Below are 63,348 nucleotides of genomic sequence, written 5' to 3'. Positions count from 1 at the left end.
GTATTATTATTTCGTTGAACATTGTGTTTCAATCAGAGGGTACAACATTATTTATTAATTACCAAAAAACCATTAATATACAATTATTATTTTTTACTGAAGTCTGGAATGATGTTGAAGACATGATCATCCGCTGATCCGAAAAGTTCAATCGATTGCGCTCTTTAATTTATTTAATTTTCTATACCCGCGTATTTTTTATAGAATGGGATACTTTCTTTCTCGATATCGACAAATTTATAGTTGACGCCCGTGCACACGATGTACCTGTCTATATAAGAAGTTGGATGAGCTACAAAACCGTTCACCAAAGGCGGTATGCCCTTGCATTCTCCGTCGGCGTCCCAAATGCCATGACGCTCCCTCTTATTCTTCTTCTCCCTCTCGTATTCATCTCCTTATAGCGACCTGAAGTAGTGAATACCCTGGTGAATCGTGCCGCATTGTCTCGTACCATCGAGAATGTACGTATCGAGGCGCACCGCGACCTGCCACGGATCCCCCTTGGTGATCTTTGTTTATTGCACTCGTGCCCACACGTTTGCATAATTTCAATCACGATGCCAAATAGGACACCCTTGCGAAGGGAACGATTCAGTTTCACTCATTTCTTCATCAAATTCGTGGGATTGAAACGGCACCACCTGGCGGTGGCGTCCCTGTACTAAAATCCAAGAATTCAGGTTAGGACAGATTTTCAGAGATTATCTCAAGAATCGGCGAACGATGACATTACGCTCACTCATTACCAATTTATCCTGTTAAATCTCGATCTCTCCTGTCTGAGTTTTCCGGAGAATGACCGCGCACGGATGCGATTATGTAAAACACGATTTGGAACAATGAGTCTCGTGCTCCGCAATACCCATGATAAAGGATGAACGTCAGAGTTCTCCAACCCATTGCGTCACTCGGTAATTAATCGATAATAATTATAATTAGAGAAATCGCTGGGAAGTGATAGTTTTATTGGCACTTCTGACCTCTACCCGGTGGGTTAAGACGCCTCACGCTGGGAAAATTGCATTACCCTCGAAATTCTCTCAATATCTCTGACGTCTTCATGATTTCACGCAGCAGAATAACCACTCGGTAATTAACGATTAATAATTCCGTCACAAGGCCAAGGGTTTCTTATTAGCCATAAATTATCGGTCACGGTCAGTAATCACGGGATTCATTAAAATCGAATGCTATTTTGCGTTTTTATCTTGGGAACAATAATTCCGATGCTAATAATCAATAATTAACGATTGATATGTGTTAATAAATTCCAGATCAATACGATCATCAGGAATGCGTCGAACGGTTAAATCGACATTTTTATCATGATCGATGAATATATTCTGTAGAGTGTATTTTTTATTTTCATAAAAAAAAATATTCAAGTAGGATCAATCATTTATTTCACCCACATCCTGGGGTAGCGGCGAGCCCCAGCTGTTTCAGCTGCCACCGGAATTTAAAATACTCGCGAATAAAGATAAGATTTATGCTCATTCTGCCCCGTATAATTGCCCTCATGTATGACGAATCGGCGACGACTCGTTCCAGGGAGTGTCCAGCATTCCCTCAGCCACCCAGGAAATGCTTGCTCCTGATACCCAACGACTTCTCTTTATTATCATTGTTCCTGTTCTAAACGTTAACAATGTTCGGTATTGAATTAACAGCATCGAATGATCATGATCGCAATGATTTATGAATGGACAGTAATGATAATGTTACTTAACCCGAGTTGATTTGGTTGGTGCTTATCGGGGAAAATGATTATGTAATTTTTTTTACGAGTGAGCGCTGATTGAGGAAGAGTTTTGCGATGTGAATGAGCTATAATGGAAACTAGAAGTGTAAATTAGTCCTGGAGGACTCACCCCGGGCGGAGGGAGAGTGCATTATTCCAGGCGTGAAAGATAACGGATAAGTACTGGCATTTGAATGCCACTGGGGTATCTAGGTGGAAGTGTATCAAAGAGCCCAACGCGTGACTGACCCGATCTCCATCCTCGTTAACGATTTGGTGAGATTCAAATGCCAGATCGTAGAAAGCAGCGAGAAAATCCTCGGATTGTTTCGATTCTCTTGGTGTCTCTGGGTGTAGTCCTCTGGTCGATCGCCTCATCGGGAAATCATGACGACACACCCGCGAGTGAAAGTGAAATAAAAAACAACATCAGGTTCAATGGCCAGCCGAATTTCCATATAAACATGGAGCGACATCAGGAGAATAATTTGAAATAATATAAGCATAAATTCGGGGTTATGAGAGACAGTGTGAGAGTTACAGGGACGCCACCGCTAGGTTGCGCTGATTCAATAAATAAATCATTCGATGAAGTGTTACCTAACGATTCACATCATTGCAATAGACCTGAAAGGACAATTAGAGCACCGATCATACTCATTCCTCAGCCGTCATTACTGATTCTCGGTCAGTGCATCGAGTGCATCGACAATGACTCCCGTTACTCACATGTAACTCGGGTTGGTGTAATGATCGCGTCATTACTGGCCTGTGGTCACCACATCATGCGTACCGATGTGCAACAAGGTCATCCACCCACGGAGCCCCAAGGTCACGATGTCATGACAATCCATCGGCTTTCACACTGACAGTTCCCACGCTGGAGTCCATTTCAATTCCAGTGACTCATTGTTGCAATTAATGATCTCCATTCTGAGAGACTTGATGCGTTTGTAAATTAAAAATACGACGAGTATAGAGAAAATAATGGCGGAATAATGGAAATAATCATCCACTCATCGAGACGTGTTTTTCTACATTTTTTTTTTATCTGAGACATGGGATCCAAGTGCTCCTGTTACTCTGGGGATTGTATAATACTTTCCCAGCGAGGGTGACCCCTGAACCCGCGGTAACTCGTCGCGTCAACAATCCGATTCGCGGGTGAAATTCGCGAGTGATTGAAGGCGGTACAATTTTTTTGTTTCTGTTATTGAGTATTGAATCAGCGGGGGCGAGAGAATGTGATCAATTTAATAGGAAAGTTGGTCAATAATTAATAGTGATCTATGGGTACCGCAATCGTTTTTTTTTTCGATGGGAAAAATGTTGAGAAGGAAATAGTCTTAATTGGTGATTGACAGGATTAGAAGGTACGTAATGATTGAATAATTGAGTAATTAAAAAAAAATGTTTGGTTCAGCGATTACCGCAGCATCTCGAGGCTCAACCGATGGAAAGATAGAAATCCGTCGATAATCCGCGGAGAACTTATCGACTCAGATAAATCGGCAAATGATCCGCGGCAATTACCATTTGTGGCAGTCAGTAAGATCACTATCTGCTATATCGTGGAGTGGTAAATATAAAATATATTCAGAAGAAAAAATTATTGAATTTCCCGTGTCAAAATATTTCCACATGCACTAGACTTTTCGCGTCCACAGAAAAAAAAATTTCTTCCGCCAAATATATTTTCCTCTCACCAGTAAATCTGAAAATCACTGTATAAATATTCCATAAGCTTTACTAATTGTAATTGTAATTATAAGACTCGGTAATCTCCGTGTAACGATCTCGTTATCTCAATGGATATATATGCGTAAATAAACATAGGAGTTCGTTCATTCAGGAATTGCAAAAATATGACATTTCTGAGCAATCGCTCGGTGGATATTTTCAATTAAAAAAGTGATTAAGACACTATCAACAGGTGAATCACACGGTAATCCAAAGTAGCTTTGGGATATCTCCTTCGAATTCCTCTGCATTAATTCGCTCACAGTTGGGAATTATTCTTGACACAGTTATTTAAATATCAATTAAAAAGCATCAATTAGTCTTTCAACCGTAATAATCGGGAAATAGTTTATTTTGTATAAAAAGCAATAAATAACTATTCACTACATGGCAATAAATTAATACATATCATTAATTAATACTGCACGAATCTAATGACGTCATGTTTTATCGTTATTATAAAATGCCAGAGACAATATGAACTAATTAACATTTTCGGTTATTTAAGGCACATTCGGCTGATCTTCGAATCCAAAAATTAGTTCACGCGTCACCTACTCCACTAATTGGTCAATGAATACTCAATAAATACTTTATCGTTGTAAAAAAATACAGCAGTCCCCAAATTTAATAAATAGAAACTAATAATTACCTATCGGTGGCCTCAGATACTCCGACATGTCGAGTATCAGTCAATACCTTTGAATAAGTCCGCAATAAAGATTACGGAGTGCAGGGTATTCCCTGATCTGAGACGCTAAAATTATCCGTCACGGGGAATGACTTCAAACTTTTGCCTTCTCGGAAAATATTGTGATATGCAGCGGCAATACCAATACCGCGTATGAATAGACAAACATTTGTGCCACTGTCTCAATTTTTGAGACGTTTCAATATTTCAATGGCCTGTCTCAAAATTTTTTACTGTTTTAAAATTCTGAGACACCTAGAATTAAAATCCTTCAACCCTTTGAATTCTGTCCCAGAAATCGCTGCCCCCACATCATTGACCGTTTCAATTCCTAATCCCAGTGTAAACTCATTATCCACCCGTATGCTAAACCAATTTGCGTCAATGCACGGGAGGCTGTTCATTTCATTTTTTGCCGATGCGTTCACCGGTCGTCACTTGCATCGAAATTTACATTGCAGAAAAAAAAAATCCACTGTTAAGATGTCATCGATATCGAATCTATAAATAGTGCACGTCCGAGGTGTTCTGGTATGAGAAGGGCGGGTGCGATAAAGAGCGTGAAAATATCGACTAGAAAATTTTTCCAAAATAATCGGTAAAAATCTAGTAGTCGAGGACATGCCTCCAGGCGTGAAGGTAGTCCTTGTACTTGAGGAGGACACCCCAGTCCCGGATTAGTCTCCTCGTCTCGTCAACAGGCTCTCTCTGGATTGCTGTCATTATACCCCTGGAGACCCTCCCCGGGAGATTAATCCCCGGAAGTGTAACAATTACACTTTCCACTTCGCACAGCAGCATCTGGAGATACGACTGCGTACTCCTGAGGGCAGTCAAGATCTTCTCCGACGGCTCGTCGTCGATCAACTCCTCGATTGCCACCGCAAACTTCTGGAGGTCCAAGTGAAATTTCGGCAGGTGATTGGCAATCTGCGGACAAAAAGAATTTCATTCAAATACCCGGGTGTCCCAAATTTTATTCCACCCTCCCAAAATCATTCAAGTGTCTTAAATTGATTTTAACCCAGCTTTAAAACTTCATCGCATATTTTTTCGTCTCGCGTCATTCCGCATTGTCCCAAATTGTGTCAATGTGTCCCAATAATGTCCTGAATTTCTGCGTCTTAATTCAGGTGACAGGGCGACAGGGCAACAGGGCAACAGTGCAACATGGCGACAGGGTGACGGTGTCAACACGAATAAACGGTGAAATAAATTCAATCGTCCCAATTATCCACGGGTGGGAGAGGGTAACGAGGTGTAGAATAATCAACTGTCTATCACCTCGTGTTATCGGTGGCAAAAACCGCACGAGACAGGCGCACGATTACGCAGTTGCACAACCCGGCGAGCATGAAGTATCGTATTGCCTCTGCGCGCGCTACATTATATCGAACCGACCACCCGGGCTTATGTTACCCTGGTACTTTATAATAATTACTGTCTCATTAAAATTTTGTTATTTAACGTTAATCAATCATGTTGGAATTGCAATCGTCCGTATGGTTGTGAGAATATTTTTGCATTCTCGTGGCTTGAGTGGATGGACAATGAGCAAATCGTGGGGATTCTCCGGCAACTCGCCTCCATGAATATTAATGGGAAGTTATCGAGAAAAGGGGAGAAAGTTAATCGTGATAATTTGGGGAGTAATGGGTAGCCTCGGTCGGAGGGGAGGGCATTGAATTGAGACATTTCGAGACATTTTGAGACATTTTTTAATATTTTTAATTTTAATGACTTCCGAATATTCTTGAGACTTACCACAACTGACATTTAGGAATTTTTTTTTCTCAATTTAATTCACTATTTTGGGCCAGATTGTGAAGGATGAAAATTACTTACGGTTTGTGGGTCTTTTCCAGCCAATCCCCTGGTGTTATCGACATCCTGCTTCCCCGGGATCCAGTTTGGAATGTACTGATGCTTGTGAACCCCTTTCTTCACCCGTTCATAAAGAAACTCGTAATCTCGGCTGAGATAATCATTGAGGGTGAGTTCATGCTGGAGCCTGAGCCTAATCAGGACAGACCTGAGCTCCTCAACGGTATCCTCAGCTGGAATGATCTCATTATCACTAACTTCACCACACGGCAGATGCCAGAATGGCTTAACCGATCTCTCATTTTTGTCTGGAGCAGCTGGAGCTGCTGTCACTGTCGCGATAATGACAGAAATAATGACAATCTTTACAGCAGACATTTTCGTTTTCAATCCTGTTATCTGGTTGGATAGATACTTCGAGGGACTTGATTGAAGAATTATTTTTTATTGATATGGTTGATTTGATACCGATCTATTGATGCTCCGCGGATCGATGATGATCGCAAACTGGGATTGTCAAACCCTCGTGCTTCCTCTTTTATATATGCCATAGTGTAAACAAATCGTACATACGTACGAACGTTGAGTGTCTCTATCGGTATCTGTGGGAAAAAATATTGACAGGAGGAGGGGATGCTGCTGTGCTTTTTCGCGCGGCCCGCGTCAGACCAACCGACTGGGGGGCACCTCGTCATCCGAAAAATATTCACGTTTCAACGATTTCGAGATGAAGATAGCACTCGGTGTCTTGGTCCACTGAATCCAGAGCAATCGATTTAATTTAATTAATAACTCAATTAAATTGTCAGCGCAGTGTCTCATTCGAGGGCGATCTAGAAAAAATGCCGATAATAATAATAATCTCGTGTGGGGGTACCGGCGTAAAAAAAAATTTTAATCGGAATATTTTTTTCAAATTTTCAAAAAATTTCGGGAAAACTTTTCAGACAATTTTTTTTGTGAAAAAAATTAGAAAACTGAACAGTTTTAATTTTGGAAAGGTTTTGAAAAATTTTTCAAAAATTTGAATAGAATATTTTTTTTATAATTCAGATGGCGTTTTTCTTTGAGAATATCGAAAAATAAAAAAAGTAAGAAAATAACAGTATATTCAAAAGAAAAAATTATATTCGTAAAAGTTTTTTGAAAATTTGGAAAAAATATTCCGATTACAATTTTTTTTACTCGGGTAGGTCTTAAATCCTGCATCAATTGAAATTCGCGCGATTTTTTTTACAGCGACAACTGAAATCGGGAGTGATGAGTCAATTCGTGCAGTGATAGTAAAAAATATTCAAGATAAATTTTATTTATTGATATCTTTTGGCTTCAACCACTTATTCGCAATTGATAATGATCTCGAATTATAATTTGCACCCAAAATTAATTGTCTCAATTAGTGTCATTGTTGAGGAATGTGAGGGAAGGGCACTGATAAGCCCTGATGGCAATCAACCGGTATCGTCACACATCGCTATCAAATAATACCGCCGTAATCTACGAATTAGCGGCATATCACCGGTAACAGCCTCTGATGTAAATGACTTTTTAGGAATTAGAGGGATTAACAGAGAAAAGAATTTGCATATGCGCATGGTGAATGTTTCCTGGAGGTCCGCCCACTCCAGTGCAGCTTTTACGTTTTGAACTTTCCTCGAACCGGCGGAATGCACGTCGTCATCCTGGCACTTTTGCCGGGAATTATTTTTCCGTTGGTCTGTGCCGACAACTACGTAATTTTCCGCGGTGTTTGCTGTATGACTCAAACGGGGAAAGCCAGGTGGGAAAGGGTTGCAGCTAAAATGGGGAATTGGCGGTCATCATACGAAGAAGAAAATTACGAGAATTTATTACAATCCAAAAATGACGATTAATAGGGTAATTAACGAAATTAGAAAAGATCTTGTATACGTATCGCAGGGTGATTCACTGATGATTATTTATTTGAATAGATTGTGTATTTTTTATCTGTTACTTTAATTCGGTGATGATTCATGCACCGAAATTTGGGATTTCTACCGATTACAGTGTCTGGCGCAATGATTCATTGACTCATCAATCAGATCTTATATCATGCGTGTGATCGGCGAGTTTGATTTTAAAAAGGTGTCGAGTGGAATTTAGAAACTCATCCCTACTAATCTCAGATTTTTTTAATATTCTGAAAACAATTTTCTCAATTTTCTGTGATGTTGTGTCAAGTCCCAGCAGTAATTACACCCTCGGATGATTTTAGAACTGCCGAAATATCGAGTCTATGGTAATCCGTCAATGAATTTTTAACAGATTACACCGCGCGTGCCCCGAATTTCAACAATCGGTGTAATTCACCGGATGACACCCAAAGGAAGAAACGTGTTATCAATGAAACTACAAATACACCGGACGCACGAGTGCAAACGTTGTACGGTAGTGTTACTATTCTTAGCTGGCATCGGCATTTATTTGTTTGCTGAAATGATACGAGGCATTTGCAACTCCCCCACTTCCTCCAGAGAATAACCCATCGATACGTCACAATTGACGAATAACTTGTGATTCAATGATTGCATTTCGTCACGTATTACTCATGTTTTCGGGGTTTTACGAGCCCCTGGTGACGTCTGTTTCCAGGGATTTATCGATTCGGAGAGGGTGGCCCACCACCTGGTGAATGCCAGCATCCAGCCATGGATTCCTGGTAGAGTGATGGGTCCGCTGAGAAAGCTGGAGTCGATGAAAAAAAATTCCCTTTCCCTCCGATCATCTGGTTTATTCGTCTTATGGGTGCGATTAGTTTGTAATTCAATTATTGGAACTGTGAAACCTGAACTTTTAACAATTTTTTTTACTCTTGTGATGGAAATTCCAATAAATAATAGCAGGTTAATAATTTCGATGTGCCGTGTGATGTATCGCGCAAGTCCTCGCACATGCACGTGGATAATAAAATTCGCCCAACGAATCCCTCATGGGCGCCTGATATGTACAATTAAATAACGAGATTCTGTCCATTTAGATGAATTTAACAATAAAAAAAAATGTGAGTTATAAAAAATGGGATGGAACGGGTAAATAAAAGAGACAGTCATTTACGAAATGGTAACGTGGTATAATAAATAGTTTATCATAATACAAATAAGTATATGTATGCCCAATAAATACACTATCCGTAAAAAAAACATTACAATAAATTGAAAAATTATTCTATTTTCATTCGCGAGTAGAAAATGGAAATATTAATGATAGAATTTTATCCGGACGTTAAAATAGTCGCGGATAATCGATAGCGTTTCGTCAACGGAATGTCTTATCAGTCGATGAATACGCAAATATTTCTGACTCGATGAAATTTCAATGAAAAATATTAGCGAGACCCGCCGAGATTCCACAAAAATCAATAAATCAATAACGATAAATTGGAAAAATTCATTGACTCTCGAATAAATTCAAGATCATATAAACATTCATCCAAAATCTTACGTTGACAATATCACAGCTAATAACTTTAAGCTCGTCTGTATCGCGCGTTAAAGCTAGAACAAATAAATAATTTTCCTATTTCATCCGAGCAGTTGTTTATGGAACGTGGAATTACCCGCAAAGTCACACGAGAGTTAAACACTCACTGCGTTAAGTATTTTACAATGAAATAATTGTCCGAATATTTATTCACTGAATGCATCATCTCCCCTGTAATACTGCTTATTAAATCTTAAATAGCATTTTTATAATACTGGTTTCAAGTCCATGGATAGTGTGGATACCCTGGTTATTAAGTTCTTTGAAAATTCAGGATTAGATCGACGTGTCCTGTAATAACTGACATCTTAAAAAAAATCAAATCGTCAAATACATTTTGAGCATCGAAACTCCTCAAGATGAACATGAAAAATGGAATAAATAACTGATGATTTTCCCCCGCGAGTCGTCAAAAGGTCGTCTTAATAAAAATAAAGATCGGCCGATGAATTCCGTCGGAATAATATTCACTGGCCGATTTTCCGTCGCCGATTTCTCATGAGCCGTCGCCGCATGCCACGTCGTCGGGCCTGAATTAGTTCACCATTGGGCCCGACGCTGTTCTCCTTTCTGAATTGACCATTGGGATTTTTCTTTCTCTCGTGATTCGGCCTCTTTTTCATTCGCATTATTTTCTTGGGGTTTTTGGGCTTCGGCCGGTAAGCGGACAGTGGCTTAACAGTGTTTGGATCGCATGTACCCGGTCCGGTGGCTGTTGCATTGCGGAATGCACGGGTCCAGTCGTTTAAGAAAGCTTGATAAAGTCGAAGGACACCCCAGTCCTGAATAAGCATGAGTGTAAGATCGCCCTCGGTCGCCCAATCCGGACTTTCCGTGACAATCTTCGATTTGTGAACCACAGGTAGCTGAAGACCGAGATTTAGTATAGCCGTTTCAACTTCGCAGAGCATCTGGAAAGGACCATAAATTAATTAAACACCAGAACAACAGAAATGCTATTAAACACCCGGGTAAAAAAAAAATGTAATGGGAATATTTTCTCCAAATTAAAAAAAAATAAAAAAAGACAATATTGGGAAATAAAACAATTTTATTTCTGCGAAATGTTTTGAAAATTTTTTTAATCATTTTCTAGAAATTTTTACGAATATACATTTTTTTTTAAATTATACTGTTGTTTTCATACTTTTTGATTTTTTAATATTCTCAAAAAATACGCCATCTAAATGATAAAAAAAATATTCCTACTCAAATTTTTGAAAAACTTTTCAAAACCTTTCCGAGAAACAAAATGTTTTGTTTTCCGATTTTTTTTTTTCATAAAAAAAAAATTCTGAAAAGTTTCCCCGAAATTATTTGAAAATTTGGAAAAAATATTCCGATTTCATTTTTTTTTATCCAAATTCCATCTGAATTCTCATTTTTCTCTTCGCAATATCTCCGAAAGAGTAACCCACCCGCAACACTTCGTTCTGCATTCCCACGATAATATCATTCCGCCTATTGATCGTTCGGTCCACATCGATATTAGACTTCAATTGAAATTCCCTGAGTGAATGAAACGTAATAGCGAATCTCTGAAGTGCATCATGAAGTCTGGGCAGTGCATGCTCTGCCTTTTTGCTCTTCTCCTTGCACCACAATTCACTGTGGTACCACTCCAGCTGATTTTTCGGTAGCCATGTCATGTGGTACTGACCCTTGAGTACTTTATAAACCTGCGAAGTCAATTTGACGCTGATAAATCCTGCAATTATTACCATTTTTCGGGGGGATTGTCATTTTTCTGCTGTCGCTCTTTATTATTATTTCAGTGGCTGAACATTCGATGGGATAACCCACTGTCAACAATTCCGAACAATGAGAGGAATTCCGAGGGACAATGCTTGTTTAATAAGTCATCAGGTGGAGTGTTGAATCATGGGGTAATGGAGAAGCTTTTGTAATAGATACGCGTGGAAATGCGCAGCATGCGGCGCAACTGCTTGACTTGCATGGTATATAGACTAAACAATATCTCAGTTGACATTTTTTTTCAGGCGCCATAAGGTGCCGAGAGACTGGCCAATTGTTTTCAAAATAATAGGATTTTATCCGACCGCTCAACTCCACGATTTAATTATCTTATATAAAAAAAAATGATGGGTTCGTATCGTGGAAGTATTTTGTGATGAATCCTCGGGCCCCGATTTGGGGCCTAAAATTGTTTTAAATTTTTCATACAGAGGTATCGGTTTACCTTGGAATAAATATCATGAACGTCTTTAAGATCTTTTCTGAAATGATTCTGAGCTACTCGAAGTTGCGTTCGCACTCGTTTGAGGGCGCGATGAACGCTGTGCCTTTGAGGTGACCTTTTTAGGGCTGCCCCTAGAGGAGTTCCGCAGGGTTGCTCCCAAGGTTCCATCGGATTTGTCTGAATATCGGCAAAATTCAAGCCGTATTGGGGAACAGTTGTGACACCACTCAATCCAGAGCTCAGGAATAATGCCAGGCTCGTCAGGGTAGCCGTTTGTGCTACCGGATCTGCAACACACAGAGACAACAATTAATTATCATTGGTATTTCTGATTTTACTGAAGATAGAAATTGCGTTTATGTCCGTGAAATGGGGCGTAACGTTATTTTCTTATGAATAATTATCATTTTGCGGTACCGAAATTACGGTACTCTGTACCCCGATTTCGCAAGCATGGGGGTGTGCGTGCGCATAAATTAGGGCCTTACTCGCGATATTTCTGTATCTTTATGTCATCACAACACGGTTTTATAAATTCCCCTGATGCTGATAGGGTTGTACCTGTGGGCAAGTCGTTCACAAGTTCTCCGGCACTTCAAGGGAGATAAAAAAATATTTGTGAAGATCGATGTAATCCGCATGAATCGAGATATGGCGGCTGTAATCTCGTTACTCACGGCTCATAAGACATAATTACAAAGAGTCAATCTTTCAATCTCTCTTGGGTCTATTCAATAAATTCTCGCTTAAAAAATCGGAGGAATGAAAAAAATCGAGGTTATAATCACTTCAGTACACCGACGCCATCACCAGGTGGTGCACTAGTCAATGGTAATTGAAAGAGCTAGAAGAAATCGAATGCATTATTTGGATGGGAAATAGCGGATCGTTTAATAACGGAATAAATTTCCCAATTTTTTTATTGAAAATGAAGCAAGAGGCGGCGCCACGCACGGCAAAGGGAATAACACCGGTGCTTCTTCCGACTTTCACACCCGGCAGAATTTCATTCACGTGTGGGTATTGGCTGCATGTATAAACTAAAATCCTCCGAGCATAACCCACGCTTATCCGCGATGAAACCGCCCCCGCAGTAGGAAATAGGTTGCAAATCGGAGAATCACGATTTATTGTGCAATTAAATGCCCCGGCGGGCAACTTCCTCCAATGGTCAACCACTTCCTCGGTAAAATTCGTTCGCCCGGATTGACTCCAATTTTTTCCCCCAATCCGATCCATTAAATTATTATCCACGGAAGTCGTTAATCCTCTGATTGGATATAATTTATGAAAATATCGCATGTTAATTGGTACCACCAATAAAAACCTACGCAGTTGAAATCAAGTGCTCAAAATGACTCATCAGTGCGTGTGACACGTCTTAAAAGTGTCCTAAAATCGTAATCCCAGTGGTGAATCGTGAGTTAAGACGCGTTTTACGCCAGCCGATTGTTCACAAGATAGATCGGTGTGGGCAGGAGGTGTTATACATCGGGCAAAACACGGTGAAACAACTATAGCGCCCCGGTGTACGGGTGAGCGAATATCGTATCCCTATCCCTCGTACAACCCGCGTCTCCGTTAATTCACAGAGGCAGCGGTTTTGCAGGTATATGAAGGGTTCCAACATCAACATCCCTCCACCTCCAGTTGGCGTCGCCGCAGTTTATAGGTGGGTTCTCCTGTATTCGATTTTCGGATACCCGCAGACGCAAAATGCAAATGTTCTGCGCGCGTCTACTAATCTGTCTGGAACATCCGCCGGCGACTTTAACGACCGACTAGGACATATCGATTTTATTTATTTTTTCCTCTCCATATTTTCGGTGGTTTATTTTTTGTTGGAGTTTTTTTTTTTATTTTCTCTCCTCGATTTTGGGTTTTTGGAGTGAGGAGGGAACGAGAAGAGACAGATCTTCCGCGTGGTCGAAGCCAGTGGAGAAAGCACTGACGCCCCTACCTCAGCATTCACTCAATTATTCAAGTTTACATTAACATTTTCATGCGCCAGTAACTAATGCCAGCGTCCTACGGACACCGTTGTAATTTGCCTCATGCATTGGCTTTGAAAGAATGCAGAGTTGGAGTGGGTAATGCACCGTGTGGATGTGCACTCGTGTCGCGCGTATTCTTCGATGATAAAGAGGTGAATGGAGAATTGTTCGGTGAGATATTGCATTGGAGGAGGATTCAGCACGCGTCCCACTGATTTGTGGGCAAAACAGGACATAAGTTTATTGAGCAAGTGGTGGAATTAAACGAGGGAGAGATTTAAGACATCGATTCTGCCATAAACTCACCTCCGACATCAAAAAATATATCAAACCAACACATGCGAATAAAAATATCGAGGTATTACGTATTATCGAGCAATTTGGGACACTCCAGGGATCTTTATCTCTGAAGGAATTAATTATTTTATTATAAATTATTATCATTCGTTTTGAAATTCAAGAGAATTTATTGAAGAATGAAGGAGTTGTAAAATGGCCCAGAGACTAGACAGCCACAAACATATGTTTGAATGAAACGATGTTCTTGTAGATAAGTATATTCGTCTTAAAGTGTCCTCGATGGTAGAGAGCACGGTTGTTTCTCGGTTGTTTGTACAGCGGGTTTTTGTGCTTTCCCCGGCGACAATGCTGCAATATTTACTGAAAAATGACCCTCGAGGACATCGCGCGTTGTCTCTGTAATGCAGGATTAAATCGAAGTATTTGAAATAATTTAGAAGTCACGATATTTAAGCCATTTAAGACGTTGGGACAATATGGGACATTCGAGAGATGCGGGATATCGAGAATGTAATTAATATTTGGAATTGATCATGAGGTTAATGAGAATTGATTGAGGTCTTAATTAAGACGACTTTGGGACATGATTTTTTTTCCACTGAAAACGATCGTTTATGCTGTTGGGCCCTTTTCCCTCTGGAGAGCAATGGCTCGACTGACGAAACGAAGGAAGCGAAGGTGGAGGTCTAATCACCACGCAATCACCGCTCCCGGTGAGGCCCGACCCCGGACCCGTTCCCAGAATAATGCGCTCCCGCTCTGGGCCCTCGGGGCCCCTATTCCACAGCGCAAACGCAAAACCAACAATCTTCGTCCTTCCCCACGCAGAAAAAGTACAAAAATTGAAAATAAGGGAACAAAAATGATGAAACATTCGATGGACACGCTCTCTGCAGCCTAAGCCCCTCGTGAGGTTAACGTCTTAAATTAAGCCACGCTGAGTCTCAAGGCTTAAGACACTTGGAATCGAATGAGCCTTCAACAGAGTGGATTGAAATCATAGACAATCATATTGACGATACGGAATAAGACTTGACACTGGCCCGTCTTAAATTAAGCCACCTACAACCCACCAGCTGTCCCCCCAGCTGTCGAGGTATTATTACGTGTTCAATCTTGTACACGATGTACCATGTAATTTACTGTTGTAAGTCACTGACGATATGGATCAACTGATGTCATTTATACCAGTCTTTTGCGCCTGATGTCATACAGCGTTTATATCGAGAGGTGACAATTCAAGAATTATAATAACGGAGTTGCAACCTATCGAAGCTATTAACCACTCTTTAATACCTCGTGAAAACCACTCGTACACTGGGCATAATTTAATCACCATCGATGATTTATTTGACAGCTGATAAATTTCACGCAAATTGTTTTACGCGGCTCTTATTGACAGGGAATTGTAAAGATCAGGGGGTCAGGCCTTGAATGTGGTAATTCAAAACACAAGCAACTGGTGGCTGTCGCGCGCGCACCGCCACCGATCATTGAACTTGACTTGCGCTCGTGTACACAAACCGAACAATCGCAGTGAATCAAAGTTGTCGGTGGTCAGGCACAATTCCGTGAAACTACTCCACCCACGATTGAATAGCCAATGGGTAATAATCGGTATTGATTCAAGGTGATTTTTACCTGGCAATATTTATCGTCTCCCATTTCATTCCACCGATTTATCCATTAAATCTAACTCTCCAAAAATATCGTGCATTATTATTACGTACTCGTTTTAATTTCTATGTGAAAACATTTATTTTCAATATTTTTTTCAGCGGCGGATTATTCGACAAAGAGATCGAGGACAGCAAACAAAACCCGTGTGGACATGACGTGAGACTTATCGAGAGGAAGAGAAGTCAATAAAAAAAAAGCGACGGTGGAATTTTTGCCCTCACAATTGAATGTCTCGGAGATAATCGGTTGTTTGTCCACCCTCGCACTAAAGATTTTGCCGATCACAGTGATCGATATATGTGCGTTTCGATCGTGGGTTCAATTGCTGGTTATTTATCCCCCGGGTTTTATAGGATAATAGCACCTGGCGTGGACACGCGTCGGTGGGGCATTATCGATTGCTGTTTATCACCGAGGGTGTATCATGTATGAGAATGGATAACAACAAATATATCGAGGCATGAATGAACGCCTGTAGCTCTGGGAGTTCCGACGGTCAAATTGATCATCAGGATTAGGATTAAACCTTGTCAATTGCTGATTTTAATTAAGACTATTTTAATCCGCCATTTCAATTTCTGTTGAAAGGATTTACCCACGGCGCCATCGGACGGCACCTCTGATTTGGGAGAAATTCATGGCTAATAGTCGTAAGGAAAAAAAAGGAGATGTGTAATAAAATAAAAGTGTGCACAACGGATATTTTATTTTAATTTTTCAAATGATAGAACTCGACACTGGTAAAATCCATAAAAAAAAGAGGGATGGCATTGCGGGCGGTTTCAACACAATCTCATGCTCTCGTGTGCGTACAGAAAGTGAGGCAATGTTTAAATTACACGGCCGGCTTTACGATGCCCTCGGCTCTGTCCTCCCTTCCTCCACTCAAAAATCCCTGTCCTACAACCGCCTACCGTAGCAATTACAGTGCCTTGTGGCTACGCGTCGCGTACGCACAGGATTTTTTACAATACATTACACATTTCCGTAACGCCTTCGTGAAACGTCGGCACCTATTGCCGACGTTTCAACTTCGACCGCAGACACTCGGTAATTACGAAAAAGGAAAAAAAAAAATGTGTAATAATAAAAATTACATTTTTCGTTGGAAATTGTCAATTGTGCGGAGTTGATTCATGAATACGGATATGGGATTGTGTGGGGCATGAATGGAGACACTTATGATTGGATGCGCACCGGTGAAACAATGGGCCTCAGAGAGGAGACTTATTTTTTTTTTTTCAAGTGACTTTATGCTATCTCCATTCATCCGTCGCCAAGTGTTTTATAATAAACAATTTTCGATAATTGAAGGAAAAAGTTGAACGGAGCGAAACCGGAATTTCTCCTCCGGGATAAATCCCGCAAATCATCAATTCACTTTAACGATCTCCGTGAAACGTTGGTAATTGATATTAATTATTGAATAAAAATAATCAGGATGACACACGACAAATCGAAGTAATCAGTATCCTCAACCCCCACGTGCCCACACAAATCGTCCTTCATTGCAAGAAGGCGTAACCCACATACTCTGCCATCGCTGTTGGGTTCACCATTAAACCGATTAACGTATCTCAAATGTGTCGAGTGACTGATTGTCCACTGAGTGAAAATCATAAACGACTTGTTCCATAACGTAATCCAAACCCCGCGCCACTGCCGATTCGATGATATAAAGACCCGTTGGTGCATGAAAAATTTCAATCGCTGATACGTCCAATGACCAATCGAGTGGCATTACTTTGTTATCTGTCGTGGGATAATTTTTTTCTCACTGCCATAACGACTTAAAAACGGTATGCAGTGTTTTTGTTGCTGGAAGTAATTTAATGACAGGCTCAGTGCCAGGTGTTTACGACTTTTTTTTTTCACACCCTTCGACAATTAAAGATCATTTCCAAGGTCTTCCGCGGTGAATACAATTATTTCACAATGGGAAAAGAGAAATTTCTCGGTATTATTCAGTTTAGTATCAGTTCGCTCTGTTTCATTCAGGGTGAAACTACAATTCCGGTTATGAAATCAAGTGATTGGTGTCACAAATTGGAACAATTAAGACTGAAATAAAAATACTAGATAAAAGCGTAGAAATACTCAACTATATTTTGCACGGCGTGAAACTTCATACCGGTAATAAAATCGTCAGATTTGAGATCGACTCTCCATTATTCATGAGAATATTTTTATTTCACGGTAGAGTGGGGCCCAGTGACCCCGAGTAAATAGTTAACAATTCTCTGGTCTCAATCAGAGATCTCGCCTATTTGTTGGGATCCATTGGTTTTCCGACGGACGCGTCGGAATATATCACAGGACCGTGGCTTAAAGAGGGTTCACCATAGAGCTGTCTTTTAAATAAAAAAAAAATAAAAAAAACCATAGAGCCCCTCTGTTTCCTATGCCACTGCCCCACCCCCACCACCCGCTGCGTAGATCCCTCGATCTCTCCTTTTTTTTCCAACTTTTATTCTTTCTCTATATTTTTTTTTTCTCTTCCTCTCCCGAGGAACGAGTGAAAATCATGCACATACGTCATGCGACTGGTGTATTAGTGAACAACTCGCACGCACGTCTCAGACCTCGTTTAGTCCGTTTTTTTAACCCCTAATTTTTATCCTCTCAAATTTCACCTCAAAATGATGCATAATTTCTTGGTTTATTTGGAGAGTATAATCCAAAATATTAACATTCCCTTGAGAATTAATCCGTTGGCACTTCATCGATTTGTGTGATGAGAGTAATTAATTGGACATACAATAGATAGATCGCGATCGGTTTGATAATCGGCAATTGGTGACTCATGAATTGATACATCGGTGGATTTTTTTACTGATAAGGACGGGAGGCGTGTCAGACGGATATTTTGGAATATGACAGACAAGATGTCGAATGCAGTAGATCAAAGAGATTTATGAAAATATTTTAATTTAAATCCCCGCGATCGTGTCATATCGTTATCTGGAGATTTGAGAGAAGTCATTGAGGGACTCGCTCATTCGTATTTGATAAATAAAACTGGTCGGTCTTTGAAATGTGTTTACCCACGCTTTTGTAAATGTGATGTTGTGACGCGCCGCGGCGACGGCCCTCCTGAGAGAGTCAGGACACTAGGGCCCTTGATCCCTCCCAATGTGTTCATTTCGTATCCTCCAGGGTATCCTCACTCCAACCGTTGTTTCGTGCAAACAATCGTGTGTGTCCCGTGACAACAGTGACAGCCATACCCTATCTATATAGCACCTTCTCAAATTCGGAGATAACAGGTGGTTTGGAAATGTCAAGTATGTAAATAACCATTTTTTTTTTTTATTTTTTAGACCGTTCAAATTGGGAGGATTAAATTTCATGGATGATCCATCTATTTCATGTCGTCGAAACATTCCCGAGAAGCCAAATAAACACAGATCGCGGTGGTCTAGGCGTTGGGGAGATACGGCTTTGATGACGGATTCGGTTATCGCTTAGTCATAAAATGGTCCTACTTTTTTTTTATTGATTCGCTGGTGATTGACGTTTGAGATATAAAATGGGATTATCCAGCGATTTTTCTATTGAGTTTTGGGGGACTTTTTTATTTTAGTTGGGTCATTTTTTAATGGAGAGCAACGAGGGGACAATGGGCGGGCCGAAATTGTTTACGACTTTTGGCCGTTTTTAGGACCCGTAATTAAGACGGAGATTTTGGAATGTGAGGAGTTCATTTTGCCTGATGAAGTTTGAGATAAATCACTGCAAAAACTGATGTCTTGAGGTTAAGTGAAATTAAAGAGATTCTAGGTCAATTTTAAGACATTTAGGACGTGAGAATTAATAAATTGGAGACAATCTCAGAATATTTATAGGACAATTTTCAATTCAATTTGTAGTTTAAATTTTGAGCAACATGGCAATTTGTAGGCACTTGATGCATGCTATTGATCGGGTCGAAATACTGTCTCAAATTAAGGCCCTTAAGCCGCGGTGAATTGATACGGCTTAATTTGAGAATGAAATTGAGACGTGAATTTTTGCAGTGACAGAGTAACTATAATCGAAGTATAAAATTCAGCAATGTACACACACCGCCTTATTGTGGCGAGGGCGATAACACCGGCCACCAGCAGACCGTAGATCATCTCTTCCTCTTTTTCCAGTGTCTGGAGTGTCGCCGTCTTCTCCGAATGACACCACCACGTTCTAGCATCCACTCGCGCACTTGATTTACCCCGAGACGTCGACGATCAATCAAAATTCAGGGTCTAATCACCGAATTCTCAGGATTTACCGATTCTTCACCAACAGATATGGTAACGCATCAATGATCAATATCTAATCGCGTGGGGCTCGGCAAATCGCCGTCGGCATGACGTATCAAACGCTTAGCTCCCATTATCAATTATTTTCACCGAAAAATCTTACGCCAATATTTTTTGTCGATATCAACCGATTTTTAATCACCGAACGATCGTTTGCGATTTAAAAAATGTTCCAAATTCAACGAATAATGTTCACCTGTCGAATTATTACCGATCTCGAGGGAATTTCAAGCACTAGGAGCATCTACTGACACCGGTTGGATGTCCTATTCAATCAATCGAATACCCGTCAATTTTCACCGGCCGATTTATTACCGATCTCGATCGATTTTCTGCACAAAGTTATTGACTGAAATCACACGAATGTCTCGTCCATTTATTTCGTATTTGGAAGATCGTCACTCGCCGATTTTCACCGATCTCAACCGATTTTCATACACAAAATGATGGATAAAGATTGGGGAAATATATATTCTATTGGAGATTGATAAAAAAACGGCTATTTGTACATTGACACGATACGACACGTCTGACCATTCGGTTTGCCGATCTCGTGGTGACTGAGAGGGTCCCGTGGCGACTCCCAGTTACTCACTTGTGCGGACCTCACTACTCACTCACCGCCTCGGTTCCACCTCCTTCCTCTCCCTTCTTTCCGCACTCTCCGGGGCTCCTCCAGCCACCTTTTTTTTTCCCCCTACCCGTTTTGTCGACTCGAAGGCAACCGGGGCACCTCTTGCAGGTCTCTCTCAGCCTCGATGCCACCCTCACCGCGCGCGCGCTCGATATCGCGCTTGTGTGGGGATTTGCGAGAGTCAGGGGAGAAGTGTCCGACCCCCCGAGGAGGGGGGAACAAGCGAATTTCATTACACGTGTCATTAAACGCGAACAACGACATCTCATACTTGTTTTCATCTATCATTCAACTGAGCGACTTTAATCCACTTTTTGAGACGTCCCAAAATTTAAGGCCCTTGAGACATTTTTGAGGTACTTCAATCCACTATTGAGACGCCTCAATATTAAGACATTGCTTTAGAACGTTAATACCGATTTGTGTCGTAACGGTTCGACGTCTTACATCTCTAGAGGTCTTTGTTATTCCCTCGTTGCTACAGACGTCGATGATAATCAGGTGAATTAAAAAAAAAGACATAACTCGAGTAATTGTCGAGGTGTATTTGCTAGTGCTCCTGTCATTTCACATACCAGGCATACCCATGACTATTGCAATCGGTGTCAGTAATTCAACTTAACAATTTTTCACGGTGCTACGTGATGTTGCTTATGTACAATGTTTAAGTTGTACTCAAGGCAATGGTTCGTTACACGGCGTATCTCGTGTATATTCCACGGATTCGAAAACATTATACTTAAGGCTCCTAATGACCCCTCAATCAGGCCAGTATTTTACAACCATTGGTGCACCACGGAATGATTCAAATATTGCGGGATAAGATTTTCTCACTAATTCTGAAAATGTATTAAATTGATACGCCTTTACGACAAGTCTCTATGCAAGTGCCTCGTCAAATTACTCGTTAAACATTTATTTGGGACAGTTTTATTTAAGTTTGAAGTGAGATATTTACGATCGTAAATTGGGACGGTTTTGGGACCCGAAGAAAAACTACGTCGACACTATAGTTCCTCGAATGAAGGTTACAGTATATTAGTAATTGTCATAACAATCACAAAAACGTCACAGATAAGACCGATGACGCGGTGTAAATGTAGCACGATAAGAACCAGATTTTTAGGTGACTTTAAATGGTTCGGACGATCCTCTCCCGCCATCCAGACATTCAATTTAATGACGCGTGCGAAAGCCACTTAACCCCACGTCGTTCTCGACGTATGCATTCCCTCCCAAAGGATCGAACCACCTCACCAATTACCGTGTCACGGCGTTAATTAACTATCCATCTCTTGCGGGTGTGTACTCCGTATTTCAATTTTTACTCTCCTCGGCATTTGTATTCGTCTTATGTACACCGAAATCCTCAAGGTGCAGTAATTTTATGAGTCACTGGCATCGATCGCACCGACACCCATTTATTTTCTGTGAAATTCGCCGGTTCGTCTAGGGCAAGTGCCCGCGATACCCAATCATTAAAAAAACATTTTGTGATAATGGGTACATTATCGTTAGTCATCGGTTTTCCGAGGGATTTCCCAGTGCTTCACCGCGCAAGACCTTTATGTAATGCACCGGAAGAATTTTTATCGGTTGAACAATAACAACAGGAAGATCGAGAGATTTGGATCGGTTGAGGAAAATATGAGAGATTTCATTCACGCCTCGGTGGATTTAATCCTCAAAATAATTTACTCAAAACTTGAAACTATGGTTGTGATAAAATATCGTGATAAAATTTTCCGATCGGGGAAATATTTTTTCTCCGTATCTCAAACCTGATCGGTTAGTCAACATCAGGTGAATTTTACTTTTCACTTCTATTTTCGGTGGATCAACAAATTACCGGTACATCATGTTTTATTTATCGCAATCAAGTGCCACATGATTCATACAGATAACGATTTTCTCGGTAAACACTGCGAATCACACGGAGTCACTGACAGCGCAACTCCACAAATCATCGAATTCATAACAAAACTCACTGACATAACATCCAAATATCGGCACACTATCTCGAGCTGACAAAGTGTCATTTAATCAGTAGCGCAAATCCGTTGAGGTGTAGATCATCAGGTGGTATACCGATAAAACGAGTTGTCAACGCCCAAAAAAAAATCGATGACACCGCATTAACGATCATTATCATTTCGATACCTCAAATTGTTTATATTTTTTAAAAACTCACCTGTTCGCATTCTCTGGTGGTCCTCCGATCGCTTGGGGGTTATTCTCCGAATGGTCAGGGGGTGAATGAATATCGGTAATCGGGTCAGTCGGTGGCGCACGCGAGGGAATAAACTCGCGGAGACCAACTCACTCGGGTATTAATGAATGACTAGACTATGAGTGGAACTATGAATGAACTCCGCATGGGTAGTTGTACCCGTGTAACTGTGCAACGTGTGGGCGTCTGGGCACGACAGCCAATCGCACAGTCTCGCAGGTCTATCCAGAGTTGAAATTATTATTGCACTGGTTTATTCAGTTTATTTGGTCTATCCGTTTAGTGGTGTCATCGCCGGTGACAAATCGATAAAAAATTATCTCAACGGGTTATTAATTGTTTCGTTTATATAGCCGTCAGCTGTGATCGCGCCACCAACCGGTGGCGTCCCTGCACTCGGTGCATCATAACCTATTTTAATTCATATCAGATAAATGTGAATGATTATCTGTTGATTGTTGGATATTGATGGATATATTTCCGAGGATGTCATTCGGGGAATGGTGACGTCATTTCACGAAATTCGCGAGTGAGAGAGATCGATAATCGCAGGCGATGAGCTGGCCCTTGGCGCCGGCAGGCCTACAACTACTCGTCGATTAGATTTTATCGGAGGTACATTCCGATTGCATGACTTTGTCAATTATACTTGAGCTGTTCTATTATTCGCGCCTGTATATGGTGACAATTTCTATTTTATTTATCTACCGGAATTTAATTTCATTTTCGACGCTTTTTACTGGAAAAAAAAAGGAAAAATTTTTGCAAAAGACACGGCATTTTCACGTCGTCCTAAATTTTGCGATGGGAATGGGATTAATTAAATTAATTTATTAATTATTTTTGGGGTGGGATATTTTTGTATGGGAGAATTTTCTAGTGTCTCGCGAAATTCATGTCCTATTTTTTGGAGTAATTAGCGCTTTGTGACAATTTTGTACCGGAGAAAAAATTTGTATTAGAATAAATTTAACTTGAAAAAATTTTTATTTAGCCCCTGGCCCCAAAGATTAGTGGAATCGCTGAAGAACTGGTTCTCCCCACCAAAAAAATTATGAATATCATACAAATCCGGTCGCGCTGTAATCTCAATTAATTAATTCAAAGTTGTCCCACCGCCCCCCAGTCCCCCTCGAGGTTTTTCATTTCAGAATAATCATTCACGTGACACTTGGCACCTCGGATTACCGCCATAACCGTCAGAGATCGTCCAAATATTGGGACTACCTCCGAGTCTAAAATTTCTGACGTGCGACTAGTCCCAAAAAATCCTATAAATCCCCCTCTCCATTTCGTCCCCTATTTTTTCGTCTGAAAAATAAAAAGGGAAAAAAATAATGAATGTGTCGCAGAGGGAAGTGAATTTTTCTCTTTGTATTTTATTTATTCTCCTCTCCCTTTTTTTTTTTGGATACAAACGACTTTGGAATACAGTGGATGCGTGCGAATTCGCTCGCCGTCAGGGGGCGTCGGTTTCTCAAACGGTGTGTACCACCATCCCCATCCCCATCCCCATCCCCGTTGGTTTATCTGATGGCGGTGGCAGCGAAAAGTTCTCTCGGGGTTTGTGTGTGCGTCGGCGCAATCGCGCTGTCAAACTCTATCCCGGAGCAAATCTCTTCGGATTCCTGGGGGCGTCCCGCGGCGCCGAGACCCCCGTGCCATTGTTGCATTTGGGGATCTCAGTCGTCATTTTTTCCTTTTTTTTTTCCCACAAAACTATCGACCCGCTATAACTTATTATTGCCCAAAGCAAAAATTTAAAAAATTAAAAAAATTAATCTACTCATTGAACAGCATAATTCACTTCCCGCGAATAATTAGATTAATTAATTAATACACCCACAGCTCCTGTCCTGTCGTAATTATTTATATTTATTGGATTATGTCCTGTAAATTCCCAATTGAGACATCAGTTTTAACTAGCTGATGTCAAAGGAGACTATCGAGTGAAAGAATTCCGAAGAAAAACATCCGGTCGCCAGTAAAATTTATTGGAAAAGGTGAGTGAGACCTCACCGGACCTAAATTTTCCTCTAACGAGCTGTTGCATTGAATGGACAAATGCATTCTTTTACCCATCTCGTGAGAGAGAGAAAAAAAAATAGTGAACCCCGGCGACACTCAAATAAATACATCTTTTCCTCGGTGAGAAGAATAGATCCTTTCTCCGCGGGCCTCTTTCGGATCGGCCACAGGATCGGGTCGTCCTTTGTTACAGAGGGCACAACCACTTCAGGGTCAACTCCACGTGTTCCCACGGGATATACCGCGGAAATGAAGACGACCTTCGAGACCAACTCCACGGATAGCAGTCGCGCCCATCTGCGTCTCAAAATAATTTCGAAGAAATTGACACATCCGATTTTTCCACCGATTTATTTCATATTTATCAACAATTTTATCCACTCGATAGAATTATCCACGAAAATTGCTCTCCAAGTGGATGCATGTCCTGGTCGATGGCAATTTTTTTTTTACATCCTTTTTTTTTCTCTCCAAAAGCAAACCAGCAACATAACCTCACGTGCAGTTTTTCGTTTCGCAGAAGGATCGATGGATTTTGCGAAAAATGGAGCGTGATTTGTGCGGACAGGTATAAAATGCGGTGGTCAATGTATAAAACAACACTTGGGCGATGTGTTTACGGGTTAAGATGTCGTGCGTTGATGCCGAGACAGGTTGACAGGGGCTGAACCAATTACGTGAATATTATCTGTCGGACGAGTTGCACTCCCCTGCAATCAAGAGCGTGATTAGTGCGCTCCCGCCGACAGTAACACACGCACCATCACACCGGCTAATTTGTTAACGTTTCGCACGTATAGTACATAAAATTACGTAAGCCAGATAATCACATAAAAATAATAAGCTCAAATTCTTGAATCATTATAATTCCAGCCCTCCTCACCATCATCTCCGGTGAATTTTTATTTTTATTTTCATCCACGATCAATTGATTGATATCGAACAGGTGATGGGTATCGATGACAATTCATCCAGGTGACACCCACCAATTCTCTCATTAAAGAGGACTCGTTGCATCGCGTACGTGGAAATGGATAACTACTTATTGTCACCTCTAACGAGACTGCTGCAAAAACCCAACTATTCGCAGGTGGGAATGCTGGCAGGTTATGAAAGCATCAATTACCTTCCACGTCCAGTTCCCTAATGAGGGGACAGTCGTTGGAGCTCTCTCAATGCAACAAGTCGACGCTCAGATCCCGACGAATCGTTGGAAATTATAATCCAACGGATGCAACAATTTGCGAAATTTTCCTGGACTGAGCATTAATATTCGGGATTAGATCGCATTGCGCCAATCGTAGCTGGACAGTCCGATAATTTTTTGGTCGACTGTCGGATGAGGTTTTTGATTGAAATTTTTTTTCTGCGGTGAGCCCGGGGTTGGATTAATATTAAAAATGAATTGATTGCACAACTGCACGTGTAACGTGACACCAGTGCCTTAGATGGGCTTCGAATGTGTGTATCATGACGTCAGATTGTTTCATTGTTTCAAGTAGCAGGCGTTCGTGGCTGGAAATGGCTGAGGGCAGCCCAAACCCAGACGACGATTCTCGCGGAGGAGTATAGGGTAGGTTGTGGACATGCCAGTGGTCTTGGCTGCGTTGGATGAATTCAGTCTCATATCACCTTGATACGGGAAATTATGTCATCAGGAAGTGGCTTTCTCTTTCAGGAAACAGTGGTTCTGCCGTTCAGATGTGCGCGGGCGGTTGTGACACGTCCAAGGGGGTACATTCTACCTAGATTCACGTATCGCATGTCATATTTATAGGTGTGGATATCGGGGATTGGATGAGGCTCTTTTTGTAATTGATGATTCGTTGGGTTTTGAATTATGAAATACGCGCGGATGAATGGTGAAGGAGTCTCGGGCTCCGGGCCGAGACATCTGAGACACTCGTGACTCACTTGCCACGAACGTTGGAAAAAAAATATATCCAAACGAATTTCAAGATTTTGCTGATCTTGATATGAGAGTTTTCTCGAAAGACTGAGATGATATTTTATTTGGGTACACAGTCATTAGTAATATCGGTAAATTGGATTGTCAATGACTATTTCACTCTCGATTGAAGAAATAAATCATATAAATCAGATAAATCATGTATTGAGTCACCAGAAGCCATAATTTCTACGTGATTCCCATGAAATAGTCCCAACTGACATGATGACTCTCACTCGCATACATTAGCGGTCCGGTAGAGCCACAACACCTATTCGATCGGCTGACATCATCGACGCCGAAAATTCGGGGTCTCCTTTACGGCTCCTTATCTCACTTTTCTATATCTCGTTTGTCGATTATTTAGGCGCATGAACGGTGAGAAAACAGGTGTTCTACCCCAACCGCTGCCTCTCCCACGGGCGAAATATTTGGAATTCGGAATCGATGACTCAAATAATGGGTTCCTTGCACCGATTGTTCGATTTTCTGAGGCCAAGATTTCGGGAATAAATCGAGATTAAATTGGAAGATGCCCATGAGTGGCTACGACGGAAGTTAAATGATGGCCTTCATGTGTTTTATCTAATCCAGAACCGGTCGGCAGGCGCGTAATATTCGAGAGAATGCCCAAAGTGGTTCGGGTGAAGGGGCCGATAATCGTATTGAATTTTTCCGGGGGCTCTGTAATGGTATGTATTAATAATCGAGTGCTCCTTCCACTTTGGATTTGATTGCAGGGCTCTATCAGGTGACATGCACTCGCTGAAAACATAATTTGTCTCACCTGATAGGCGGATACGATTGGCGGAGAATTGGGGTGACGCCTGGCGGTGGCGTCCCTGTACCCGCGTTATCACATCCAATGGCTGACGACGTGAATGCTTTCTCAATAGAAAATTGGAGTCATGTCAATCTCGGATCACCGATTTTTCACATCCACCTTTACCCCAGCCGGTCGACCTCCTTACCATTGCGTTTTTCGCGATTTTCTCACGATGATTATTCCACCGGTTGAAATACATATACCCATACAAAAAGAGGAAATATATGAAAGAAACCGAACGGTGGATCTCAACCGAGAGGTTCGCAATACACTGGAAGAAAGAAGCCCACACGGGAGAGAGACACAGAAATTGTTTTGCCGCTGCCATATAATTTTCGCGGAGGGGCCGCGGCTATCATGTATCATTTGCAGCAAATTATAAATTCATTATTTCACAATTATCATAATGCATTTGCGAAAATGCCGATGACCCGATGCCGCGGGGATCCACCGTTCGATATACCCTGTCCCCCTCCGATATATCTCGAAAAAAAAAATCGACGGAGCCCTGGTGTCCTTCTTGCCATGCACGCATTACATATCCGGTTACCCATGCCGAGCAATGATTATCCGATTTCCCAATGCCCCGGCCAATTCCGTGACAAAGAGTCGTGACAATGAAGGAATCAAGTGAATTCCACCCAACCGATTTTTGACTGAATTTTTTTTTTATCACCCTCGTTAAATTTTAATGGCCTATTTTATCGGCCCTAGTCACACGCGTGGGCTGCCAAGTGGTTTATGATCACGAGTGATGTTTCCAATGCACATTTGCGGATTAACACGTGCGGAATACCGATTTAATCGCATTTTGTTTTGGTGAGACGATGTCCTGGTGGTTCATCGGAGCGGTGAGGCGTCACCCGATGTAAAATGACGTGGTATTTCGTCGCGAATTATGTCAGAAGAGCCGTATTGGCGCTCAGCCATTTATGGCGGTGAGAGAAAAGTGAAAGAGTCAATGGCTTTCGAAGAAAATCTTAAAAGAAGTATTTGGCGTCGGCGTTCCGACGTTTCTATTAAAAATTATTGTTCTGTTGAAGTGTTCAGAGGACATCAGTATGGCGACGCCACCGCGGGGCGGCGCAGCCGGTCATCGCCCTGTGGCGGGAAAAATTTTAAATGGAAACTGTAGGTAATCCTCGCAACATAAGTCGCTGGATAAAAATCTGATGAGAATGACGCCCACGTGCGTCTCCATCTCCTCCCAAACCCTCCGAGCACTATTTCTACAATAGTCTCTGCATCTCTCATTCATCCTGACTCGCATCCCTCCTTATAAAGTCGTCGATAGTTATAATTACATCGTATCGAACCCTCCGGGCGCATCACTGACCCGCGCAATGAATTTCACACATGCGCAGAATAACGACTCGGTGATTTACAGTTGCGACGAACGAATTAAATGCAATTAAGTCGCCGTAAATAACCTTGGCGCATCAGCGCCCCGAGTAAGCATAAATCACGATTGTCCGTCCCTGTTTTACCGGAAAATTGTGGATAAGAGGAAGACCGTGTACCTCTGGATGGAATTCTTATAATTTCAATTGTCTTCCATTGTTAATTGTTGATCGGCCATCACGGGGGATTAGAAATGATTTTTTTTGTTCTCCCATCGGCGAGTCGTTTTATCTCATTTTTCAGTTTCTCTCAATCAAGATGACAGTGTGTATGTCTCTTGTGTAATGCTCGACGGTGTCTTGCGTGCCTCTTGCGAAGGGCGAAAATCATGTAGCCAATTAGCTGCACAACTCCGACCGAGAGAGAATGTGAAACGTAAATGCTCGTTTCGTATTATCGATTGACATTACTGGAGATTGATATTGAGGGAGAAATGAGGTTTATTCGTTTTTAGTTGGAGAATTTTTTTTCCCGCAGCTATGGGTAAATAAAATGAGGGGAAATCGGTAAATTATCGGGATTACACTCGGCGCCGTCTGGCGGTGGCGTCCCTGTACCAAACAGCTCCATGAATTCAGAAAAAAAAATTAAAAAACAAATGTTTTTCGAATGATAAAATTCTTCCTCTTGGGAATTTATTCATGCAATTCATCAATTTGTGCAGCTATGGCCGTAACAGAAAAAAAATTTCATGCAAAGTATCTCTGATGACGCTCATCAGTTGGCACGAGAGACTGATGAAGATAAGGTTAAATTGAAATGTGATGATGAGAATATTGGATATCGATTATCAATTTTTTTCTTCGTGCTTTTGTTGTGAGGGATATTGAGACCGGCCCACGGGCGAAATATCGGCAATTCAGTGGCTCCTTCATTAATTCCGCGATCGGAGGGGATCCCGTGCAAGGTAATGACTGGAGGAATATACCCGGGGGAGGCCGCATACCTCAGGCTAAAATCGTGTCTCACTAGCTGTTTTACTGAGAGCTATTTTATGGAAATCGAATAGATAAATTTTTTTACTTCATCACTAATTGCTATTACTTTCTACGCTGTACCACTCTGTCATTAATTATTTTGTACAACATAATGGACAGGGAATTAATTTCGATTTATTCATCAGTGGATTGACTGAGTGGAGTAAATAAAATCTTAAAATTTCAAATCCAGTAGATAAAACCTCTGGATACAGAAAATAAATGGGTGATAATAATTTACTACTACTTTTTATATAACTGTCATGATACATCCGCTTTACGTTTCCGCGCGTAATTTTTGCGCCATTTTCATGGTAATTTTTGTGAAATTTTTTTCTCCCCGCTGAATCCACTCATCGCAATTTTTCTAATTAGCTTTCACCAGCGTCCATTGGCACGAAACCGAGATTTCTCCCTCCACCGGAGGATTTTATTCTCTCCGAGATTGGTGTCGCCGTGAACAGATGCGGAATGAAGCGAAGAAAATTGCGGAAAATTAAATTTTCAATGGGACAAACACAAGCGAAACAATGAACGTCGAAAAATATTAAGTGAAAACTGCAGAACGGTTTTACAACGGAGAATTTTTATGGGACTGAGAGGAATAAATGGTACATTCAGTGAAATATCTGGGGAACGTTCAATTATTTTTATGAAGTTTGCGAGATATCGGAGTGATAGAATAATCCCCTCGTTAGCGATTTCGGGGCGCATGCCAAGTCCCTCCACGTCTTTGTTCTCATCCCGACGGTTTATTTAAATACGCATTAATATTTAGTACTACGGGCGAGTGTTTAAGTGGGAGTTGCTCTCGCCAACCCGCGAGGCCCTATGTAATTACAGCGGGTAGAGCCCACACTATAAGAACTTAGCGAAAGATCCGACGAATCGAGAGTTGTCGGCACGAAGCTAAACTGAAATATATTCCCCTGACCATCACCCAAAAAATGGGATGATTCCACCATTTATCATACACTGTCAAAAAAATTTGACAGCAAATCTCTAATTAAAAGTGAATTACCAGGAAATATTCACTAATTCTTACCCAATTTTCCTATTTAAGAAAGAGTCACAACAATGAAGTTCGCTCGAGTCGAAATCCTGATCGCTGATTCGCCGATCCCATCGCCATCTGTCTAGGCGGGAAATTCGAATGTGGCGCGCGCACCGCGCAATCACGGTGCGTAATTCAATCGAGATAATTACAGTATTAATCGAATAATTAATTGGGAGTCATTAAGGAAGCCTCTGGCGTCGCAGATGGATCGACCAGAATTTTTATTATAAAAATGAGTGGATAATTCGATTCAGCAGTGAAAGAAACAAGTCCACGTTGACACGTAGCACGAGCGGGGAAAATTTCTTCCGTTGACGGCGGGCAAAAAAAAAAGACTCCACCGGAGCGATTCGTGCAGCCAATAGGCGTTGGTATCCCCCGATGAATTATACGCTGGTGTGCCGTGAGCACTGCTAGCCACACGCACGTGAGTCCATACTTTTTTTCCTCATTTTTCTCTCCCGTCTTTCATCTTTTATTTTAACCATTTTTTTCTCTCTTTTTTTTTTGCGGTCGCGGGGGTTCCAGCTTACCACGCGTTAACTGCACACCGCTCTGGGCGTCCACCGGTAATTCGATATACGTTCCGAATGCAACGAGCTCGCCACGTCGTCCTCAGATTGACGATGTGTCCGGTTTTAGAAAAAAAAAAAAAGAAAATGGTCTCTTTATTTGAATGATTTGATTTTATCCGGGCGTCGTCATGCGCACAACTCCGAAATAATTTTAATCGGACTCATAATATCACCATCGATGACTCTCCCCGATATTTGTCCTGCACTCGTGTTCGTCAATAAACCCGACGGATGTAGATCACTCATTGATTACTGATGACGTCTATTCCCATTCAATTGATAAAAATGTTCGAAAAAAATTGTCCACTTCTACGAATTACGACGCACCCGCTACCTCGTCACGTCGTAAGTCATATCTATTATTTACCTATGTACTTGGGAACTCACGTCACACTTCCGCGGGAGCTTATCCGATCGGTGTTTATCACCGGAAGTGGCGAATCTCTAATACCTCTCGTGTTACAAATCTCAATGGGTGAGCCCATCGGTCGTGTCAATGCTCGATCGAGAAGCTATTGTTTCGTCTCGCAGCAGCTCGAGATTGATAAACGATACTCCGGTGATAAGACGATAATACTGGGGGATCTACTCGCTTTGTTGTGATGGCTCACTTCCAGCACCTTGCGTCGTTTTTCCTCCGGAAAAGGAAGCGATTCAGACACTGCGCAGGTGCTTACGCCAAATTCTGGAGGAGATACGCGAATTTTGTCGGGGTTTAACGCGGAATTGTTTCATTGTTGCGTGAGGATTGCAGAAAAGGGGGTGGAGGTTGTACGAAGGGCATGCGGAGGTCATTCAGGGCCAGAGAAGGGTCAACCAAGGATCTGCAAAGGTCACGACTAGGTCTGGCGCGGGCGTGAGGCCCAACGCGGATGATAATTAGTCATAGGTTCGATCCCCGCATGGAAACAATTTTTTTTTTTTTCAATTATCATTCTCGGGGAATGGGCAGAGGTATCAACAAAGACTCAGGTGCTCATACGATATTTGGAAGCCACAGGATTCGTTTGTACACTGAACTCTCCGTCTGCCCGCCCACACACCCCAGGACGCCTTAAGCCACGGTGACAACAACCTCTCCCCGAGATTATCCACTCCAGCATTTTGTGAAAATAATTCTTTGTCCGGAAAATGATTATTAATTACCCCAATATTTCGAGAGACATTGCACTCTCTGGGCCGAATGATTTAATGGATAATTTTTGTGGAAAAAATAAAAATAAACGAGATGCTGCGGTGGATGCTTTAGCCCACCATGGGTCGGTGGATACGATACACCAGCAACATCACAAATTTACAACAAAGAGCCACTAACTCTTGGTGACCATAAAAATGTCACGTACAACAATGTAAAAAGCCAGCATAACAATAATCCTTACAATATAATCGAGTTTAATTTTATTGACAGTAATTGCTCGAGTGCAAATACAATATATTGCAGTTTTTGTATTTGCACCGGAGATTATTAACCGTCACTGCATGGGTTGTATGCAAAATAACGGGTTGTGACAATTTTTTTTTTTGGGACTCTCAGTCCCTCCGGTGTGAATGCAAAACGAGTGAGTGTCCTCGGGATCGCGGCGTGTGGGAGTTCTACGGTTATTTCGTTGTCTGGGGCTACTCTCCGGAGTCAAGGTGGAGGATCTCCCTCCGGTGGATGTGAGATATAATTTTCCCCAGGAAAATTTTCCTTGTTCTCGAAAATTCAGAGACACTGAACAAATCGCCCGTGAACATAAAGTCCAGGCAATTGTTGCAGTGAAATTGAAAATTCGTCGAAAAAATCAAGGATTTAATGGTCTTGAACTTTTGGATGTCAATAAATTTCTCGTCTCCATATATTTCGAGGAGAACTTTCTCGGTGAATCACAGGGTTCATTAGCCCACGTGTGTGCTTTCACGTTGGGCTGTGGAGAGAGAAATTATTGTCGACAGGGACATCGAGGCGTAATTGAACGGAGGAACGTTGCCTCAAGGACGCCATGAAGATGTCAATCGACGAATGGCAAACTATCGACTCCCACAGTGTGTGGATTGACCCCCCGTTGGAACAGGCTTGAGTCAGTGATCATTAAATCAGCGTTGAGAAATCATCGATAAAGGTTTGATGAGTGGTCTGGGGTTAAGTCATTGTTTTTTATTTTTTTTTTAACCCCTCGGGGCTCAGGTGCAACAATCGCCGATTTTTCGGATCTGCGGACTTGAAAAATCGATCTTAAAAGTCCTTGAATCGAAAATTCAATCAATAGAATAAAACGACTGCGGCGCCCTCTCGGGTAAAAAATTTGCACAGGGGCTCCCCTCACCTCGCATTTTTGATCAATTATTAAAATTAATTATCTGATTGGAATCAGCCGCAGTTGGTTGCATTCTCATCCTGCGGAATGAATAAATTTAATATACCATTTTGGAGACATTTCCATTCCCCTCAGACTGCCAATTTATGGAGTAAAATTTTCCTTGCAATTGCGTAATTTTTTTAAAACCTCGGGGTGTCTTAACGGCTTATTTCCAGACTGAATATGACGATCCGGTTCTTCGGAGCCAAATTAACAATGGGCCATGAGACACGAGGCTTGTCACAACAGCGCACGGTCAATATCCGGGTGAAAGGACTCGTGAACTTAGGGAAGGACTCGATCACGATCTACACCCGCCTTATTCACTCACTCTCAAATAAATTCAATACTTGATGCTTGACATTAAGATGCAAATATTTTCACCGTGAAACCATTCAATCGATTCTCTCGTTTCTCTTTATTCAGTCGAATGATATCTCCCGGGTGAGAGAACAGATCGCTGGTTAGTTGGCCCATATCTCGGTTAATGCGCCCACACTCGTCTTTGCATTGTATCGTCGCCCGTGGAACTCCATTAATGCACCACCAGACCGACGAATAAAAAAAACACCAAGTCCTCCTGCTTGCCGATCACGTCGACACATGTCGATGCAAACACAATTATTCATGGTTAACGCATTATCGTTGTGGAACAACCAGTGACTGAATGAAATTAACAATCTCAAAACTATCCAGTGATACTCTTACCGGTTACAACCGATTTCTCGATATCTCCTCGCCGATTTTGTGAAATCTGAAATAGCCGGTGAGTGTGGCGGTGCGAAAAGCCCATTTCACCGATTAATCATCAATTTTTTTTTTCGTCATAATTCCTCAGGTCGCTGTGCTCGGAGCCCCTGGAGGAACTCGATCTCGATGGCCAACCGATCGAGGCAGACTGGCTGGCGGCAAGTCTGGTGTATCGCCCAGGGCAGCAAAATGACATCACTATCTCTCTCTTCACCGCCCATGCATTCGATGTAGTTTGAGCTACAGACACCGTTGGCTATCCTCCCATGCACGTGACAGCGAACATCGTGAGGTTTCAAAATTTTTCAATAATAATTAAGGCGAGGAAAGAAAGATCGGTGTGGAAAAAATACAAAATATATATATTGGATACTGGTTTTGGTCCAGTGGGAGCCGTGTCGATATCTAAATAATATGCTAATTTAATTGGCAATAGAGTTAAAGCCCAATTGAGACGTTGTAATGACCCGTAATAACTAATTCCACGATGGTATTAGAGATACAGAGCGATCTCCAGTACTCCCCTCCTTTTTTTCCTTCCCCTTTCCCTCCCACCGTGGTGGATACCGATCACTCGTTAAAATTAGAACCTGATCTAAACGCGAGCAAAACCGCTGTACATTGCCCACGCGTTTTCACAGCGATTATCTGTCTGTTTCATCGGATTCTAATAGACTCCCGCATGCTAGCATTTTTTTTGTTTCAGTGATTCAGAATATTTAAGGAAGCCGGGATTTCTCTCTGTTTCTCGGTTTATTTACTGTTTTTTTTTGACGCCCCGGGCGCCGCTAGATGATAAAAGTGAGTGGCGGTGTGTTTACGTGTGCCTGTCTGAGTCATTGAGAAACGGGAACTTGAAAAAAATCCAACTTTCGGGGTTTATTGGCTGCACTTGATGTCCGAGTGATGAGAAACTGGTGATGTAGTTGAATTTCACGTTCGTTAATCGTAATTTGAGATTTTTTATAGTCTCACTTTTATATTCTCACTATGAGATCACGAGTCTGAAAATAAAGTCCAATTTTTTGGGTATCTGATTCAACTCAATCATCGGGAATTAATGCGAATAATTTGTGGGGACTGATTTATGAAGATCGATAGCATCGAATTAATGCGGGGACGCCACCACAAGGTGGCGCAGTAGCGGATCACGAAGTCGTTGATTCGAGCTATTTCTCATCTATAATTTACCTGTGTCATTGCGATAATAAAAGAATTGATGATTCATAAGCTGTCAACCCTATGCAATTCATCACTTTTAGTCAATAACAGTCGTGTCATTTTTTTTTATTCTCGTCGTGGGCGGTTTACGAAAAGTTCCACCTGACGCCTCTCGATGGGAACGTGACAGAAAGGCCTCTCATACTCCATGTGCTTACTTTTCCCCGGTGTCGTTCTCTCTGCTTACTCACCAAACATCTCAATACCGTATCCTAGAGCCGCAGTATTTCTCAAAATAAACTGAAATCCAGTGGAAAAATTTCACCGATTCGTCGTTCCCTCATTTTCATAATTTAATTATTGAGACTAAAAATGATAAAATCAAGAGTGACTGAAGAGTGAGAGCGAATGAAAGTGTTTGCATGTACATGGTGTTGTGATACGTGTGGGTGAGCCTCGTGAAAACTGGCTTTGCTAAACCCGAACAACTGCCCACACTCTGGACTCGCTGATACGCGACTATAACTGGCATGACGTCATTTTAACCAACTGCAACGGCAACCCATCCCACATTCCGCGATGTCGCTTATTTTGCCGCCCCTCCGGGGGTGAGGTCGAGGAAGAGAGTAAAAATTAAGAAAATCTCATTCAGAGGATTTTGGCATGTTACCGATCATTATCAGGGCTCAAATTTCGGATGGGCTATCGTGCGATAAATCCCGGGTATGATGAGACATAATATGCATTGAGAATACCAATCGACTCGGGCTAGAGGAGTTTCCTCCCAATCTGCATAAATATCGAGTGGAGAAATTATCCCTCGAAAGTGATTTTGCCTTATTTTTTTTTTTCATTTTTTTCCTCATTTTTTTCTCCGTTCGTCCGATACTCATTCGGGGAGAATGTGCCCTTGGAGGACCGGAGAAATACCTCGAGGTCAATAAGTCACCGAGAACTTGTACAATTCATTATATATTACGTTTCCGGTTGACGTCCTGGAGAAAGTCAACGAGCCCGCGGGTTTCACGTCGATTGTTTGAAGAGAATCAATAAAAGTCGGAGAAAAATCAATTGGAAAGTCATTTAAAATAGATTTTTCACAAGTGGTCAGTCGTCAGTGGTGAATGCGACAGGTTATGGGACCTGAGTGCTGGGACGCCACCGCGAGGCGTCGCACGAGTCACTAGACACTCGGGATTTTGTTAAAAAAAAAATCTCAAGCCTATTATCATTGTCACCAACTAAGGTCTATCGTAATGTAGACCACTGCCAGGATATGGAGCTCACAAAGACAGTCTCCATCGATCCGAGCAATTATCCCAACGAGCAAAACGACAATGTACCAGTGGGGGATAGCCGCAAAAAATAAAGGGGACTTCTAGTCCACAAGTCCCGAGTTTATTTGTCACTGGAGAGTCATTACGGGAATAAGGTGCGCGTTAGATCATGCGCGTCGGCACCAACGCTCGGAAAAGAGCTTGAACCAAATGAAAGAGGGCCCGATACCGAGGTACACAGATCAAACCGTTGGTACAAAAGAGATGGCAATGGCTGAGGGGGAGGAGAGGGCGGTCTCAGTGGACAAAAACCAAACGTCGACATTCCCAGAAAGCGCGTAAAGTCTTCTTGGCGTAGATCTTAGGATGCCGGCTCGGCACAATGTACCTCCAAGACGACCGGTATATCTTGCCAACGTTTGTCCGCTCCTCGGGTTCTTGTCCCATTTGCCGTGGGGCTCCCAAGGCCCCGCGGATTGTAATTATCCCACTATGTCCACTCGTTCGATCTACCGGCTATTTTTCCCCTCGTCATTTTTTTCGATAAACACAGTTAGCTTCTTTTTGCTCTGTCTCTTTGTTTTCTCGAACTGTCTGACGGTGTCAGGCTCTCCTGGCTTTTGAAAATTCTGAGGTTATCACGCCTGAGGGCTGCACAGAGAAATTAAATTGAAACAAAAAGTCAAACCGAATTCTCGGTTTCACTTCATAAGTGTCAAAATAAAGTATTATTATTTTTTGAGTATTCAATTAGTGACGCAAATACTCGTTTGCACACCATAATACGGGTAAATTGAGTGTTGGCGGATGATAAGGATCATAAAACAATTCGCACGCCACATTGTAAACGAGTGTGATGATTAGCGGACCATTAAAACAACTTGTTTTTCCAAAAACACAAGGCAGTATGTAAATGAAAGCAACACGGGACGTTTCATTTAATTATCGGGTCGTTCCGGCCTTTGGGTGTCTCTCAGATGCCGACAACTGGATTTAATTTTTATTCTGATTTTATATCTCTTTCGGGCCCTCTGAGATGATGTTTCTGGCTGTTCGAGGCGTATCCGACGACAGGTAGCCATATTTCACGTTTTTATGATTTGTGGAGGACACGTTTCTGGATTTTGTGTCTTGGGGGCTCTCTCGGGTGTTGTATGCGTTAACAAGCTTATACGCCAGGCGTTGAGGGGGCAAAAGTCCCGTGGGGGCCCACGACAAAGACCTCCGGGACTTATTTCCAGCGTCTTAGAAGGTGGTCGACGCGAATTCCACCATTGCGATAGATTTTCACCTCTCAAAATTCATAATCATGCCCTGCGCCACCCAGCGGTGGCGTCCCTGCACCCAAGGTCTCATAACCCCGAAAAATCATTCCGAGTGACCGGCAATTCGAGCAAAAAAGAGGTGCAAATAATAATCGATCTGAAATTCCTGTTCTATTGGTTGTCTCGGCGGTACGGGCCCCAAAATTTATCCAAAAAATCGTCGACAATGTAAACAGCGGCTTTTAATTACGGTGAGCCGATAACCGCATCCCCAATATCCATCGGTGGACCCGGGCTTTAATTTGGGACCCCTCGTTCAAACATTGAGTTTCGCTAGACCACCGCCCTGGGGCCCACTGTACGTGGGAACACGCGCGTTCCGTTCGGGCCGCATGGGTGGCCGTCTACTCCGGCTCCCCCTCATCCGCGTTTGTCCTTGGTATTGGTCAAGATCACAGCCGCTTGTCCTGCGGTCACCATTTCGGCCGACTTCCGCTCCGTCCCATCATTTCCACGATTGGCTGCATCCAACTCGCCGATTCCATCCCGCAATCGCAACTTTTGGGCCAGCCATAAAATTTGATTATCGGGCGCGTGTGGGGTTTCCATTTTCTCCGGTTAAACCCCGTCCCACGCGTATTTTTTTTTTTTTTTGATCGAGGGAGGGGGCAGATTATGGGGGCATATCTCAGTGGTAACTGCATGGCGCGACGTAAACAAAGATCAGATGGTCGGGGAGTCATTCGGGGGATCGCGGGTGAACTCGGGTTAATGCCAATGTACGATCGTGCTACTGGGCCTCACAATGCCCAGGTAATGCTAAGCCGTCGCTTTGAGTTCTCTGTTATCGCGGAAAAAATGGCGGGCTGACGCGATTCGATCGCGGATTAAAATTGATTTTTTAATTAATTTTTTGGTTGAAGTTCAACGGTGAAAATGCATTTGAAATAATTTCAAGAGTGATTGAAAAATTTTTTAACAGTCAGATTATTCTGAAACTTTGAAAATTATTTAGCGAATGTTTTCCCCGATTTATCATTTTCCAATTGAATTCTTCTGAGTGCATTCGTTAAAGTCCACAATTCACAAGTCGTGTCGCAGTAAAAAGAACGAGAAAGAAGTGAAAACCCCGGGGACATTGGGGACTTCTCATACTGTAACCTGCATTCCAGTGCTGCAGTCACCTTCGGATTTGAATATCGGAGGGAATCAGAGGGAGTATAGGAGTTGCACGAAATAAAAAGGTAAGGCCCAACAGTAGCGATCCGGTACGATGCCACCGAATGGCCAACCTCCGACCCCTTTTGTCCGACTCGAAGGTTGCCAACAATAAACTACCCAGAGAATATTTACCAGCGAAATATTACCTTAAACCGTGATATCTATTAAAATATCTGTCGATTCTGTTCTCATTCATAACGATATAAATAAAAAATCTGTTTACCAATCGTTCAACGGACGAAGAAAAAAATTCGACAGCCTCGGATATTCCCAAAAATAATAATTCATAATCTTGCGAAGACTCGACCACAGAGTTAACCCATGAAATATCTGAACCGAGTGCACTCCAAAAATATTCTCCACAAATCATAAAAAAGTGACATACCACTGCGGTAATAGCCTCTCAAATTGGGAGATTCAGTGTTGTGGTGATGTCTCTGGTGAATCCGTGTCGAATATTGGGTATGGTGATGCCCCCCACTCCGAGCTGTGAGGATCACCTAATAATATTTTTATCGCTCGTAAAGTCAAGTCGCGGGTAGAGAAATGGATTCAACGGACGAGAGAGACCCAACGCACGACGGGATCCCCTTGTACTCGCATCCTAGATCCCACCCCGACATGAATTTACAAAACGTAGCGAAACGGAGACTAAAAAACCATCAAAAGAATAAAAAAAAAAAAAAGCAGCACTGAATATGAAATACAGCATGAGATAAAAATTCATGTCAAACGCGAGATTTTATGCCGAAAAAGGAGGAGTTGCAGGGCGAGAGAAATCATTCGTTGAGGCATATGCAAATTGTAATATGTGTTGAGTATCTATTTTATTGGCTGTTGGTGTTATACAAAGTATTCGGGATTAAAATGTGATGGCCGAGAAAACGATTTAATCCTGATGTCATGCCAGAACACGATCTCGGTCAACGAGTTGTGAATAATAAAAGGAAGCAGGGAGAATCATTTGTGGGATACACCAAAACACTGTTATAAGGCAGAAGCGACTGATATTCTGTCGCCAAGGCTGAGGGACAACACATTCTCACCCGACTATTTGCATGCAAATTATGCTGATCCACGTAGTGCATTAATCTTCGGTGGTGCATAGCACTGGGGATTTGTCGATTTTATTGTACTCTGTGGTGTATCTTGCATAATATCGATGTCTCTTGTTTCAGGAATCCTTTTTTTACATTCCGAGGGGGTCAATTTGTATTTACAATCAATCGGGGATATGAGAGCGCATGGTCTGGCGCAATTGGTAAGTTCGTTGCCTCATATGCGAAAGGTTGCGAGTTCGAGTCTCGGTCTTGCCGATTTTTGTCAAGTCCAAACCATTTTTAAAGTCTTGAGCAGAGGTCAAATGTAAGTCAGGAGGACAATCCGGTAAAGGATGCAGATGGGTTAGGTTATGGACTTTAGTGGCAGGGGGTGACCATTTTAAAGTCTTCATGGGACTGAAGTGCGAATCCTAGAGTGACTGGGAGCGATTGAAAATAACATTAAAAAATTAGATGCGAAACAAGAATTCCACAACTTGAGAGTATTTACCATTTAACTTTCATCCGCTTCATGCCACCAGATGGAATGAGTCGATATTAGCTAACCATAAAATTTGTCCTCCGTCAGCGAGAAGGACTGACTGTTTAACTCAACCGTACCACTCGCAGAAAATGTCTCTGATAAACTTGTCACATGTAGTTATCCATTACAGAAAAATTTCCATAATCCAGATATCGTTTGAGAGCTACAACACATATCGCTAACTAGGTACAATAATTTGCATATTATTTATCCACCCACGTTTAGTTTCATTCACATTAGATGCCAGATTCACATAACGTATATCTATTTATGTCTATAATTTCTGCATTTTTCGTGGTTGAATAATTGCTGATTTATTCGGACACTAAATTGACATAGAAAATTACTGCCAATCGAAAATTGCTGCAATAACTATTTGATCACGTTTCCTGGAATATTAATGCCAGTGAGAGAGTGAAATTGAGTGTCTGACTTAAATATACAAATAAACCTAATCTCATGGTTGATCTCCAGTTTTTTTACATTATCAAAATCAAATGAAGTACTCAACCGTGTATTTTTAATTGTTCGAAGTGATCATAAATAATTATTACATTGTTATGTTGTTTCCAAAGCCGGTGGAAGGATTTAAAGTTATATTGAGTCCACCATTAATTTCCTTCTGGATTTATTAGTTGGTAAATGCCAGTAAAATCACACTTTATCATTTTTTACAACTTTTTCAGATGGTCTCTAATCTTTCTCGCGAGTTTCTTTGTTTCGTCAGTGGGTGCAACGACCCCCGGCGATCCCCGAGAAAATAAAATCCCCCGAAAAAGTGAGACAAGCCATTCAAAAAGATCCCATAAAATTCTAACGTCTTTCGCCTTTCCCGGGATTTATTTTCCCCGCAGACCGCCTCACCCGCGAGGGTGTCTCATCGCACTGGAGAGGATACATATTGTCCTGTCAGAATACCCGGGGTATTTGCGGGGGCGAGCCCTCCCCCATCCTCTTTCTTGATTTTTCACGTTTTTCTTATTTGACAAAAAAAAAATGTTAAATCACTCGTTTTCGGGAGTCAGGCGTATCTTTAACTGGTGATTCTCCCAGAGGACACAGGGGGCTCCACAATTCGTGACGTAGTCCCTCCTGAATCCGGAGGGCGAAAGCTATCTGAGGATCGAATAATGTGTTGGGTCCAGCGACATTTGCATGCGTTCGTTTGCAATTTATTGTATTATCGTGGATCTAATTTATACAGAAGGAAAAGGCACTCTAGGTCGTGGGATTATTTTATCCCCCGGCGATGCTGCAACCGTCCAGTGATACTTTTATCCGGTATTCAATAATGGAATGAAGTCATGTGAGATGATTAATAGATTTTTGCGAGCGACGTTGCGCAATGATAGACGAGTCATTCGATTTGTTACTCGTCGTTGGTTTATACGAGACATCGACGGGTGGAAGGGAAACGTTATCTATTAATGACGCTGTGATCGTATTTTCTATTTTTTTTTCTATTCTATTTTTGGAGCCGTCGGTAATCAGGGGCGCAGGGCGCATCATTGCCAGCAGAAGGTGCGCGTCGATAGTTTCAGGAGTCGCCGTGAATGGAGACTCCTGCTTGCTTCTGATTGTTCGACCTCTGAGTAAATCCGTCGGTATATTGATCTCATCGGGATTCAATAGCTGATGTAATTGGTGAAGATTTTTCGGAATTCAGGGAGAGGATGGATCCAGGAAGGGAGAGTATTCCGGTGGTGATGGTTAGTCCGCGGATATTTTTCTCTTTCTCAACCGGCGAATATGAAATTTGAGATGTTTCCCTTGTTACACACCGCCCACATTGCATAAATAAGTCGTTTCACCCGCAAGTTTATGTGCGAGGGGAGTAATAGTCCGGGAGCCGCCACCGAGCCGTTGTGGAGATCGTCATCTCTCTGGATCTGAGGAGACTAATTTCAGCAACCCTCTGAGAAAAAAATAGGTCTCAGTGAGAGACGGGTCTTGGAGACATCTTGATTCAAATCGCTGAGTTCGATGGAATGGGATTAATTGTAAAGTCTGACTTGATCCGCACTTGATCCGCACTTGATCCGCACTTGAGTTAAATGAACTAATGCAGATTGTCCTGCAATTTTTATTTCGTAATTTCAATTTCCAGGGTAATTTATCAGCGCCCTGGTATTCAAAAAAATTGAGGAGATTTATATTGCTCGAGTCGACATTTGAATCTCAGCCTCGGCGTCCGGTCGATCATTCCTCACTGGGTGGACTCTTGGGAAAGTATGCCTCTTATCTCGATTCTTATTTGGTGTCTGTTGTGTGCTCCGAATTTAAAGCTCTCTGGCTCCTCTTTCACCCTGTGGTGTCCCTCGTGGATCCTATCGTAACACGACAATCTCAATCGTGTGGGCTGTAATAACCAGCGCGACAGGGCGGTTTTCTTTACTCGCAATTACTTGATGAGTCATTTCGGTAATTGGGGCATATGTTTGGGTGGAATTTATGGGACTCGTCCGAACCCACCCGTCGGGGACAGGTATGCACTGATGCTGGATTAGCATAAACGAGATGGAGACCATTTTTTTCACCATTTTTAAAACGGAAAACATCATTAATCATGGAATAAATAATCTAGCAAATGAAATTATTTCCATCGAGTACTTCGCCACCCTGTGGAGGCGTCCCTGTACTTCAGGTCATCATAACCTCTCAAAATTGTTAATAAATTTATTTGATTTCGAGTTTATTCCGTGATAAATCATCGAACTGAGGAATCGATTGTGATCACCAGTATGAGACTCATCTTTGTATGAATGAACCTCGAATCGTGGCGCCGAAGACCGACTTGTCCATTGAGCTGGCACGTAGTCCCCCGGGGATAAAAAAAAAACGAGTAGAAAAGATGAATAAACAAGAAAAAAACACGAAAATACCGGCCGGGGGATTTCGGTCGGTTTCTGGTGTCGCGTTACGCCCGTCGCTAGAAAGAGAGAGAGCTCAACAAAGGATACGCGTCCAAGGATCCTTATCTACGTATCGCCCAACTTGTTAACATACCTTAACCTGCCTACGAGTCCCCTCGCACTGACCACTGGGACTCACCCTCGATCTCACCTACACACTCGGACAACTCAATTTTAAGGCTTCTCACTTTCCATCTTTCACCCCACCTCGATTCCACCCTCTTCTCCCCCGTGATGCTGCTGGCGCGTTAAGATAACTACCTTGTAACGCATTTTAGCCTGACGCATATAGACAACAGAATGATCAGAGGTGCAGGAGAAAGATCCGCTATCGCCTAATGCATCCGAACGTCTGAAATTTTTTTTTTTTCGGGCCCCGACTGTGAATATTCATGCGATCAACCGAAATCTCAAACTAATTGTTCGGAAATATTCGGAGTGTTTATGGTCATTTACACGTTTGAACATCTGAATAAAATAATTATGAAGATAGTAGTGCAGTTTGAATTGCGGCTCGTAAGGCCCAAAAAATTGTGTGAAATTGTGTTTTTTTCAAATAGTCGTGGATAATATTCAACATCTCGTTGGGTTTTAACGATTTGAAAAATTTCTAAAAATGCAAATTTAACGGGGCACTTAAGCCGCCTATTCTCCGTCGGGCCCCTCAGAAACTCGATCCCACCCATGCCCAATAAAACGGTCCACAGGAGCATCACGCGCTCGTGTATCCACTTGACCGTCAAGTGTTTGACAACTCATCTACGTGTAAAATAATTATCCCCCAAAACGCTGGCGCCGAGGTCAATTCTTCACGCCGCATGCGTGAGAATCGCCTCGGGCATCACAACGAAAGAAAAAAAAAAAAAAGGCAAAACAAATGAGGCCCAAAACCCATAAAATATGGATATTCAGATCACATCCCGATTTATCCGATAATAATCAATGCACCGGACAAAATGGTTAATCCTCTCGGACGCGGATAATATTCTTTGTCAGCGGAAAAGTGAATCGACAGAATGCGAGAAAGGTGTGGGCCGTGTTTCGAGTGTCAGAAAAAAATGTCCCCGACACATTGGGCATTAAAAATGAATGGTTATAAGCCCATGGATTTACGAGGCAGTATTGAGGGACATGGGCACTCACTGTGGAAAAGATGTTCACATCTAGCCGTGGCAAACGGCGTCACCAATAGCGAGAAAAAGGCAAGTATCAGCGCCAGGGTGATTTCTCTATTAGCTCGGGGCCCGGACCCCCGTGGCGCCGGGCCAACTCACGACTAACTGGAGGCCTTAGGCATCCTTACACGGTGGGGCCCACCTCAGAGGCTTTGTGGGTAGCCGACACTTCCTCCCCCCTTCCGCCATCCTCACCCGAATAAACCTCGACAACATTATGATTTTACCGATTCGTCTTCTATTTTTTTTTTCTCGCAGAGGATGATCAGATACAGCTCCACAGGGCCCGAGTCCCCGTTTTTCGTTCAGATGGCGTTGTGGTAAACTCTGGTCACTCGTATAATGAACGAGAAAAAAAAAATGACACGGGAATAATAAAGGTGGCACGAGGGTGGGAAAGTTGACGCTCTCGCGCATAGCTGCACGTACTGGGCCTTAACCTATAACGAATCTTACGGACCACTTTTATTCCTGACAGACCGCAACCTTCAAAATTTTTGAAGATTAGATGAGGATAAAGATTTTTTCAATTACCCGTTTTGAGACGTGATCGCGATATTAATTCAAATTTACTTACAACTCGATGAATATAGATGATAAAATATTTGGGATTCAATGTGACAAAATAAAATGAAACATCGACGGATAAGGCCCCGGGGCGTTAGCGAAAAGGGGATAGTCGAGATAAATCCGAGTTGAAGAGAGAAATAACAGTCCGTTGTGAGGGATAAGAAGAGAGAGGAAATGAACTCTCACCACACCAGTGTGGGCCCACGGGTAAGGGGGGGTGGAGAACTGGGCCCACTCTGTTTGTTTGCGCGAACGATGTGCATCCGTGTCCGATCGTGTTTCACGAGGTTTCGGTATATATCTGCGTCTCATTCTTCGTTCGACCCTCCCGCTTTCACCCCCTCGCGCCTATAAGGCCCCACGATCGTTTCTGCCGAGGGACATGGGGGAGTGAGAGGGAGTTAGCCTCCCGACAACTCAATAGCCACACATAACGATGGGTCCGTGTTACCAGGGGCATTCGCCGCGATAGGCAGCATCGAGTGGGGCCGCTAGTGTTGGGGCCCCACTAGCCAGGTAAGCAAAACAGCATAACCGAAGGTGAAACACACACTACCTATGTTTAGGCCCCACATCGCTCTCAACAATCGGGGGTTAACCCCATTGCCAAGTCGACATTCTCACACTAATTGGGCCGCCAGCGCCCAACCTTTAATTTCATTAAGAGGGCCTCGTGCCCGACAGACCCCTAGATCGCTCCCCTCACCTCGTCCTTCCTCCGCCCCTTCTGTCTCACTTGGCAACGCCCTTTACACCAAATATTTGCTATTGATCGTCATCCCCTTTTTATCGCTCATTGTCGGGATCTTTTTGGGCCCCTCGCAACCGGAGAAAAATTCATCTTCAATGAGGATGGTATTTGACAAGAGGAGAGATTGAAAAAAACGAGGCCCTCTTCTCCCCCGCCCCCATGTAAGACCCAGGCGTTGTGTGAGGGGTCGCTCGTGCGACGACTGGCAATACAAACTCTCAATACTCAGGCCCTTGTTCAGGGTGGGAGGGGGGAGGGGGACAGGTATGTGAAGGAGTCGAGAGAGAAATCTATAGAGAACACAGACGGATCAGAGGTATGGGCTCCCAGAATCTCTGGTTCTCCTTCGGGATTCGCCGTGTGGGGTCCCAAGGCGCGCACCAATGAATGGGACAACGACAATGCTCTCGCGGGGCCCATACAGGGCCCCAGGAAGTGTACTCGAGTGATCTACCGATCGTCTAGCTACATGGGAATGCGCAGGCTCCTAGGCTGAGTTCCTCAATTTTTTTTTCCAATTTCTTTGGTTTTTTTTTTAGCCAGCTAGGAATTTTGGGCCTTACGAAGGCGGCACACTTGACTTTGAGCTGTCGGCGAGAATTGTCAACAACTGGCTGATAATTATTTGTCATGCGGAAGCTTTGGAGATTTTTGCCGTTTAGGGGAGGAGATGGCCATTGAAAATTTAATGGAGAAAATTAAATTGGGCCTCAATAACGGTCTCAATTTGCGACGATGTATTTTTCCAGGATGTGGATTATTAAATCGATGTCCTCTCTTCTGCAGCTTGAAATACAACTTCCTAGATTGTCAAGACGATATGACCCAGCACCAAAGACCACGTACAATTGTTCAGGCCCCATACAATCACTCGACACGTTGTTTCCACACTATTTTTCGCTGACATTGATATTGCAACGTTGTATAGAGTCTGTGTGAATGGTTACACCTCGCGGTGTGGGTCTGGACGTGCCTCGGCATACGATCTGCATGTCTCGACTCGGTTACTTATTAAATATTAAAATGGCAAGTTGAGTCAAGTCTGGAACTGATAGTCCGTTGAATTGATGTTTTGGTCCTTGGTAATGGCAGTGTCAGCGTTCCCACGGTGACAAGGGTTTATAAAAATCGTTATGTATTTCAATATTTTCCAACCAGTCGTACGTAAATCATGAGATTTATGAGTCATTCAGCAAGCCGTGAAATCCGACTTTTCAGAGCTGTCGAACGAGTCAATGATGTTCATTTGGGCCAGGACCAGGTGGACCCGTTCAAAAGAGGATCGTGCCAACATCCGTGAAATCGGTATTTGCCGGCAGATTTTCCTCGCTGATCCTAACCACTCCAAAGAGGCGTGAAGCCATGAGGGCGGTATCCTAACCTCACATCAACATCATCCCCGAAATTCACCAAATTATCGTTATGGTGACAAGCATGACCAATCCCACCAATTGAATAACCATCGATAGGCCCTGCATCTCCCAAAAGACCGTGAAATCTAGCGATACACATTCCCATTATTCCACGGAGATCACGAGATAACGAGAGCCGCAGATCAGTGAAAGAGAGGTGCATCACAAAAGAAATGCCTCTTCATCCATATCCCCCATTCGAAAGATAAATGATTCAAGGAGCGGTGGTGGATACCAGTGGTGGGGGAAAAGGTTCCTGAGGCCCAGTCGTGTATACACAGGCCCCTGGAGGGCCGCCATCTAAATCATAGACCAAACAAGGCTATTGTTGCGCATTTAGTGTGTGAAAGAATGTTGCCAAATCCACAGCCGAATTGTTCCTTGTGATTTCTTTTTTTCACCACCAGGCGATCCACCCGCTGAGGACCATTTTTTTTTTTCTTCAACTGGTGGCGCCAGCTTGTCGAGAGGCCCCACGTTCAAATCTGCCTGATGGCTGTCAGATGGATCATGGGGATGAATACGCACACGCGTGCACGATGCAACACCTGCACACTCATACAAAACGTATAACTACCCCACGAGGTGGAGGGGGGCCTCAAGGGGGGGCAGTGGAATTATCGCTTTTGCTTGTAGGGCGGCGAAATCTCTTAGTTAAGGGTATTGTTGGGTATTTGTGAATGGAGCCGGCGATGTCTGATCCGCAGAGAAGCCGGAGAAGGTGAGTCAGGGAAAAAGAGAGAGGATCTGGCGTCTCCATTGAGGACCTCCGGAGTGCACTACCACTCACTCTGCGCAAACCCACCGTGTGATATCGTCACCTCACCATCGGTGGGCCCCCAAGCCTCGGGCATCCGTCGGGGCGGATTTTTCGTTTTTGCAGGGAGGGTAGATAAGGGCGTCAAGAAGTGGCTAACGAGATTCTTCTGCCACCCAAATTGTTTGGAGATTAGGGGGCAGGGGAGGGGGCGATTTATTGCGGGGGGGCGGGGGCGGGTGTAAGACTCATGATTTTTACGTTTGAAAAGAAATTTCTGGATTTTCACGTAATTAATTATAAATAAACTCCACATTTTTATGTGCAACGGAAAAAATTATTTTTTAAGTCTCTGCGGAATTCATCGAATTATCTCGAAAATCTCGACTCGATGGAAAAATATCTCTCGAAGATAATCTTCGATTTTTCCAACCGGAAATACCCGCCATTGCTGCGTGATTCGGGGAATAAAAAAATAAGCTCAAAAAATAAATTGATGTCTGGAGACAAAGGAAATACTTTGAGCAATGGCCGCGTGCAGCGCCATCGTTTCTCTCGAAACGATTCCCTCGGAATTGGTGTTGCCAAACCGCAGAACACGCGTACTGAATCTGGTACTTCTTGGTTTTTTGAGATCTTATCCACTGGCCACCTCGGGCCCCGGAGAGAGAAGGGGGATTCCCACTTGTCCCTGTCCGCAACCGCAGCCGGGCACGAGTCCCATGCTGATGCCTTGTTAACATCCGCGAAACGAGCGTCAGGAATTCCCAAAGAGCATGTCGTATTAGAGAGATCTACCCAAGACAGCACAAGGGAACACCTTTTTTCCCCCTCTGTGGGAGCCGATTGAAACAAGAACCCGGATCGTCACCCAAGCATGCCATCTAGGTATGTCCCTTCCGCTTTCATCCATTCAGCGTAAATTTATCTATCCCTAGGATCAATTCGATCGTATTCCACCGGTAAGTTTCGATGACTTCAAAGAACTTCCGATCCTTGAATTCCAATGGCTTCAGGCATAATGAGTTATGGATTCGCCGCGACCATAACCTACGAGAGTTGACATTTTCGGGATATATATTCGGAATATATTCGCACTGGTGAGCGCTCGGCGAAGATAAAACACGATTATCCCATACGTGGGAAAGTGCGAGATTTCCCAGTGGGGGGCCTCTCCAAAAATGGCGGTTTCCGCTCCAGTCATACCTCGGCGTCGTCGTCAGAGACTGAAAATTTGAAATCTCCGTTTTCCCCTGTCTCCCTGTGGATGACGTTCAACCGATTGCTGTCGGTTCACGTTCAATTTGAATTAACTCGTCGGTTTTTGTTCGCATCGGGCCTCACTTTGAAAAATTAATTTGGACACAATGAACCACGAGACGACCTTGAAATCATAATAAACTCTTGGGTTCTGTTCTTTCATTTCTTTCTTCATGCTTTTTTTTTGTTGAAGCACACCGCGCGGCGTCTATTAATGCGCACATATTTGTATCCCCGGGTCGTATCCGATTACCGATGTTGCTCCCAACGCAAAACCGCCGTCTCCCTCGGCATTTCACCGGGGACCACCGGCGATTACCAACTGCAAACCTGACGGATTGCTTTAATTTTCCCGACACCCCTCAGCATCCATCACAGAATTATTCCAAAGGGTTAAATTATCGCGACATTACGCCACCTGGGGATGGCGTCGCTGCACCTCTCGGTGTCATAACCGCGACGCAAAGGGAGTGCAAAAATTTAAAGGCCCTTCGAGTACGTCTGACTTTTATGACACTTGGTGATCCTTAAACCATGAGTCCGTCATATTCTATTCAAATGTGGAGAAAATATGAGGCAAGTGGCACCGACGTCTGTCAAATGACCTGTCCTCATAATCGTCCGCTCGCCTGTCACAATTGAAAACAAGAGGCTGTTGAGACAGTGATTTATTACATCCGCATGTCAGGTGCAGCAATTGAGAGGTTAAGCACCCGAAAACTAGCTTCTTGTGGGGCAGTAACTCCAGACAACGGGCTTATCCCATCCCCGGGGAAAGCCCTTAACCTGTGAATTTATCGTACCGAGTCTCCAGGTTTTTACAAATCCCCTAATCTCCTCTAGCATTCAGGCAACCCCATGGAGGTTTTACAACCTTTCACGGGGGGCGCCTGGTTGACCCTCCACCTGGACAGAAGGTGCGGTAATCGATGTCACGGACACTCGTTGACAAACGCTTCAGTTTTTCCACCGGAAAAAAGGGAAACTCGAAAAAAAATTTGACACGCTCTTTCCACGGACCTCCAGCGAGTGAATGACAATTGAAAAAATAATCTTGTGAATGACTTGAATTGAATAACAAGATTTTTAGTAAAAATATGTGAATATTTGTGCATTTTTGCGAATTTTTTTTCATTTTTTAAACCTTTGAACCGAAGATCAACGTTGGTGGCACCTCGGGAGACGCTCCAGGACCCAACGTACACACACAGACACTTGGATCTGGATCTGGGATGCTATTATGGAACTCCTATGGCATTAAAAGAAAGAAAAAAAAAAACAGAAGGTGAAGTCTCTCGAGGTGGACAATATGTAAATCAGTGGCTGGGGCCCGTTGGTCACGATGTCGCGACCTCGTACCAGACTGTCCAACCACTTCTTCACTGGTATTTCTCTCCTTCTCCGGGACCCTTCTCAAATGAGGCCCTCGCGCAAAATCTGTTGCGATCGTTAATGGCTCACGACGCTCAAGTACATTTCAAGAGGATAACATTGTGCTCTGCGAGGGCACAGTCGCCTGGAACAAAGGGAAAGTGAAACTTCAATCTTTTCTATATTGAGTTACAATTTTTTTTTTAGAGTAATTACAAACGTCAAGTGCACACCAGAAAAGAACTCTAAATTGCTGCACTAAAAAAATAATTTCTTCACAGATTTCTGGCGCTGTAATTTGGAAAGGGTAGAGAGGGGGCGGAAGGAGGCGAAAGGGGGCGAAAGGGGGGGAGGGAGGGTAAATTGAAAGTTCGGATACACCTGTTCTCCTTTAAGTGCATTGACGCCTAAATTGTGTTAGACCCGGGGAAAGATAACTGAGAGGATTTTACGACTTCTGCGAGCACCAGTCGCACGTAAATTCCTGGTGTGTCTCTAATGGGAAGACGTAAGAGGTCCTTCCCATGGCATTTCTGCGATATTGTGTACAACCCCGTGTGTGTCCAAAGAGCAATCACTTTTTTTTTCTCCTGTTTACCGTATCAGTCTGCAATTAGCGCGTTAAAAGTGTTCGTGTGTTCGTTGGCAGTATCTGCGGCCCCTCCCACTCGCCATTCGGTGGACTTTTATCGCGCGACAGAATGCATCTCTGATTTTTTTTTTTACTGAGAGGGGGGAATTGTTTTTTGGAATACAGCTGTCTAAAACAAAATGCGCTGTGACCACCATCGGTGTCTCCTGGGGACCCTGAGAGAGGCCAATGCCGTTTTTCGATTTGCACCAGGAAAACGCGAGAAGAAAAAAGAGAAAATTATTACGGGAAAATTATAGAAATATAAATAGATTTATATTTTTGAATTTCACCTTTTTTTTCTGGGAATTGGGACTCAGAAATATTGAGTTCAGTCATCGATAGGTCATTATCTGGGACTCGAGTGTCAATTTGAAATTTTTTAATCTCAAATTAGTGAGTGAAGGATATATTTTTAATTGTATTCAGCGATTTCGTCGCTGTCTGATGCATTTATTAAATTTTGAATGCCCAGTTTTCCCTTTCCATTCGGGTGGGCCTGCGTCTCCATGGCAAATGCTTCTGGGAAGTGGCAACGCGGTTCCCACGAACGCCTCAGCTTTTCTCTGAAGAGGCCCCGGGGCCCGAAGAGGTTGAGATATTTGGCCGAATCGCGGTACAAATTGCCCCTGAAAATGTAAATGGAAATCGAGAACCCCCATCGCCAGGGTGTTCACGATTTCCCGGGGATCGGTTGGAATCGGCGAGGAACGGCGGGGATAACGAAGGGATAGAGCGAGAATTGGCCGCACTTTTGGCGAGATTGTTAGCGCACTGCCATTAAGACCCGTTAAAGGATACAACAAACACACACGAGCCGACGGTACTCCCATCCCCTCTGGAGAGCACATCCTGTTTGGCTAACAAGGCAAAATTAGTCGTGAAATAAATCTAGGTTGTGTTTCAGCAAACGTGTGCTCTCGAGTTTGAAGGGAGAAGGGGGCGGAGGTGGATGGAACCTATTAGTGCGGCAACGCCCCTCAATCAACGGCAGTTAACAACGACTGTGTGCCATCCTCTCTTCGGAAGGATCATAAAAGCTAATGCCAGGAGAAAAAAATTTTTTTTGAGGAATTATAAATATTTCAGTGGAAATTTCATGAAAATTCTGGCCTACCCGTGGAAAATCCCGCCATTTCTAATCTGAAATTTACAGTTCATCATTGCAAAATTAAAATATTTAAATTATGAACTAAATTAAATTGGATTAAAAATATAAAAAATATTATTGGCTTTGAATAAAATATTTTCACTCTCACATTTTTTCGCCGAATATGACAAATTTGCATGGGTAATAATAATAATAATCACAATAATAATAATGTTTATTAATTTATTTACTCGATAAATTAATTAATTAATGAAATTTAGAGAGAAATAAAAATTGGAATTTGACAGATTCCGCCATTGACATGAATAAATATAAAATTCAGGATTTTCAATCAAAAATTTGACATTTCCAATAAAAATGTTGTCAGAACGGTCTTTTGTCCGTGTGGAATGCGAATGATAGGTCCGAGCTTTGGCGGAATAATAAAGCAGGGGTTGGAAGGGCACCGAGCAAAAGCAAAATTCATGCGGGCGCACTGTCCTAATTACAACGAGGCCGATTTTTTTTTTTATCCAAAGCTGAAAGGAAGCCGAAGTATTTGGGCCCCAGGGCGATCGGGACCTAGACGATATTTTTGGTAGCTTCCCAGGAGTTGCTCCAAAAAGGGATCACGGGACATCGAGGGAGAGATCCACCGCGTCGTCGTCGAGACCTGCGCGGGAACGTCGCACTTTTCCCAAGACCATTCATGGGAGCGCTTTGGGGTACTTTTTTTTTTTTCTTCTTTTTTTTTAGTTCGGGCCTCTCCTTCTCACGACTCATTCATACCTTCGCCGCATGAGATCCGATCGTCGAACGTGCGCCTACCTGCCTTTCCGCCGACCAACACCGACGCATCCTTTTTTTCACGGTGTGGAACTATCCGCCGACTCTGTCTTGGCGGATAGTCTCCACTGGGATTTGGAAGGAAATCGTTTGTATGAGTTCAACCTGTCCTGAGGTACACGGGTTCCCACCTTTTCAATGATGTCGTGGGGTACGATCTGTGTCGCCTCAGTTTTTGAATTATCTCGAAACATTTTTACTGCCGAGTTTTACATGGTTTATGGGACGATGATGCTGATTTGTTTGGAGAGGATAATATAACATCCTCATAACCATGGGATGTCCACAACATCATTTATTTATTCATCCTTACCTCTGAATTATTGATATCTTCCATTTTAATAAATATCTTCACTAACTGAAACTGAAATTAATCATTTGCCACTAGTTTTTATTCAATAACGAATCAATAGGTTATGGATATTGAAAGTGCATGGACGCCATCGCCAGGTGGCGCACCATTGGATGAATTATTTTTTTAGCAGAGATTTTGATGTTGTAGAATTGAAATTAATGAAAAAAATGGCGCCTCCCTGGCACCTCGTCCCAATCGATGTTAATGGAGAGTTAAAACATTGACACCTCATGCCCTCAGCTGGAGGCAGTTGGTAAGGGGCATACAGGGCCCAGGGAGAATGTCAGGAATATGTCAAACAAGAACGGATGGGGTATTGCACGACCAGGGCGATGACAACGAGCTAACAGCGTTGGTAAACATGGCGGCACGGTACAGAGGCCGTCGGAAACCCGTGATCATGTACTAACTCGTTTCCTCTCAAACACTCAGATTCAACATATTCGTAGACATCACGAAATCATGGGAAACCAATCGTCTCTCGAAGTCTTTGTACCAAAAATACCCCGATTACCAGAATAAAAATGCAATAATCAAATCTGTAAATAAAATATTGAGGTTAATGAATAGATTTTATAAACAATTTGTCGATGTTGAACGGTCTTTGGTTTATTATGATACAACAGAGCGGGCAACTGAGAGAGGGGCCCTTACATATTACATATCCACATATATAATAATTTTATAATTTCCAATTTTCTTTAATGTTTCTTTCCGTAAGTTATAGCGGAATCTCTTTATATACAATATATACGATTTAAGCGGTTGACAATTAAAATTACAATTTTTTTTGTCCATTTATTATCGCACAATAAATTTCTCATGTTCAGTCCTAAATTATTTAAGATTGCAATAGACTAATCATTGCTTTTTCGAATTTTATTAACACCGGATATCATCTGTTGTTTCGATTAATACAGATGATGTAGTACTGACAGAGATCGCTGGGTTTATTTTTCAGACAGATAGGATTTTTCAGTTTTTCTATTGTAATTGTAATCTCAATCAATTTTTTAGTTAATTGCCGTAAGACTGGGTCGACGCTGCTGCTCTTGGCGCCTAGATTACTGTATAAATTATAAAATTAAAAAAAAAAACAAAGACATCAATTCGATTTTAAAGTCGATTGATTGGATATTGAATACTGGTGTTACAATAAATAAAACGATAATGGAGATGGATTTACAAGGAATATAATACGTTTGCGATGCTTATCACAGACACGAGATGACGGAGTCTGGGATGCATTGAAAATTGAACATCACAGGCTCTTTATTTAAAAAATCGTGCTTAAATGCGGAAAATGAAGGAACCGGGAGATGAAGCTCGTGGAAATATTCGTTGATCGATAAACATTTCTTAGAGTAATATTTCTAGAGTGCGTAACGTACATTAAATTGTCTAGGGTGAAGTGAATGCGTGAATTTTTATAAATAGTTCATGAAAGGTGACAGCAGCAGCGCGACACGACGAATTCACGAGGAAATAGGTATTCCACTGGATAAACTAGTGACACGAGTGAATTTCACAGACAAAAAAAAACAATCATGCCTCAAATCTCGTAATTCTTCTCATGTTTCAGCAGGAGAAGTTGTTCCGTATTCACACGAGTCACTAGATTTTTTTATTTCGTAAACCAACACCACCATTTTCTCCCCAAAAATTCAATTTTCAACAAAAAAAATTGGTTGGTGAATACGAAGTGTAAAGCCTTTACAAAAATAAAAATAAATAATCTGAATAAATACGAGGATAATACTACCGTTAGTTAATAAATATTAATTACAATTAAGTTGTGGATACGAGAGGATTCCTTGAGGATTACGCGGGCTCAGTATTTCGCATGCATTTATTGTACGTATTCTCTCTCGCAAGGTGAAGAAACCGCAAAATACTGTGTACGTGTTGCGTATATCTATGTATGAGAGTGTACAGGTCGGCTGGTGATATTTTTTTTTTCCCTGCGATTTTTACCAGCGTGAATAAACCCAACTGGAGAGGCAGGGTTTCCCTGTACACCCCGGTCAAATATATGCTGGCAATGCCCTTCTTTCACTCTCTGTCTTTACTCATTAAACGTAATCTCATTATTATCCCTCATCAAATAAACAATATACAAAACCGCATTACCGTTTTTTTTTTATGTAAATTAATATAAAATTTGTTTGCCTACGTAAAACCCGAGATTTCGGTGTAAATTGAATTTAAAGTCGGTGCGACGGAATAAAATATTGTATTCTTGCACATAGGTGATTATTAAAAATCAGTTGTTAAGAATAATATGAGCACTAATTGGAAGTAAAACAAGTGCTAGAATCTGTCAAATTCTTAAGTTATCGCAAGACTTTTATCAATTTGAAAAACCTCCGTCTCAGATAGATGATAAAAATTGTAATAAATTTTTGAGATCATTAGATCTTTATGCTCAATCATTAAAAAATTTTGATAAGTATACGGATGAATACGAGAGGGAGATGCAATTCGACCATTTTTAAAACGGTTAATTAGCGAAATTATGGAACGATTATTGAATGCGGCGGAAAACCGGGGGAAGAGGGCGGCAATTCTAACGACTCACTAGATTTCATTTCCCTACTAAATTACATGGATTCTACCGTGAGTTATACATATAATATGTACAGTTCCATTTGCACTTCAAAAAAGACTGATCGTACGATCCAGAGACAAAGAATCGGCATGACTATGTCAGGTGGAGATGAAACACGCCATTTCTTCATAGTCAGCACGAATTTGAACACCCGACCGAAAACTCTGCGAGAAAAACCGAAAGAAATGATTATCCCCGTTGAATTGAGACTCAACGACGTTTTAAAATCAAAAATTGCCACGTCGAGCTTTGAGCCAACTCATTTGCGACATCCATTTTGTTGAACAGATGTCTCAAAAGTGGAGATGTAGCTGTCCCAAAGCAATCGAAACGCTGCAACAATGATTTAATCCCCCGATGCGTTCTCAATAATCACGAAAATCAATATCTCAAGCGATTTAACCCCCAAAATATCGGGAGCGGCCATTTTGTGCCGTATGAACGAGACAGCCATGTTGTCCCGGACATAGTGATACGATCCAATGTCTCTCGATCAAAAAATCCCACAGTCTAAAGCTATCGACATCATTTATTTCTCATTAAGATAGTAGAGCCTCCAGACTAAAGTCGTTCTGACAATTCCCTTAAGTAACGGAGTCGTCGTCTGATTGCCCTTCGCCGGCATCCGCCTAGCCGCCTTCAGGACTTGACACCACGACCCAAGTGTCCAAATACCTCTATAACGTACTCCAATCCGTTCATGTAGTCACGAAATATAAGCCAGTCACGTAAATTTCTGAATGTTGCCTGTGACGACATACCACCGCGATAATCATTGGGCATTACTTGGCGGGTTATGTTGTTTCTCGGTGTTACTCCGCGTTCTATGAGAGCAGCTTGCAATTCACACAGCACCTGCAACACCAATCACCAGAGAACATCAGTATATGACAGCTCAAGCCGACGAGGGAGTTGAATCTAACGGTCAGAATGACCAAACCAGTGTAAAATCGAAAAATCATTTGATTTTTCTTTGAATTTTTTTCCTTTTGAATTTAAACAGGGCAATGCAACACCAATGAAAATTCAGTGATTCGGTGGATCAACCCAGAAGAATCGTTAAATCTGCGGAATTGCTTTTCGTCCTGAGCCAGCGGTCTGGCGTTGTGAAAGCTGACACCATTTCTTCATTGTTACTTTGAAGAGCTGTTTCATTTTCTTTGTCTCATTTTTTTTTATTTATTGATTGTTCAGCGATGATTGCGACACGAGAAATGGTTGATGGCTTACCGTTTGGAGACTTGACTCGGTGTCCTTGAACTTCTGGAGGAACTCAAGCCGATGATCCTCCTGATCCCAGACTATTTGCTCCAGACCTACGGCGTACGTCTGCATGTACTCGTAGATGTCCAGTAGAATATTGTCAAGCTGATGATTAAAAAGAATTATTGAGAAATGATTATTCGACAGTCCATAAAATCAAAGGCACGTCTTGAAATGATTTTCAATAATAACTTCATGCACCAGTGAGTAAACAATAACACAAACCATTTCTAATCCCAATTTGCTCAGGTACTCCGGTGCCAGTGGTTCCCCGAGTTGTTTCGGTATCTTATCGAGACCAGGCAGCCAATCGTAGTGGTTGTCCTTCCACTCCGAGTGCAGAACGGCAAAGTCGGTGTTAAACGTCTGTTTGATCTGGAGGTAGGCCGAAAATAAAAAAAGAAGAATTAGTTGAAACGCCCGATCGATCCATTCTCTTGGATGAGATCATCCGTAAGAGGTAGAAGCACATGTCGAAACAAGGAGTGGGCTAAAGTATCGTCTTCCCTCACCAACGAACTCGATCCTCAATATTTTTTTTGAGACAAAGAAAAATTCAGGAGCATCAATATACCTCGGAGGATAACGGCCACCGCGAAGGGATACCGGACATTCTAGTTGTCATTGCGTAATGAAATAAAAATAAATCAACAACGGGATTTAACTGGCAGCCAAATTTCTCAGTAGATTCTAGAGAAAAATCCCATGAGGATCTCCGCACGACTCCAATTTACAATCATATCATTCAGAAATTCCACAAAAAATTCAGTAATTATTAATTAATATTAATAAAAATAATTCCAGTGATTATGCACCTGTGGAATCCAGAAATTCGGGGGATTCCCTGAGAACTCAATCAAATCCGATTTAGTTCTCAAAATAAAGATGTATCAAAGATTTATTTTAATCACAGACAATTGATCTCAATGAAGGAACAATGGCATGAATAATTACTTCAAGTAATTTTAGAGCGTTCCCCCAGTTTGTAAACCACCGGTTGATTTATTGACGCAACTTGGGAATTAGTCAGCTTGTGGACAGAGTAAAGCCGAGTTAACTTCGGGAAAATGAGAGTACGTGGAAATGCAAATGGCTACGGATCCCAGAGGCTAATCGGTGACTAAACTGTCCACTGGGGTGTCCCTCGCGTGTGCCAGGCGCCAATTGAACATAGCAATGGCGGAATAAAATTTTTTGCACCAGAAAATTGAAAAAAAAATTGAGAGGTGATATTAAAAAAAAGGACAACTGCGACATTTAAATCATTCAATGAAAGCAAGTTCATTGCAAATTTTAATCAAGAAAATCTTGTGCAATTGCCATTGCCACGCGCCCTGAAAATAATTGATGCAAATGCAGCATTTGATATTATCCCAAACAATTCATTGAGCCGGGGATTCCTACTGTGTCAGCTGGCTCACGGGGATCATTTCACAGCCCCTGTCCACTCTTATCTCGACTCAAGGAATTATTATGATAATACAATGCCTTCACGACGTGCAGCACGCCCAATACCACGGTGATAATTCTTTCATTGCACCTATCGTATAACCTGTAACGCGAGACAACTTGTAATTGTGACGGATTTTGATACCGTGAATGAACGCCAATCGATTATAAACTCGATTTATTTTCTTTTTTTTTTCGTGCTCCAGGTGATTTTTTTTCTTTTTAATCCTCCGCGGCGCCGGTGGTCCCGGAAGGGTCCAATCAATTTCGGCATTGAGGAGTTTACGCATGTCTCAGGTAGAGCTGTTACTATTCATAACCCCATTCTAAATCTCCAGTGAGACATTCCTCGCACCGGGTTAACCTTGGAGACAATGTGCCGCGCGAATTCTCATGTAAACCGGTTGACATTAACAACACCGAAAATCTGGATTACGTATTCAAGGGGTAATAACCAATTAGCGGATAAAAATGCGGGAGCAATAATTCTATCGTGAATTCAGGCACCGGTGATACCAGTGTTGTCAGATGATTAAAAAAATTTTTTGTGATTACTCAAAAAATCCGCATAACAAATAATTGAGAGTGAAAAATTTTTGGGAGTTGCCGGTGCACCACCTCGCGGTGGCGTCACTGCACTGCGCGCTGGCATAACCTGATAAAAAAAAAATAGTGAACTCACGCAAAAACTCTAGATCGATACTGACTTTATTTCCCGTGTCGAATATCTCGTAATTTCCAGCTCATAAAATTCCCATCGCCGAGACGAGACTAAAGAAAGGGCTGGAGAGAGTGACAAACACGTATCTGCGATATCCCGAGGAGAAGCTACTACTGGGGCCCGCCGGCATGGTGTATCAGGGCCCGATAGCCGACGTGCTGTATATCCGGTCTGCACTTTAGTATGCAGCCAGAGTATGCATGTGAACGGTGTGGGCAAAGGACTGTCCAAGTGGTAGACAGCTTCCGATTCTGATTTATTGAAATCTTTATGATATGCCGGTTGTTTACCGATAACCGCCATGAACGATAAAATCCCGCAATGAATTGTCTCACGATTTCCAAGAATACCGATGAAAAATGAGATCCACCCGATGGATTCACCCGTAATGAACACTATTTTCTATTTCCAAGGATGCTGACGAGTGAAAACGCGGGACTTACGTCACCGATCCACCAGACAGTGGGTCGCCAAGAGGAGTTCGGTATCAGAACACCTGCTTAAGATAACATTTTCCCAAGAATCTAACCAGAACCGAGAACCAAATCAAGAATAACCAGCTGTCTAAATGGTGTCTACTTTAAAACATCATCTCTGCTGATTGTCAGTCTCACAAGTAGCTGAAACGGAACCCCTCGATGATCTAATGGAGTACTCGAGGGTTCATGGAAGTGAGATGAATACCGCAATGATGCGTTAATCCTTCCGATGAAACTCGCAATCAGAGACTGATGAAGAGGATATCCTGGATGTATTCCAACGTTTTTGCAAATTGAAATAGGAAAGCCATTTGCCGATTTCCCAGTGAAGAGTTTTGGCTGGAGCTTGGACGATTGGAGGGAAGACGATTGAGGCCCAATAGATATTTACGCGATAACAGATAGTAATGATTACTTACGTAATTGTCCTTGAACCCTTGAGCCTGATGGAGTGCAGTTCTCGCTTGAACAGCTACGACATTCAGAAGCTCAGCATCAGTCAGAGGACCATATTCCGGCTCACCGTCACTCTCCTCCGTGGCAAGTCCTTCGCCACAAGGATTCATCCATTTCTCTGGTGAATTCAGTCGTCTGTCCTCGAGTGTCATCGTTGGTGCACCCTGTACCGATACCACAAGCAGCGTCACTAGTAGGCTACCTAACCCTGCAAGTAAATAATTCATTGATCAGTCCAATAATCACTCGGACAACACAGACGGTTGGTGTATAAATAGAATTGCTCTTGTCTTCTCATCCACCGACGGCAAGTGTATGATCCAGTATGATTCAACCGTGTGGAAGAAACAACATCGTTTATCAGACTAACAACCTCCTAATGACCTGATCCATCCACCTGGATACTGGATCAGATCTTCACGGGCTATTCTACGTCATTAATTTTTACCCTCCGCGTGTACCCCGTGAAAACAATCTCTGATTGTTTTGTATCGGGTGCTCAACATGTTGGACTGCTGTCACTTAATCGCGAGGACAAGTGAACGGATGAACCAGAGGTAAGCACAGGCCAGTGAAAATTCTTGTGAAACCGCTGTTGACTCTGCACCGGGGGAAGGGGACAGAGGAAAAAAAATGCGTTAACCCAGCCGAGGGCATCATCGTGGACGTTTGAAGCGGTGAAGAAGCTGCGGAAATATGCGGTAATGGCGCACTGTCCTCGCATTACTCTCGACAATTATACCCCATTACTTCGATACCCTCGTTGTGCGCTCACCTTAACCAACCCTCCCTCAACTTCTTCTGGGGGACAGCCGAGAATTTCCGCGTGTGTCAACTCCAGGAGGTACGACGTTGCGGTAGGTCGCTGGATAAATTTTTTAACGTTCCTCCGGGGGATTCATTGTGGATATTACACTTCAGTACTTTCTTGCCATCATTTTTTTTTTTCGAAAAAATTCGAGATGCAGAAAATAAATGGGATAAATTGGGGATTAGATTTTGGGATTAATTTGAAGTGAAATTATTGTACAATTTCTTAGGTTTTCCTTTTCTGAAAAATTATCGATGGAGAGGGAAAATATTATTTGACATTTTTCACGGGGAGATGGTTTTAACGAGAGTTGAAGGGGTGCTTTAAGCCACTTGTGGAATCGGCTCAACAGGTGGCCCCTCTTCTGGCCACTGATGAATAAAATGAGGAGTCAGGGTCGTGAATATGCGATAGTACTGGGGTAACGAGGGGTTAAACGACTCTCCATCGATTTACGGGATTAAAATAATCGGTTGCTGAACGGCGAGATGATCCCGCGGGATTTTTCAGCTCCAGATTCGTCTCTGGAGTTAAATAAAAGACAGATTACTGGGGGGTGGGAGGAGGTTATGGATGACTAATACATTCATCGGCTCGCCCGCGTGACGTAAAGTGCTGAGATATAATGGCGTCGCGGTATGGAATAAAAGACTGTGGATTATTCTCTTTTTGTTCGGATTGTTCTATCGTGAAAAGAGAATTCACTTAAAAAATTGCGGACTGAGGGAATTCGATATTTTCTACTTTTTTTTTTAAATCTCAAGTATTCAAACTCGAAAATTGCGGCTGAAGCTGAAACACGTGCGGGGAATTCCCGGATTATTCTCGATCCCTGAAATTTTCACCGATTTCTCGAATTTGAAAATATTTAGAGGAATATCTCGAAACCTGATAGAGATGGCGAAATTTTTATTGATACCTTTTTTGTGGATATTATTTGGCTCTAAAAAAATGGTCCCATGAAATTTCCGGTGTCTCTTTTAGATTCAGAGATATTCGTGGAATTGTGGGGGAAATCGGCTAGTAGCCCTTGACTACTGAATTTCTAGCTACCGAATTTGGGCCCTCCATTCATGACTGTCTTAAGATAGATGATGAGTGGAACCGACGGGAGATAAGTTAATCGAGGCACGACTCGACGGCTTTTCCGGCCGTTAAAAAGCGCGCCAATCGATTTCCGCCGCGT

General features: G+C 42.4%; 3 protein-coding genes across 4 annotated transcripts in view; all 3 read right to left on the bottom strand.

Moving 5' to 3' along the window:
- Window positions 1-3,914: 3,914 nt before the first annotated feature.
- Window positions 3,915-6,461, bottom strand: LOC105271181 (uncharacterized). The gene is made up of 2 exons (XM_011312560.1): window positions 6,021-6,461; window positions 3,915-5,105 (listed from the first exon to the last, which is right to left on the bottom strand). The coding sequence occupies exons 1-2, from the start codon at window positions 6,375-6,377 to the stop codon at window positions 4,782-4,784; spliced, it is 681 nt and encodes a 226-aa protein (XP_011310862.1). The 5' UTR covers window positions 6,378-6,461; the 3' UTR covers window positions 3,915-4,781.
- A 2,672-nt stretch (window positions 6,462-9,133) lies between these two features.
- LOC105271180 (uncharacterized) lies at window positions 9,134-22,875 on the bottom strand. Of its 2 annotated transcripts, none has more exons than XM_011312557.1 (4): window positions 22,798-22,875; window positions 11,701-11,987; window positions 10,919-11,179; window positions 9,134-10,411 (listed from the first exon to the last, which is right to left on the bottom strand). In XM_011312557.1, exons 1-4 carry the CDS (start codon window positions 22,805-22,807, stop codon window positions 9,968-9,970), a joined length of 1,002 nt encoding a protein of 333 aa, XP_011310859.1. In that variant the 5' UTR covers window positions 22,808-22,875; the 3' UTR covers window positions 9,134-9,967. The 2 variants fall into 2 exon arrangements, with proteins under 2 accessions (XP_011310859.1, XP_011310860.1); XM_011312558.1 differs by lacking the exon at window positions 22,798-22,875 and adding an exon at window positions 19,740-20,540.
- Window positions 22,876-54,969: 32,094 nt separating this feature from the next.
- The window catches only part of LOC105271179 (uncharacterized), a 9,810-nt gene continuing 1,431 nt past the window's right edge, over window positions 54,970-63,348 (bottom strand). The window contains exons 2-5 of the mRNA XM_011312556.1: window positions 61,315-61,559; window positions 58,472-58,621; window positions 58,214-58,351; window positions 54,970-57,838 (exon numbers count right to left, since the gene is read on the bottom strand). Coding sequence (XP_011310858.1) covers window positions 57,623-57,838; window positions 58,214-58,351; window positions 58,472-58,621; window positions 61,315-61,559 — 749 coding nt within the window. The 3' untranslated portion in view covers window positions 54,970-57,622. The remainder of the gene's footprint in view (window positions 57,839-58,213; window positions 58,352-58,471; window positions 58,622-61,314; window positions 61,560-63,348) is intronic.

This window comes from Fopius arisanus, unplaced genomic scaffold (genome assembly GCF_000806365.1).
Source record: "Fopius arisanus strain USDA-PBARC FA_bdor unplaced genomic scaffold, ASM80636v1 scaffold00104, whole genome shotgun sequence".
NCBI classification, from domain to species: Eukaryota; Metazoa; Arthropoda; class Insecta; order Hymenoptera; family Braconidae; genus Fopius; species Fopius arisanus.
This window is presented reverse-complemented; position numbering and strand designations above follow the sequence as displayed.

What these genes read in the sequence shown, in the direction of transcription:
- LOC105271181 (XM_011312560.1), bottom strand. Translation starts at nt 6,377, where the DNA reads ATGTCTGCTGTAAAGATTGTCATTATTTCTGTCATTATCGCGACAGTG. An exon ending in CTGGAAAAGACCCACAAACC is followed by an intron (nt 5,106 to 6,020) that starts GTAAGTAATTTT and finishes TTTTGTCCGCAG; the next exon opens with ATTGCCAATCACCTGCCGAA.
- LOC105271180 (XM_011312557.1), bottom strand. An exon ending in TTCATGATATTTATTCCAAG is followed by an intron (nt 11,180 to 11,700) that starts GTAAACCGATAC and finishes TTGACTTCGCAG; the next exon opens with GTTTATAAAGTACTCAAGGG. An exon ending in TGCAGAACGAAGTGTTGCGG is followed by an intron (nt 10,412 to 10,918) that starts GTGGGTTACTCT and finishes GGTCCTTTCCAG; the next exon opens with ATGCTCTGCGAAGTTGAAAC.